The following is a 72,089-nucleotide window of genomic DNA, read 5'->3' on the forward strand; positions in this document are numbered from 1 at the left end:
AGTTATGACGGTACATAACATGGACTAATTTTAAAAATTTCCTTGTTTGGAAATAGTTTTCAGTGAACACTGTAATTATAAATATGAAATAAATGAACTATCTGTAATTCAGTCGTTCTGCATATTAAAATGTACAACGCTGCACCATCAGTATCAAAAATTAGAATTTCTGCAGCCTATTTTAATGATCTCTTCTGCTGTGAAACTGTAAAGTAAAACTGAGTGAAGTCAATAAACAATGTTTTACTCTGGTGTACTGTAATTCATGGCAACATGGGTTTGATCCTTTACAAATCAATCCTTCCTAACTAACTAACTAACTAACTAACTAACTCTCTCTCTCTCTCTCTCTCTCTCTCTCTCTCTCTCTCTCTCCCCCCCCCCCCCCTCTCTCTCTCTCTGCCACCCACACACATTCTGCAAATCAGCTGCAGTACATTACATTCACAAAAATATTTATGAAAAAATTATTAAAGCCAATAGGAAGACAATACACCTCCAAGTGGAAAATAAATCTAGTATGTACACAACAAAGAGCACAAGTCAAGTCACAAGTGCTACAACCAAATGTGTGCAACAAATTCTATGCAACAAACCAGTGGGAGAAGAGAGAGACAGAGACAGTGTGTGTGTGTGTGTGTGTGTGTGTGTGTGTGTGTGTGTGTGTGTGTGTGTGTGTGTGTGAGAGAGAGAGAGAGAGAGAGAGAGAGAGATTGATTATATATATATTACTTTTTATGATGAATAAATGAAGTAAAAATCACAAGCATAAAGTAATAAAAATGACAAGGTAATGAAGGAAGACTTGGTACTGGCAACACAGCACAATTCTCAAAAAGTAAAAAACAGGAAAATGATTCGCAATGAAATGCCTTGTTTGCTACACATCAAATGAGTGTGGGATTATCTCAAGTATTCTCTGAATAAGGAACAGCTGAAAAATTTTATATGTTACAAAAACACATAACAACAGGAAATTTTAAGTAGCTACTTACATCAATCACAGATAGCATAATTTGTCAACAATTAAGTATCACATAGCAAACCTGTGAGAATTTAAGCAAAGAAACTGGGATAACATTTTACATTGGGTACAACCAGATTAGATTTTGTTTACAGAAAGCAACGATCACAAACAATCTTACAAAATAATTCTCACAGTCATCTACTCCTTTGTACAATAGGAACACAGTAATGCTTCTCAACACTGGCATGTTTTTCACAGTTAGATTTTGTTTGGAATTTCTACCCTGCTTTCAACATTGTTTGCTAAACGTTTCGATGGTGGTATCAAATGTTCTGGCAACATTTCAGGCAAATTGTGACCGTCTGCCTTCAACCTAACGAGATACATCGCCAAAGCAAATTCGTCTTTGTCGAGCATATTATCCTTGTCCACATCTGCTAGTAACCATATACTGTTCAAGATATGGCTCGGAAGCTTCGACTTCCGTAGTTCGTCCTTCACATCTGTGGAAGAAGTAAAAATAAAAGCAGGACATTATTGTTTTTTTATTTTTTTAAATTACACACACACAAAAAAAATCATCACTTTCATAATTATCACGTAGAATCAAAACACAGACACAATGTGACACACACACACACACACACACACACACACACACACACACACACACACACAGAAAATGGCCTATCACTCTACTTAGGAAAAACACAGGTCACTTCATTTGGTTCAGGTCAATAACAACCGAGCACAGAGAAAAGGAAATACGTGAAACAGAATGGTCAACATTCCTGGCTGTGTATATTACTGACGAGTACTCGCTTAAAAATCACATACATCACAGATATTATCAAATACCCCAGTTCAGCAATATTGTGTGTGCTAGCTGATTCTCATGATGAAAGCATTAGAATGTTGGTCTACTTTGCACACTTTCATTAAAGAGTGCAATTTGGAATCATTTTCATCTGAAACTTCACATTTAAATACAAAGTATCCACTGCAGAGAAAAATGCTGAAAAAGATATCTGGTGCCCATACTTGAACTTTATGTAGGCTACTTGCCACACTAACTACAGCACCACACTAAATAGTTGTGGAGAAACAGTTCCTATTTGAAAATAGTAGTAGCACTCATAAATATAATACTAGGGACAAAAATGCCTTATACAGATCAAATCTCAGTCTTACTCTTACATAGAAATATATAAACTATAAAGCCATAAAATTATTTGATCTCTTCCATTGTGGTTAAAGATGGTGGTAGACAATGAAAAAGCTCCACAATCAAAATGAATTAATTTGTTCTTGACCACTACTACTCTTTACAAGACATTCCATCTAGATAATGTGTGGTTTTGTTGCAATTTTTTATTTTATTGTGAAAAATTCAGTGAATCTATCATACAGAACAATAACAATATCAGAGAAGGAAAGTTGCTACTCACCATATAGCAGAGATGCTGAGTTGCGATACGCACAACAAAAAGATTCACACAATTAAAGCTTTCGGTCATTAAACCACACTGAAACCACACTGGCAATGTGGTTTCAGCTCTCTGAGACTGCACACATGTGTGCAAGTTGTGTTTATATATATATATGTGTGTGTGTGTGTGTGTGTGTGTGTGTGTGTGTGTGTGTGTGTGTGTGTGTCTACTGCTGACAAAGGCCTTAATGGCTGAAAGCTTTAATGGTGTTAATCTTTTTGTTGTGCCTATCACGACTCAGCATCTCTACTATATGGTGAGTAGCAACTTTCCTTCTCTGGTATTGTTACATTCCATCCTGGATTTTCCATTGTTTGATACAGAGCAGTAAATAATAATGGACTTCTGAGCGTACTTAGTTCTTTGTTACGATTCTGCTTCATTCCATTTTCTGAAAATTAAGCTGCCTCTAGCAAATACTTGAACTTCTATCATCCACTGAGACTGAACTTTATCCCTAATGTAACAAACATTAATGTCTAGTTACAGGTAACACTGCAGTCTTGAAAACAGTTAGCAATATTTTCCTCCTTCACAATTCAAATTTTCATTCTTCTCCTCTGAACGAGGGCACCTCCACATTTTTTATGTGAATATTCTTTAGTCTCTTTAAATAAAACAAACATAAGCAACATTCTACACGTTCATTCCTCATGTCTACATATTTGCAGCCTTCTGCTGCTAGAGAGCTCCGAATCGTAGCATGTAACATAGCAGTACGTAACGTAACTATGTCGGTGCATGAGAAACAGTGTGCTGTACTCGAGTTTCAAATTTGAAAAGTTCATCCACAAGTAGAGCACCCTCCTTCAGCACAACGATGCCAGACCACATACAAGTACTGTGACACCTGCAACAATCCATTGCCCTGTGTTCAGTGTCTTTGGTCATCCTCCACACAGTTCAGACTCAGCCCCATCCAATTTTCATCTGTTTCCAAAATTTAAAGAACACCTTCAAGGACTTCACTTTGATGGTGAAGAAGTGGTGCAAGCAGAGCCGAGGTTGTGGCTCCATCGAGAAAGTCAAATATTCTACAGTGACTGTATCGACAAATTGGTCTGTCATTCGAAGAAACCTATTTGTCGCCAGGATGACTATGTTGAGAAATAAATATCCAGAAATGAAGAACAAAGATGCATAATGTCAATAACATGTGTTTTATTAAAAAAGTTTTAAGTTTTCACATAAAATATTTGGAGGCACTAGTTTTCAGCACGTCCTCATATATGAAATTTATAATTTTAGTTTTCAGTGTTTCTGACCTACCTGTTTTTGTCAGCTTTCCGTGCTGTGGCTTCAGATTATCAAACGTGTCATCATACTGGCTCCGAAACTTTTCAACAACCCATTCCTTTTCTCCTAAACCTTGCCTGATACCTTCTCTCTCACTGAACGGATTTTCTGTGTCGACGACACTCACAAATGCACCACCTGAAAGTATTTGGCATTGTTAGTCATTGGGAAAACTATCACAATTTGGCCAGAAATTTACCGGCAAAACAAATAGCAATCGTATTCGAAAAAATAAAAATAAAGAAAACGTTAATTTTGGCAGATTGATAACTTTGCACACAATTTTTACTGAGGATGTGTGAATAGGCATTGAACAATGGCTTCTGGAAATCAACTTTATGACAACAAACCAAAATTATAAAATAAATTCATTACTTCAGAACAACAAAATGTAGTTATCAACTACAAATGGCAATGGTTAGAACCTCCATAATACATTGCACCCACATGTCACTCACTACTCCAAAACCCACCACAGAAAATGTGGCAGAGGGTATTAGGTACCAATTTCCTATTCCATTCACAAATGGTGTGCAAAAAGACAAGCGTCAGTAACCCTCCACGTGAAGTGAAAAAGGATGTGGTTAAATGGTTTCGGTTTGGGGAGATATTGTGTAAAGAGAGGGGTGCTTTTCTGAGTTTGAGGGTGTGACTGGAGAATTAGCAGCATTTGTAGATATAGGACAAGATACCACCAATGAAACAGAACAGAACAGTGGGTTTAGGACCTCATTCATATTTATTTATTTATTTTGAATAGTAAAGTTGCTACTCAATATGCAGCGGAGATGCTGAGTTGCAGATAGGCATAGTGTTTGATTTTATTTATTGCTTGATTTATTTATTTAACCTATCAGAGTTAGGGCCATGAGGCTCTCATGCTGTTACATGTAACCAGGCATTCTACATATTTAGCATTACACATGTTACGATTAGCACATTACATCTAAAGTAGAATACAATATAGAGAAATTAATGACTATGTACAAAAGACATAGTTTACATTCTTTTGCAAGTAGTATAACAATAAAGACAATTACAGGAAGATAGACTTAAACTATGAGCACTAGCAGAAATGGATACGAGGGAAAGGCCGGAAATGGAGAAATGGAGGAATGTGATAGAATGCAATGTGTGAAGATGGGGGAAAAGAAAGTGATGCACCCGAGGAATGAAAAGACAAAAAAGTGTACCCAGGGGAAGATGGAAGCATTTGTTTCACTGTCTGATAGGAGGAAAACTGGGCACATTTGAGAATTATGGAAACATTTGAGGGTGACAAAAGGAAGTGCTTCAGTTACTTCTTAACAGCAAAAGGGCATCAAATTGTATGTAGAGCGCACATTACCTCATCTGGAGGCACACAACGGCAACAGAGAAGGCGTTTCCAATGTTTCTGCTTTACTTATGGGCACAGCTCAGACACTATAATCTGTTCATCATAAGAATAAACCAGATGTAAACAAACACAAACGTGATGATTGGTCAGAAGCCGTAGCACATCTACACTGGTGGCGTTACGCTCTTGGAAGTAGTTCCTACTTATATATTAGATATCTTATCACTAAGTTACATTAAATAAAACTTTAAGATATTCAAATGTATTAAGAGCCATCAACGTTTTTCTTAATCACACTGTAGCCACGTAGTTTTTGTTTCAAAAATCATGTACAGTCTCAGCCTCTGCAGAATTGTGCTCTGATTGTCATGCTGTTAATGCGGAGTATGAAAATGGCTGAGGCTGCTTTGTGCTCCGTAGTGAAACATGTGCGTGGAACACAGTTAAAAAGTGCCAAGAAACAGGCTGTTCTTAATGTTTTTCATAAATTTATGGAGATAACTGGGTTTGAAGTTTTCCCAGTTTTGTCTATGATGCAGTTGATAAACCAACACACACTGAATGTGTAGCACAGTCAGTAGCATAATGGAATGTAAAGCAAAGGAGGTTATTCATGCGTTTGTTCAAATTTCCCCAGTATCATTTTTTTCTTCTCATTCAATTTGAAATACCTACATCTCGTAATTATGAAACTCATCATCTTTTTTATGAATAATGCACATCTTCTTGTTTCTAATTACATACTGGACGTGAAATTCCTTTTTTCAATTTCAAATACAAATTCTTAATTATTGATGTTTTATGAAAGACTGTTCGTAAAAGTTTTTTAATTAAGGAAACAAGGCAAAAATGAAAAATCAAATCCTGTTTATTTGGACTATGTCCATCATTTTATAATACAGAGGTAGATAAGTAAATGTATAAACATGAAAAACAATCATTTTCACAGCATCGAGCACATCATACAAATGCCGCATTTTTACATTTGCTACTGTACCATTACAATATTAACCCAACAGAACTGATCTGGAGCCAAGCTGCGGGATTTGACCCGAGACGTAAACAGACCGTTAAGCTGCCAGACATACTGGAACTAACGCACACAGCTTTTTCACACGTCACTGCTGAGCTCTGGCGGGATATAGAATGGCTTGTCATAAAAGAAGAAGAGAAAATGTTGCGCCTGGTTGGCTTTGTGGGTTCTGTTGTCGATAGGCTCGATATCCACAAAACAGGTGATACTTCCAGAATTGAAATGTATTTTTTGGATTCGGATAAGGAAAGAGCTAAGATATTACCAGACGACTGACTGTAAGTAATACCTTCAGTGGCTTGAATATTTAACTATATGGCGAAATCCTTGAATACTCTCTTGTTACACACAGCTTATGCAGAAAAATTACCCTGTGATTAAGTTTGGAATTTTCATCATTCTTGTTTTTCGCTATAATGTGTTGCAGTTTTCATCTAGTTGTCTAAGGAGCGTATTGTGGGAGATTTGCAGTGTATTATTTCATGCTGCTTAAAAATTAAATGATATTCGAAGCTGTATTGCTCCTCTGCTTGTCAGTCGATGTGCACGTAACACACAGCACAAAACGTACCCATATTATCGTACTTGACAGTACTCGTGACAGCTTGGCTGCAGTCCCACGTGAAACTGAAATCCAATGAGGATCCAGCAAACGCGGAAGAATACATAGTGCAATGTTTACACCAGGTTTATTCTTATGATGAACAGATTATAGATAAGAGAGACCTTGTGTTTCCATTACAGTGAGATGACAGGCTACTGAGGTGCTGGCACACTGAGGAGTCGATGAAGCAGAAACAGTGCGCAGTAACTCGTCTGATCACAACTGACCTAACTAGGTATACAAAGCAATGACGTGGTCGTACAGACAAATGTTGCAGGTGGAACACATTAAAATATTCACAATTAGTTATAATGGTCTCATATTCTCACCACTTTGACCGTCCCCCCTGCGGGTCCGGGGATTAGAATAGGCCCGAGGTATTCCTGCCTGTCGTAAGAGGCGACTAAAAGGAGTCCATCCCCCTCACGGGGGTAGTTTGCGCCTGCGTCCGGAGACGGACGGTTCCACGACCTATAATCGTGGTCTTTTTGGTTTTTCACTTCCCGTTTCTTCCTCCCTTTGTTGGTTCCTTTCATTGCTCTTCTCCACCTCACTGTCTTCCTTACACTTTCCCTTGACTTCTCCTTGCCTTCTCATTGCCTTTTTCTCCTTGCCTTCTCATTGCCTTTTTCTCCTTGCCTTCTCATTGCCTTTTTCTCCTTGCCTTCTCATTGCCTTTTTCTCCTTGCCTTCTCATTGCCTTTTTCTCCTTGCCTTCTCATTGCCTTCTTCTCCTTGCCTTCTCTGGTCTCCGCCTTGGCGTTTGAGACAGTCTGTCCTCTTTCTCCCTCTCTCTCTTCTTTTTCCTCTTCTTCCTTCCTCCCTGTGCGTGCCTGAAGGCCGACCCATGCGTTTGCACGCGTAGCCGGTGACGGGGTAACGCGTAAGTCCCCGCCCTGGGTAGACATGTAAGGCACGCGCGTACCCCCTCGTAAAGGCCAGGCCCGGGGAGGGGTGATTGCCTGAGCTGATACCTTCTGACCATGCCGATTGGTCCCTCCGTCTGTTTCTCGGGAGGTGTGACCTGAGGTGTAAACATTCACCTAAGGCGCGAGTGCCCTCTGAGAGGGTCCCAACAAGGAAGGAGCGCGCCATCGGAGACGCTGGCAATCATGGGGGATTCCTCCGCAATGGATTCTACTCCATCTCTCTCGACTTCGACCCAAAAACGGAAACGTGACCAGCCAACAGTGACAAAAGTACTACCGCCTGCCCCACAGTTCCTCGTCGTTTCTCGATCTGAGGACGGAAAGGATTTTTCCTCTGTCAACCCTTTCGTTATTCAGAAGGGCGTAGATGCCATAGCCGGATCTGTCAAATCTTGTACCAGGTTGCGTAACGGCACCTTATTACTAGAAACTGAGAGTGCCTTTCAGGCACAAAAACTGCTTCGGGCCACCCTCCTGTACACGTTCCCTGTCCGGGTGGAGGCCCACCGAACATTGAATTCGTCTCGTGGTGTAGTCTATACTAGCTCCCTCGACGGATTGACTGACGAGGAGCTTCAATCTTTCCTCGCTGAGCAGGGCATGACGGCTGTCCATCAGGTCATGAAAAAGGTCAACAATGACCTTGTACCGACCCGGACACTTTTCTTGACCTTCGATAGTGTTAAGCTGCCATCGCGCATCAAGGTGGGCTACGAGGTTATTTCTGTTCGCCCCTATGTCCCGACACCTGCGCGCTGCTACCAGTGTCAGCGTTTCAATCACACTCGACAGTCTTGTTCCAATGCGGCTAAATGTGTCACTTGTGGCAGGGATGCCCATGAGGGTGACTGTCCACCTCCGTCTCCTCGTTGTGTGAACTGTCAGGGTGACCATGCCGCATCCTCCCGCGACTGTCCTGTCTATAAGGAAGAACGCTGTATCCAAGAAATTCGGGTCAAAGAGAAAGTGTCCACCTCGGCTGCTCGCAAGCTATTGGCTAGTAGGAAGCCCACGCTGCTCCCAGCGGGGAAATACAGTACTGTCCTCGCCTCTCCTCGGACTACCCGGGAGGTAGCAACCCAGACATGCGATCTGACCTTCAGCACCACGGTCGTCCGTTCGGCCAGTGCTAAGATCGCACGGTCGACGTCTCCTCTTCCTCCCATCACCCCACAGACACCAGCCCCTTCCTCAGCTTCTGCTAAGTCGAAGACCCCGAAGTCAGATGCACGGGCCTTCAAGAAGGAACCATCCCGTGCAGACTTCCTCCGTCCCTCGACCTCCCAGCCTTCGACCGGTACTTCCACCAAACGTCCTTCCAAAAAGGCGCATAGGAAGCACAGTTCTCCTTCTCCGCCACGGCGCATTTCTTCTCCTGCGCCACCCAGCGGTTGCCACCCAGCGGTTGCCGCCCCAGGCCGTCATCCGTTTCGCCTGGCCGCACCGCTGGTAGCCGTACATCTGGCCGTCCACCGGCGGAGGAAGCTCCCCCTCCCGGCCATCCTCCCGAGATGGCCGATGACCCTCTAGACCCCATGGACGATGACTGTCCGCCTACCGATAGCGGCGGCAGTGCTCGCTCGAAGCCAGGCCCTAAGCGGCCTTCGAGGTGACCCCTTCTCTCATCTTCCTTTTCTTATGATGGCACTTATTCACTGGAATATTCGCAGCATTCGCTCCAACCGAGAGGACTTGAAGTTACTGCTCCGCTTGCACCGTCCGCTCGTCGTAGCCCTCCAGGAAACGAAGCTACGCCCATGCGATCAAATTGCCTTGGCACATTACACCTCTGTGCGTTTTGACCTACCCCCTGTGGTAGGTGTCCCAGCTCATGGAGGGGTTATGTTGCTGGTCCGGGATGATATTTACTACGATCCCATCACGTTGCACACCGGCCTGCAGGCAGTTGCCATCCGCATTACTCTCCCCACTTTTACGTTTTCCTTTTGTACCGTTTACACTCCATCGTCATCTGCCGTTACCAGGGCGGACATGATGCAACTTATTGCTCAGCTACCTGCACCATTTTTGTTAACTGGAGACTTCAATGCCCACCATCCCCTTTGGGGCTCTCCAGCATCCTGCCCGAGGGGCTCCTTGTTAGCAGACCTTTTCAACCAGCTCAATCTTGTCTGCCTCAATACTGGCGCCCCTACTTTTCTTTCGGACACATCTCACACCTATTCCCATTTAGACCTCTCTATATGTACTCCCCAACTTGCACGCCGGTTTGAGTGGTATGCACTTGCTGATACATATTCGAGCGACCACTTCCCGTGTGTTATCCATCTCCTGCAGCATACTCCCTCTCCGTGCTCCTCTAGTTGGACCATCTCCAAGGCAGACTGGGAGCTCTTCTCTTCCAGGGCGACCTTTCAGGATCAAACCTTCACAAGCTGAGATCGTCAGGTCGCACACCTCACGGAAGTCATTCTCGCTGCTGCTGAATATTCCATCCCTCACCCTACTTCGTCTCCACGTCGCGTACCGGTCCCCTGGTGGACCGCAGCATGTAGAGACGCTTTACGTGCTCGTCGACGTGCTTTACGCACCTTTAAACGCCACCCTACAGTGGCGAATTGTATTAATTATAAACGATTACGTGCTCAGTGTCGTCGTATTATTAACGAAAGCAAGAAAGCCAGCTGGGCTGCTTTCACAAGCACCTTCAACAGTTTTACTCTTTTTTGCAGAGGTTTCGAGCTCCGCTCATTACCACCCTGCCTTCCTCCCCCGCAAACAGGCAGAGGAGGCTAGCCCACCTGACTTCCGCTCCTCGAATTATGAAAGTTATAATGTCCCATTCACCATGCGGGAACTCGAAACCGCACTTGGCCAATCACGGTCCTCCGCTCCAGGGCCTGATTCTATTCATATTCAGATGCTGCAGAACCTTTCTCCTGCGGGTAAAGGTTTTCTTCTTCGTACATACAATCGCATCTGGATTGAGGGACATGTTCCCGCATGCTGGCGCGAGTCTATTGTTGTCCCGATTCCTAAGCCGGGGAAGGACAAGCACTTGCCTTCCAGTTATCGACCTATCTCGCTTACCAGCTGTGTCTGTAAAGTGATGGAGCGAATGGTTAACTCTCGATTGGTTTGGCTGCTCGAGTCTCGACGCCTACTTACCAATGTACAATGTGGATTTCGTAGGCGCCGCTCTGCTGTTGACCATCTGGTTACCTTGTCGACCTTCATTATGAATAACTTCTTGCGGAAGCGCCCAACCGCGGCTGTGTTCTTTGATTTGGAGAAGGCTTACGACACCTGTTGGAGGGCGGGCATTCTCCGCACCATGCATACATGGGGCCTTCGCGGTCGCCTCCCTCTTTTTATTCGTTCCCTTTTAATGGATAGACAGTTCAGGGTACGTGTGGGTTCTGTCCTGTCCGACACCTTTCGCCAGGAGAATGGGGTGCCACAGGGCTCAGTTTTGAGCGTCGCTCTCTTCGCCATCGCGATCAATCCAATAATGGATTGCCTCCCAGCTGATGTATCAGGCTCCCTTTTTGTGGACGATTTTACCATCTATTGCAGCGCGCAGTGTACACGTGTCCTGGAGCGCTGTCTTCAGCGTTCTCTTGACCGTCTTTCCTCCTGGAGTGTCGCCAATGGCTTCCGTTTTTCTGCCGAGAAGACGGTCTGTATTAACTTCTGGCGCTACAAAGAGTTTCTCCCACCGTCCTTACGACTCGGTCCCGTTGCTCTCCCAATCGTGGAGACAACCAAATTTTTAGGCCTTACCTTTGACAGGAAACTTAGCTGGTCTCCACATGTGTCATATTTGGCCGCCCGTTGTACCCGTTCTTTAAATGTCCTCCGTGTTCTCAGTGGTATGTCGTGGGGAGCGGATCGAACCGTCCTACTTCGTCTATATCGGTCGATCGTCCGCTCCAAGCTGGATTATGGGAGCTTCGTATACTCCTCTGCACGGCCATCCATCTTACGCCGCCTCAACTCCATACAACATACGACTTGCGATCGGAGCATTTTATACCAGTCCCGTAGAGAGTCTTCATGCTGACGCTGGCGAATTGCCACTCACCTACCGGCGCGATATACTGCTTTGTCGGTATGCCTGTCGGCTACTGTCAATGCCCGACCATCCGTCTTATCGTTCCTTTTTTGACGACTCTCTTGACCGTCAATACGGGTTGTATGTCTCTGCCCTGCTACCCCCTGAAGTTCGCTTTCGTCGCCTTCTTCAACACCTTAATTTTTCACTCCCTGCAACCTTTCGAGTGGGCGAGAGCCGCACGCCACCTTGGCTCCAGGCTCAGGTCCGCGTTCACCTTGACCTCAGCTCGCTCCCAAAAGAGGTCACCCCCCGTTCGGTCTACCACTCCCGTTTTTTGGAACTTCGTTCGAAGTTCAACAACATGACTTTCATTTATACAGATGGCTCTAAGACCAATGACGGGGTCGGGTGTTCCTTTATTGTCGGGGCACAAAGTTTCAAATACCGGCTCCATGGCCATTGTTCGGTCTTCACAGCTGAGCTCTTTGCCCTCTACCAGGCTGTTCTTTACATCTGCCGCCACCGACATTCTGCTTATGTCATCTGCTCAGATTCCCTGAGCGCCATCCAGAGCCTCAGTGATCCGTACCCGGTTCACCCTTTCGTACACTGGATCCAACGCTCTCTTCGACAGCTGGTGGACGTCGGTTCTCCGGTTAGCTTTATGTGGGTTCCTGGCCATGTCGGTATCCCTGGGAACGAAGCTGCAGATGCCGCGGCCAAGGCTGCGGTCCTCCAGCCTCGGACAGCTTCTTGTTGTGTCCCTTCGTCCGATTTTAGCAGGGTCATTTGTCGGCGCATTGTGTCGCTGTGGCATGCCGATTGGGCTGCACTTACAGACAACAAGCTTCGGGCCTTAAAACCTCTCCCCGTGGCGTGGACGTCCTCCTCACGCCCTTCTCGGCGGGAGGAGGTCGTTTTAGCCCGGTTAAGAATTGGACACTGCCGGTTCAGCCATCGCCATCTGCTGACGGCTGCGCCGGCGCCGTTCTGCCCGTGTGGGCACTTGCTGACGATTAGACACATTTTAATGTCCTGTCCAGATCTTAACACACTGCGCCTCGATCTTAACCTGCCTAATACTTTCGATGCCATTTTAGCGGATGACCCACGAGCAGCTGCTCGTGCTCTTTGTTTTATCAATTTGACAAACCTCGCTAAGGACATTTGATGATGTTGTTTTTTAATCCTATGCCTGTCAGTCTGTCTTTTATCGTGTTTTCCCTTTTAGTTGTTGTTGTCAACTTGTGCCTCGCGGTGCATTCTTAGAGTAGTCAGGGCGCTAATGACCATTGAAGTTGTGCGCCCTAAAACCACAAAAAAAAAAAAACACTGACCGTGAAGGATTAGTCTGCAATAACAGAGATTCAGTATAATGAAAGCACAAGTTACATTTCACGTCTTGTGGAAATCAAATGATGGAAAGTCTAGATAGGAATATCAACAATGTTACGGAAAGGATATATTGCTACTCACGGTCAACACGACATGTCGAGTTACAGACAGGCACAACAAAACGACAATTAAACATTTAGCTTTCAGCCAGAGACTTCCTCAACAAAGTACACACACCCCCATTCACATGGGCAAGCACACCTCACACACACAATCGCTATCTCCAGCTGCTCTGACCAGAAATCTTGTGGAAATATGCTCTGAAACTATTTAAGGACTTCCAGGCAAGCGGAAGTATGTGGCGACAGTATTTTCTGTCTAGTTGAAAAGCTCATCCAAAGTTGCAACCAAATTCTTCCCTCTTTTCTGATATGGTACTGGAATACTATAAAGATAAATATAAGAAATTGTTTGTGGGATTCATAACCTATTAATTTCTTACGGGATAGCAAAGTCTTCTCAAACTGTTCTGCCACTGACACGGTCTACTCGGAAAATGAGCCTCTTCGCTTTCTCCGATCTTCCTCAGCCCTCTTTGCAGCTGTTCTTTCCTGGCCTTCCCCTCTCTTTTGTGTGCATTCTTGCACACCTTTAGTCTTCTCCTCAGCTTCTCACTATTCATCTTTGTCTCGTGCATCTTCCTATACATCTTCATTTCTTTTTTCTTCAAATGTCCATATGCTCTTAATCTTCTTTCCTCAATATTCTCTTGTAAGTGATCCACATGTGTTATTTCCCTAACACTTTCATTTCTTATCTCTTTCACATTTGTTTCACTTATCTGACTTTGCAAGCACCTTACTTTTTTGCCCTTTCATTCCTGACCCAGGTTTCTGCAGTGCAAAATGGAATAATGTGTTTAGTATGTCATTTTATTTCGGCCAAAGTTCTGAGTCATATGCAATATCATCATGTGCTCTGAGTAACCTATCCTTTCTTTCAGACTTACCCCAAACTATCCCACTCCCCTCCATGAAGTAGGAACTATTGGTTCCAAGAGCTAGAATAGTCTATGTACTTTCATGTTTGTGTATTGGCAATACATGGCCAGCAACTATGTATTAATTAGTTCACAGTGAATTTTCCTTTTGATATACATTTAAATTATCATCAGTCTTCAAGTAACTGTTAGGTAACACGAATTACACGTCTAAAGCCCTGATCCAATGTACGGGACGGTGTGAACACTCAAATCTCATCAGGTTGAATAAAAAAATAAATAAATAAATCATCATATGGCACAGCAGCCCTTTATGAGCCTTGACATTCTTCTTCTTCCTTTCCTCATTATTTATCCTGTCAGTTACAGAGTCTGCTTTTCCAGGACTTGGCAGATTTTATTTAATTATTTAATTCTGAGGCTGGATACCCTTCCTGGCACCACAATCAACGAGGTAACTTTAGGGGGAGAACTTGTGTGCCCCAGATGCCTGTGAATGTAAACTTTGTTCTCCAAGATATCATATTTTAACTATTTGTATACAACATCTGTTGAGGCATAATTTATGGATAAGGCCAACATCTGTCCAATGAGTGTGGGAAACTGTCTAGAAACCACACTCGGGCCAGCTGGTGTTTCAGCCCGAAGTCTGTAATCTGGGTAACCCTCGGCTTTCCACAGAAGGTCACTCCATTCTTTCTTGTGTATTGTCAAACTCCTCAAATTCTCGATCCCAATTTTCTTATATCCTGCTTGACAGCTTCCTCCCTTCTTAAGAACTGGACTTCCAACCCTCTGGGTTCCTTTGGGCACTGTGCTGCGTATTTCAATTGAATTTCTCAATTCTGTCATTAGCTCTCAGCACACAGATTGCCTTTTAATCTTGATACAGCTGACAATGTATGGTTCATTGGTTCATTATTCAGATTATATAATTCACAGTTGAATCTCCTCCTCCAGGCAAAACGAAAACATAAAATAAAAAAACTAGTTCTTTAGCTCAGATTGGAAACAATCAAAAGGAAAACTGGCAGTGTCTTTGCTGCAGGAATAATCTCACCTATGCTTCTGAAATGACATCTGGTGAGTACACAAATTAGGGCATTATTGTACTGCATTGTTTTTGGCCAAAAATTCATGAACAAGCAGCAAAGCTCGAGCATGTGAATTACTGTGGTGTAAAAGCCATGAACTATTTCGCCATAAATGTGTCTCCCTGGAACCCCCCCCCCTACCCCCCCCCCCCCCCCATCAAAGACTGCTTTGTGCAAATGGTGCTGAATTTAAAGGAGTACTCCCTATCGATCATTTAACACTGTGGCAAGAAATGGAAGAACACAGTGATTATAATCTTCTCACTTGACTATATTTTCCAGTCAATATTCTGTCTTGGCAATCCAGAATGCTTACAATGAAACAAATGAGCCTTAGTTTCGACATCGTATCCATACCCTTGTTTCAATATTAGGTGTATGGATATGATGTCTAAACTAAAAAAATCTTCAACAGATTTGCACATGTTACATTTCAGCTGTTGTAAAGCAAACTAATCTTACCGTGAATAAACTTTTTGGATCCCAATTTTTCTTCTTCAATTTTCTCTGCTGCCAACATTGACATGAACTTAGATATATCTTTCGCCAGCATGTCATCGACAGACCTCAGGAGACTGGGTGTTATCCCCTCAAATCTGTCAAAGTTCGCAGAGTTCAGCAAGACCTATAAGAAAAATTAACCATTTCAATATAATTTAATGTGACACTACTAACTGCTTCATTCATTCACCACGTTATGGAGATCCCATCAAGAGAAAGAGAAGTCAAGCTGTACATTAACAATCAACTGTACATTGTCTTCTTTCTCCTCCTTTTTCCAGGCCTTATCCCGAACCTCCACAGGATTGCCACGTTAATATGGATTAGTCCAAGTTAGTGATCAGAGGTGACCGAGTGTACTTCCTGTCATCATCCTTTGCTTCCCAGAACAGAAATTGTGTACCCCATCTATCTGTGTCTCGTGCTACACTGTGTCAAAGTGTGGGACTGTTTTTGAAGTGTTTGCAGATCCCATAACTGTGGTGGGATGTGGGTATTGCCCCAGTATACCACTAGTCGGATATGGGAAACCACGAAAAACTGACATCTGGGCTGTCCAGCACACTGGCCCTTATCATTAATCTGCTGGGAGGACTCGACACAGGGCCAGTACGCTTCCCTGAGTCCCGGAAGCAGCGTGCCGATGCATGTGGCTATTTGGGCACAACTTAATCTGTACATTCTACTAACAATAAACTATCTGCATAGTGTGTGACACTATGCCTGCCTATACAGCTACTTGTCACCTTGTAAATTAGAAGGAAAGCTGCTGCTTGTGTTATGTTATGTTATGTTCAATAGCAGTTGTCTTCTAATAGTAGTTTAATTTTTCTTGATCATATTTGTAGTTTTCAAAGAAAACAGTTACTTACATCTGAACAACAGGGGCTAGTTTACAATACAATACCTATCATACAGCTTTATTATGATCATTGCTACTTGACACATAATTAACAGAAATTTTCAATCCATGAATCTAGATAGTTAGATAATTTGTAAGAGTGGTTAATGGGGTATGCATTAAATTTTCTTTTGAACTAATTGGGACTCCCAATTTATTGCTTTATGTTAGGTGCAAGCTTTTCGGACACTTTAAATCGTAAAACATGATGAATCCTGTGCTGCTTCAGTGAATCATGAAGCAGCTATGAATGTAATTCAAGCATAGATATAAATTTAACTACAGAGAATCACAAAAAAGAACTTGTCTATCGTTTCCATTACATGGACATAAAAAAAAATTTACAATATTACTAAGAAGGAATTCCAGATACAGTTTTAATTGCAATAAAGATGCTATATGAAAATACACAGAACCAGAATGGCTTAGAATATATATGGATGGTTCGCAGAGTAATGATGCAGCTGGAAATTATTTCATCAATACTCCCTGGTTGAGCAGCATATTACAACTTTTATGCTCAATGATACACACTACAACCAGCAGCAAACAACCTTACATACAGAATCAACTTATTTATAAAAGATGTGATATTGACTGATCCAAGAGCAGCCATTCAAGCAACCTCAACAAACCAATCTACAGAAACAAAACCATAAGTTTGGCAATGTGGCCTGAGACTGCAAACGTACGTGTGTGTGTGTGTGTGTGTGTGTGTGTGTGTGTGTGTGTGTGTGTGTGAGCGCAAACGCTTGTGTGTCGTCTATTTCTGACAAAGGCCTTACTGGCCGAAAGCTTTATTTGTGATAATCTTTTTGTTGTGCCTATCTGCTACTCAGCGTCTCCTCTATGTGGTGAGTAGCAACTTTCCTTTTCACAATATTGTTACAAGCCATAACTGAAATAATACATCCCTTACAGTAGCCTGCATCATGGACACAAATAAGAAAAGTGTTTCAATGGAAACCGTCACATGTAAGAATCGACAGAAATGAGACTGTTGACTTATTGGTCAGAAAAGGAAGTTGTATGCAAGCTACAAAAAATCAATTTTATCTGATACACTTCAGAAACTTACATAGAAACTTTGGAATCCCATATAACAGACATAGCAAGTAAATCAAAAGGAAAATATGGAAAAACAGACAAGACCACCAGAAGTTATACAGGAATAAACTGAGGAAGGAAGCAATCGACAGCTTTCAACTGACAATGGGACAACTGTCTAGCCTAACATCTAGACAACACATAAGTAATTTCCACAAATGAATGGCCTATTTGCAAAACTGCTGTTGTGGATTCAGATCACCTACTGACACGATCATGTTTGGATACCAAAGCACAGAAGGAAATGAACATCCACAAACTATATTGGGATGTCACAAATTAAACATTATAACTTTTGGCAACCTTTGCATCACTATTATTGTTGTTGTTGTTGTTGTTGTTGTGGTCTTCAGTCCTAAGACTGGTTTGATGCAGCTCTCCATGCTACTCTACCCTGTGCAAGCTTCTTCATCTCCCAGTATCTACTGCAGCCTACATCCTTCTGAATCTGCTTAGTGTATTCATCTCTTGGTCTCCCTCTACGATTTTTACCCTCCACGCTGCCCTCCAGTACTAAATTGGTGATCCCTCGATGTCTCAGAACATGTCCTACCAACCGATCCCTTCTTCTAGTCAAGTTGTGCCACAAGCTCCTCTTCTCCCCAATTCTTTCAATACCTCCTCATTAGTTATGTGATCTAAGCATCTAATCTTCAGCATTCTTCTCTAGCACCACATTTCAAAGGCTTCTATTCTCTTCTTGTCTAAAGTATTTATCGTCCACGTTTTACTTCCATACATGGCTACACTCCATACAAATACTTTCAGAAACGACTTCCTGACATTTAAATCTATACTCGATGTTAACAAATTTTTCTTCTTCAGAAACACTTTCCTTGCCATTGCCAGTTTACATTTTATATCCTCTCTACTTCGACCTCTCACTGCCACAAGCTCCTCTGACTGTAACTCGCTCACACCCACCAGTCCACCACTGCAAGTCACAGTCGCAGTCCCACTTGGCCATTCTCACTTACTCATTGTCATTATCTCTTCGTGTATCTAACTGTCACTGTCTCCTGCTCCACAGCCACATTCTCTTTCATTCTCTCTTACTACTAGTCTCCTCTCACTGTCAGTATCTCCCAGTTGCTCTCTCTTACTGCTATTATCTCAGCCACTCATTCTTACTGCTGCTGCCTCTTCTACTGTCACTATCTCTCTCTTCCTCACTGTCACTGTCATAGCCTCTGTCTCTCAGTATCGCTAGCTCCACCCAGTTCCACATTCTCCTCTTTATTCCTCTCCCATTGGCACTGTCTCCTTCACTCTTTTCCTAGCACTGTTCTGTCACTGTCAACTCTGATCCACTTCCTCTGTGTTCCTCTCTTTCTTTCACACTGCCTTCATCTCCTTCATTCTTTCTATACCACAACCAAGGTCTACCATCTTCTGGTATTTATTACTTCTCCACGTCTTGCCCACTGCCACTGTCTGCTCATCTCTCAGCATAAAAAAATCTGAATATTTTCGCATATCAAATTTTTGGGAACATTTTTAAAGGTGCTGAGGAAGGTAGAATGAGGCAGCTGGTATCCCACTTTTCAGCCAGTGTCTTCTAAACAGCAGCATATTCACCTTCTTTGTGCTCTGATAGAAGCATTTTTCCACCAGTTCCTTGCCTTTCCCTGCCACAGCAGAGCTTGTCACTCATATGCAAACCAATTTATGGGTCAGTAAAATCTTTATAGTTTTCTTGTGTGAAATTCAAGTAACACAACAGTAATTTTACACCTCAGTTGAGATTTTACATGCACAAAAATTTTGCATGTACTTCAGTACTACAACATTGGGTGCCTAGAACACTTTAGATGATAATGGGGACACTTTACAGCATATTTCTCTGCACCATGTTACTTTATAAACTATTTTTTTGTACACACCGGATTTTACATGTGTATTTCACATGTACATGTAGGGTGACTTTGTTCGGGATCCTACAAATATATTGTAAAAATTACACTCATTTCCTGCACATAGCTGTCTGGGAACCTGTGGCTCAGTTTTGGTACCGAAAAACCATGATTTGGGGTTGTTTCTCAATAAGGGATAAAGAGTTTTGGAAACAAAAGATGGTACTTCTAGCTAAATGCCTACAGAACATAACATTAAAATCTATGCAATTTGCTGTCGTTATTTATTATTTAGATTTTGTCTCACTCTGGATTTCACATGTGTAGTTTACATGTAGAAGTGGGGTAAATCTGAACCTCTATATATCAGAAATGGGCAAAGATATCAAGAAAATTTTCACCATTGTTTGATATTGAAATTTTAGGAATACATCATAAAAATTTCAGTCATTTGCCCTGCCCATGAACTAATGGTGGCTCCGTAAGCTCCTTAAGGTACAGGCACAGACCACATCACACGCAAAAAGAACCAGACACTTTCTTCCATTTGCCTAAGTAGCAGAAAATGTATAATATTCATACTCTGAGGTCATACCGTACGACAGTGAGACTAGGACAAACCTTCTGTTTGCTATACAAATGGTCCCTGTCCCAATGTCTATGTGGAACACTTGACCCCACCTTTTTGTCACCAACAGAACCAAAGGTATGAGCCCAGATGAATCCTGTTTTTATGAGCGGCATTTTGGAACATAAGTGATGCATGCTGTCTCGTGTGTACTGATTTATTTCTCTAAGTTATTATGTATGTACATCTTAAAATGTTCCTTGGATGCCAGAAATGTATGTTATAACTTCGACTTCTGTTTTATATTACTATTATCATCATCATCATCATCATCATCATCATCATCATCATCATCATTCTCACACATTAATTGTGTGTTAAGTTATTAATATTTTCACACTGATATGCAGTCAGATGTTAAATGCATTATGGATTAATTTCCAATAAAGCCATATGTAACAACAACAGTGTCCATTTCTTTTTATGAATCTGGAGATAATATCAAATGATTCACACAGTGTGTCCACCAACACAGATGCTGTAAAATACGACTGACATCATTGAATTACACAGCCCTGTACTATCAAAATTGGAGTTTTACAGTAGCCAACTTGGAAGGACAGCTTTGCTCAGGACAGGGATTTATATCAGAAATAAGATACATGGTGAACATTACAGAGCTATCAATAATTTACTAAAAATGACTGTTCCATGCCCACAAACTTTTATATTCGAAGAATGTATACTATCTAGCCCCTTCACTAGTGGAAAAATGAGGGCTGTCTTATGTGTAACCATATAATCAAAACTCCACATTTTTTTACTGGTACCATTACCACTATTTTTGATCATATTTAAGGTTGCCATTTAGTGCCTATGGTATACTACTACAGAAAAATGTATACTATAATGTCATAGTACAGTCTCTGTTGCTACATAAATTGCAGTACAATTTGCCACAGCAAGAACCTATGTGTTTGAGAATGCGATGTCACCACAGTTTACACAAAAATCAATTCACTACAAGTTGTTGGGCTGATAGCTGAGTTGTCATATTCTTTACAGGATATCCCAACAAGATCCCAAGTTGTCTTCTTCAGGTATCAATATCGTCACTCGGTTTCAGACTGCAACCAAACTGCAGATGGGACGCGCTGCACACTGTCCTAGCAATTATGCAGCTGGATACTACTGTTGCGGCAGTCTGAACTGCAACATGCTGTAGCATAAAGCAATGTTTCACAGCCAACTACATAGCCAGGGTGGCTACTCAAACTTAGAAAAAAAATCCCTGTTAATTCCAGAAGTGAGGAGGAACATGGTGTCAAGAAGCTCCTTGTAAATTAATGGTGAGCAGGGCATGGGGGGGAAGGGGGGGAGTAGCATACCACATTAATGACGTTTCTTTTCTCTCAGCTGAACTATATACCAGCAATAAGCAGTACTTCATCTCAGTTTTTAAACATCTATAATTTATATGGAGTAATATTCACATAATTAACACACTTTGTAATATAAAGTATTTTAAAATTTGTGATTCGTAAAATTCAATTTCAATGTTAGGTTAAAAAAGCAGAATTCCCTGAGATTTTATGAAATTCCTAAAATTCCCTGAGATTCCCGTGATTTCTCCAAACAAAATGCAGTTGCCTGAGATTTCCAGTTTTCCATAAGAACTGCCACCCCGATAACAGTAACCGAGCTCCTGTGATAACACAACTAGCCAGGGCAAGTATACAGCCAAAGAGCTACAGCTCAACTGGGCAGCACTGTCAACAGGGCAAAGCTGCCGGTCTACTCACTATCAGCCCGCACTGACGATACCGAGCTTCAAACTGGTACCGCCGAGGTGAAGCCTCTCGTCGGGTGCTGTCGCCTTACGCTCTACTCTGCGTTCAAGTCTCCCATGTGTGATTCGGAGTGCCTGCACCCCTGCCAGCTCCATCAGGCCGAGTACTTCAGTCCAGCTGTAAGCTTGCCGTGCAATGGGCTTCCGTCTCGTTTTGGCGTGGTTGCAGTCACCGCCAACCTTTGGTACACCGTCGGTGAGGACTTATCCACTGCCACTAGTCACAGTCGGTTGCAGCCGTCGACTATTGTACGAGGACAGTAGAGCAAAGGTTGTTTTACTGACCAGGACTTTCGATGCCATGCTCGCCGTAATACTTGAAGATCCCCTCCCCACAGCTATTCGCACATGCCACTGTGGGGGCAGAAGTGGCCATCCTGGATCACTGGTTTCAGCACAGAGGTCATAGCACAAAGTATTTCAGTTTGTATGGAATAAAGTCTGCATTCAGCTCCTGAGGAGGACAACTAGGATTTTTTTTAATGTTTACTTTTATAAGGAGGTTGTTTGTGTTGTTGCCCCGGATGATAATTAGACGAAAAATTTGTCAAGATTTGTAAGCAGTGGGTCCTTGAGTTACGGCAATATGCGAACACGTGAAGTAAGTCTAACAGTTTTATTAACAAAGGCTGATTATAAAACACGCACGCTACGCGCACCCGTCATCACTGTGTCCGATATACTGATTACAGTAGTTTCGAAAGGCTCCACAGTGAGCTAAGAAAAGAGACATCTTCGCACTCGAGGCCACACTTGTTAATACAGCGTGCTGCGGACGGCAGCCATTCGCTTACGCCCTGCGTCGCACTGCAGCTGGACACATGTGTACTGGCCAAGCAAATTGTCAGCATTCCAGATCGGTCGGCTGGCGAGCACATGTTTGTACCGTACGGCTGCGCGCAACCCGTAGACCCTTACACTTCAGACAATATTGTAATGTAAGTAGTAATAAACAGCTTCTGGTTCTCTTTTATTTTAAATGCATACAAAAACATGATGCTTGGATCAACATCTTGATATCTGTCATCATGTTTCTAAATGATGTCATTTGTACACACTTTAAGAACTTGAATTTTATTACTAACTTTACAAAACCTGTTGTTAAATAAACACAGCAACTTTCAAAACAAAGTCTTTTTCAAAGTATTTTCTGATCCCTTAGGATGTCTCTCTTCCCTGATTTTTGGCTTTTTTTCCTTCTTCGTGTTCCTTTTTTGCTGGCGCACCTTTGTCCAATAGTACCTCAATTTACTAGATCTTTCATACTGGATGTTTGGGGTACATTTGCAGTCACCAACTACCATTTTACAAATCTGATTGCATCTGAAGGTGGGCGTCATCTATCCTGCTTTTAGTGTGCATCTATCTTATCAACATCAGTAGTTCAGTAGTTTTTTTGCTAGGTTTCACTTTGGGAAGACTTCCTCTTATGACGAATTTTACATTGTGAACAGTCTTAAGGCCCTACACAAGCACCAATTTACCAGCCAACCGACCAACTTGCTAGCAGTCCCCACACTGTTTGACCGATGACACACCTTGATCACAGTGCCACCCTGTTCCTGTCACTCTCTGCTTGTTGATTATATTAAGTTCGTTGTGGTAGTGTTAGCTGAAATACTGATCAGTGTAACAAAGACACAAAAACTTAGCTTTCAGTTGATGTTATAGAACTGATAAGGCCAAAAAAGTGAGGAAAAGCTGTGGGCATAGAAATCGCTTCTTCAAAGGATCAAATTCGCCTACATTTTACTATAAAAGGAGTTGGGATCCAAAAATTTCCAAAATTATTTAAGAATAGGTGAGACACACTTTTCTGAGCTGCTAAAGCTCATCAAGCCACATTCAACAAAAATAATACCGGTACTGTGATGAGATTAGCAGTAAGTTGTGAGGAGGGGCTCTTAGCTGTGGTTAAGGTTTCTGGCCACTGGCAGGATTTACCATTCAAAACTAGTAATTCAATGCAGCTCTATCTTCACAGTAACTACATAAAATTATTCCTGAAACCTTCAAATGGCTCAAATGGCTCTGAGCACTATGTGACTTAACTTATGAGGTCATCAGTCCCCTAGAACTTAAAACTACTTAAACCTAACTAACCTAAGGACATCACACACATCCATGCCCGAGGCAGGACTCGAACCTGTGGCCCTAGCGGTTGCGCGGTTCCAGACTGAAGCGCCTAGAACCGCTCGGCCACAATGGCCAGCCTGAAACCTTCTATCTCAGTTACAAGTGCCTGAGGAAGTAAATCATAGTAATCAAAACAAATATAACAAATGCTGTTCAAAAAACTTTTATGTAATTATTAATGTATGTAGCATTAAAGATGTCCCCTATAGTTTAAGAAACACATTTCAAATTAGAAATATTAAGACTAGAAATTGTTGTGCATCACATTATGTAATAAATATAAAACACATACACAGGAATGAAGCATTTAGCAATCATCAGAGCTCTAAAAATTTTCAGTCTTACACTTTTACTCTTCATAAAGCAGAGAGTATGGTGTTCAGATGATATTCTTTAACACTTTCTAACAATGAAGCAAGTACATTTTACGAACAGAAGTCCATCGACTATCTGTATTTCAATTCTGATACACAATGGAAATAAAACTTAAAAACCGAAATATAAATAGTCGATATGGGTTTTGTCATAAAATATTGTTACATCCATGAGAAAAGCCAAGTCTGAAATACATTGTTAATAACAACAAGTGCAACTATTAATAACAAAAGAGGCAATAGTAAGCTCTTAAGGTGCGGCAAGAAGAACCACAGACCCAGAAGCAGGTTGGCCAATGCCTGGCCGATGTGCAGTTGCTCTTGATAACGAGATAAAAGCTATAAGCACACAAAGAGGGCCAGGTGTATTTCTGACAATGGAGACCTAGACAAGGATTGGAATTAAAAATAATAGGCATACAGCATTTCTGGTTAGAGAGAGAGCGCGTGTAATGAGAAGCAGAAAGGGAGAGTGCCTTCCAGCGGGGACAGCACTATGTCACGAGAAGCCAATGCAGGGCTTAGGACGCAGTGTGTGACTATATCAAGAGAGGCATCTCTACCCCTCCACCCAGCATCTGAAGAACCACTGAACAGTCATGCACATACATAGCCAATAAGGAGCCGAGTAGCCCTCGACAGTACGTCACGGCAATAGCTGGTGGGGGCGAAGGGAGAAATGTGAACAAAACTGGGGAACAGGACACTGCAAAGAGAGAGCAAGAGAGTAGTTTTAGGACATCCTGATGGGAGGTGCTGCAGGCACGAAGCTGAGAGAGCCAGAGTTTGTTGCAGAATTAGCAATAGGAGCTGGTGGGCACGTCGGCAGTAGCAGTAGGACTCTGAGCTTATTTGTGTGGGTCACATTTGTTAGACGAGACAATGTTTATCTGAGCAATGTTTATTCTCCTGTGTTGTGGCAGAAGACGAACTTCTATCAGGCAGTTGGCATGACAGTGCTACATTTGACACAATTTGTCAGCTGAGGTGGTGGGAGGTTCAGCTGTCAGGTGGTCATACCCAACAGACTGCTCGACAAGCAAAACTGACCTATTGTTCACCCAACAAGCCAACAAATACAATATGTCAGTCAGTCAGCTGATAAATTAGAATGTATGTAGTCCCCTTTAATCTTAAATTTGTGATTTAAGAGTATTCACTTTGTATTATTACACAGGCAACTGTAGCCTCAGTTTCAACAAATGGAACACAAAAATGTCTCTTTAGTTGACAAGTGATTATTTTATGATCCCCCTTTTCTTTCATTTTAAACATACCATAAGAAGATGACTTGGTAAGAAGTCAAAACTGGAAATGATATTGTAGTGACCCACATAGATTCCACACCCGATATCACAGCCACCAGTTGTAATGCACACCACTGAAGACGGTAGTTACTAGTACCATCAGAAGCCACCACTCGCGAATGCACGGGTAGCCCCTACTCCATTCACTCTACCAGCCAACCAACTGCTTATGGAGTCGGGCCTTGCCCTCAGCTACATATTGACATTCTGACTAGGATTATCAGACTAGTAGCGTAGCCACTCCACGGCATGTGTCTTCTTGTGCAAGTTATTTCTCGACCTAGTAAAGTGTTGCGTTTCTCACTGTCTGCGTGTTCTTGTGACTAGAATACAATGGTGACAAGTAGGGTCATATTTCCACGTTTTTCATTGTGCGATTGCTTTTTGCATCTTGTTGTGACTTAGAGACTCAGCTTCAAATGCTGGTGCAACAACAGAAGGATCTCATCACAGTCATGTGACAGGCTTTGCTGACATTGCTCTCTAAACCTTCACCTCCGTCTCTGCTTCCTTCTCTGTTCCCACCATCCGACGAGGTGACAGAAGACTTATGTGTATGAGCACCGCCTACGGCAACATTTCCACACCTTCCACATTACAGGTGAGAAGGTAGGTCTTAATCGTAAAAAGCATTCTGCCATGGCCAAATCAAAAGAATCATATGCGGATGTCACAATTCTCATCCACTCCACCCCAAATAACGAAGTCCGGTAAAGGGACCTCCAATTAGGGAACCCCTCCCTCGAAGAATATTTGTCAATAGCCCAGCCTTATGAGGTCTCACACCCTGCTGGTCAGCAGCTGGAAGCCTGGTGTAGCAATGCGGCGGTACAGAGTGGCTCGGCTGCATCCATTGCATCCAGGGTGGATGACACTGCAACAGTGCAAGCTGGCTGATCTGGTGACTTCCACACTGTGAGTAAACAACATTCCAGATGTCACTTCCCGTTGCCATCATGTGCGTCTTGTTAATCCCAACATTACAGATCAGGGGGTGCCTATTGTTGGGCAGTTGGTCATAAATGTTGAAAAAAATGTCACATCGTGGTAGTCTGTCATTCAACTGCACAGAATGTAGCATCGGAGAACACTGATATCGATATCGAGGAAGTGTTGTCATTAGAGGCATTTCCCAATCAGGATTCCGACAAACTTTTTATTGAGGCTTTGGTTCTCTCGTGACAGCTGCACCTGCAGGTAGACACTGATGCAGCAGTTTCCCAGTTTAATGCACAACATATTCAAATCTCAGCTCTCTGTTGCTGTTGCCGTTAAACAGGTACCTCAGAGGATACGGTAAATAGCAAATCCCCTTGCTTGGTCAACCTACAGACCAGTGATTCTGCCTATTACCTTTATTGCTGCCATGATGCTAGTTCAGTAAACCTTTTTGGGTTTTATGCCTTTCAGGCCTTTGGCTTTTCAGTCACAGTCTCCAGCAATTGGTATCTGCCAAAGCCCACAGCCAATCATTGGGATCTCTGTGCTCAGAATTTCACATCATCTTTGCTGAAGGCTCAAAATGCACCCCAGACTCTCAAATCCACATAACCTGGAAGCAGTTGGTTCATCCTAGATTCTTTCATGCTAGGCAGACCACTCCTATAGCCCTACACTCCCAAGTGAATGTGGTGCTGGACCAAATTGCCTCTCTCACAGCTGTTGTTCCCATTTCCTCAGTGGCTCTGAGCACTATGGGACATCTATGGGACATCTGAGGTCATCAGTCCCCTAGACTTAGAATTACTTAAACCTAACTAACCTAAGGACATCACACACATCCATGCCTGAGGCAGGATTCGAACCTGCGACCGTAGCAGCAGCGCGGTTCCGGACTGAAGTGCCTAGAATCGCTCGGCCACAGCAGCCGGCTTTTCCTCAGTGAATGGGTCACGCTCCTTGTCATTGTGAAGAAACCTTCTGGTAAACTGCAGCTCTGCAGCAATTTTAAGATCACTGTGAATTCATAGTCTATGGTCAACACATACCCATGCAACACCCGCACAAACCATTCACATGTTTAGCATGTGGTCAATTCTTCTCCAAACCTGGTCTTTCTGAAGCAAATCAACAGTTATCCCTGGCTGAGGAGTCAAAGTGTATCATGATTCTTAATACCCCTTTCGGCCTGTATCAATACCAACAGCTGATGTTTGAGCTGGCAACTCCACTCACCTCCCCCCCCCCCCCCTCCACCACCACCACCACCACCACCACCACCACCACCACCACCACCGCCGCCGCCGCCGCCGCCACCACCACCAAATTTTTCAACGATTTCTGAAACAGGTCACGTCCATTATTCCACACTCTTTCAGCTACCTGGATGACACTGTCATTACTGGACATACTACAAGCGACAACCTACACAATCTCTGTGTCCTTTTTCAAAAACTCCGGGCCAGTGTTGCTGCCTGCAGAAATCCAAATTTTTCCAACCATCTCTTGAGTATTTGGGCCACACCATTTCACAGTGGGACATCCAACGCATGGCAAGTCTTTTCAGTGCCATTATGCGCCTGCCATGTCCCTCATCATTGCAAGAACTGCAGGCTTTTGTGGACAAAATTGCCTATTGCCACTGTTCCATTCCCAGGGCATCCAGCATTATACATCCTCTCTAACTCCTTCTCTGATAGGGTCCTTCGTGTGTCTGGTCTCAGCGTGTGACCAGGTCTTCACCACACTGAAGGAGTACCTCAGGTCAGCACCATATCTAGCTACATTTGATCCTGGCAAACCACTGCTTTTGGCTACAGACACATCACACTACAGTGTGGGAGCAGTCCTTACCCATCAGAATGCAGACATCTTGGAACAGCCACTAGCATTCGCATCCAAAATTCTCAGTCTAGCACAGGTCCACTAACCTAGGGTCGAGAAGGAGGCTCTGGCCATTGTGTATGCGGTCACCAAATTTCACATTTTCTTGTGTGGGAGCAAATTACAACTAATTATGGACCCCAAGCCATTAATTTGTCTCTGATAAGGTGGCCCACAGGTTTCAGCTGTGCGCCTTGTTCCCTTCCAAATACAACTATGACATCCAATTCTGCCCCACTGGGAGCCATACCAATGTGGATGTCTTATCCCAGAGTCTGATTGGGAGGAGCTCACATGTTTTCATTTTGATACCACCTCCTGGCAAATGGTACAGGTTTTCCCATCATCAGTGCCCGAGTCACAAAGGTAACAGCCACCGACGCCATTCTTAACTAGGCAGTCCACCTCGTCCAGCAGGGTAGCCTTCTCATCCCCAGGGCTGCACTTTCAACCCACTTCGTAACTACTATGTCTGCACCATCGTCTCTGTCTTAGACAGGGTCCACTCATGGACAGCAAACCTCCCATGTTGGTTATTTCCAAGTGTCTGTGGTGAGAGGTCTTACAGCTGTAACATGAGGGTCACTGCGCTGTTTCCCATACCAAAGCCTTGGCTCGCAGACACATGTACTGGCCTGGTATTGATCGGGATCTGGAGCATTTGGTTGTTGCTTGTCCCCAGTGCAATACTCAACAAGTGGCACACAAAGCCCATGGCCTCCAGCAATCCAGTCCTAGGAATTCATTTATGTGAACTTTATGGGACCGTTTCTGAATGTGATTTAGCTGATTGTCATCAATGCATTCCCGCATTTTCCATACGTTGTGCGGTGCTCCTCAGCCACTACCGAAGTCACTATTCAGGCTCTTATGTGGGAGATCTGCCAGTTACTTTTGTTTCTGATAACAGACCACAGTTCCTATTCTTATGGTTTCTGTGTACGGCCAGGCATTTGTCATGTTCACTCCCCTCACTTTCATCCTCAATCTAAAGTGGAAAATCAAGCACACAGTTTGCACCTGTAAGATCTAGATGAAAAAGGATCTGCACAGAGGATTACAGTTTTTTTATGGCCTACCAGACAACTCCTACTGGTTCCCATAGCCTTGTTGGGACATAGCTCCATCTCCTCCACCTAGGGTCTCACCCGCTGTTGTGCTCTGCCATACTGGGTTTCTCACTGGGGATGGCAGTCTGGGCACGTGGTTTTGGTAGTGCCCGAGCTAGTTATCAGTAGTCATCACGGGTCAGAATGACCACCGGGTCTACACCACCTGGATTGAAGACCGGGAGTAAGTGCCATCGAAATCAGCTCCACATCTGTGTTGGCATCTGCCCTCTTTGTCAGTGTCCCAGTTGCTGGGTGCCACCTATCCACCAGTGTTCCAGCCTCCTCTTCCGCCTGTGTCAGTGCCTCCACCTATGAGCCTATGACTTCACATCTTTTGGCAGCAGCTTTGGTGGCCCTCCAGCCAGTGGACAAGCCCCATGCCTGTTTGATGTCTCCTGTGTGGCCTCCTGCAGCAACGGAGTCACCTCCACCTTCCACATCGCCACCTGACATCGCAAAGGATCCCAGCTCAGACAGTCCGTCACCTACAATGTCATCTCGTGCTCCAACTAGAGAGCATCAGTGCTCTCCTCATGCCAGCCACTTTCGTCCATATTCTAAGGTCTCCAATGATCGGGAATTCCTCTCCCCTCGCATCTCTGAGGCTTCCACAGACACAGATGCCGTCTCCACATCGTGGCCACCCACAACTTGCCTGGGGAGTCAGTGACACCACTGAGGGAAGAATGTATTGACCCGCATATATTTCCCACCTGAGATCTGGGCACACAGTTGTAATGTGTGCCATAGAAGTCAGCAGATGCTAGGACCTGTTAAGAAACCACTACTCACGGATTTGCACTCAGCTTCTCCTCTGTGCAATCTGCCGGTCACCCGACTGCTCACTACAGAGTCGGGCCCTGCCAGCCTCACCCTCAGTTCCATGTTGACATTCTTGCTAGGATTACTGTACTAGTAATGTAGTCACTCTGTGGCTCTCTTGCACAATCTATTTCTAGACGTAAGAACATATTGTGTCCATAACTGCCTGTGTGTTCTTGTGGTTAGAATAGACATCACTTGTGTGACCTGATGTTTAAATATACAAGTTGATCACTGTGTTTTCCGAAGGCAGTATGTGAAGCCCCTAGAACTAGGAATGTTGTAGAAACATCATGCAAATAAAACAACAATTTAATCACAAATCCAAAATCTTTTAAACTCCCAATTTCACAGAGCAAGCATAAGAGAACACATCAGTTTGTTACTTTTGTTATAATTATTTTTCCTTCTGAAGTGCAAGAGAAAAAAACAGAGCCGTCCCCATACAGTGGCAATAATATGATTACTTGCAAATTAATTTACTCTTTAATTTTACAACCTTGAATTTGCATACTATATTATCTTGTACAGAAGGGGTGCATCAATGTATTCTAACAGCCAACTTAGTCTATATTTGGAAATGACAGTTGAGTTTACCAAAAACCATAAAATACACTGTAAGGTAACTCCCTATTACACATTCTTGTATGACCTTTATTTTTTTATTTCTTCTACTACTACTACTACTACTACTACTACTACTGCCCCTGAATGGGGCTTCTTTGAGCCATGGGTGCATACCTCAGTTTATTCTAGGAGGCATAATGGTCTAGAAGAGAAAGAGAGAGAGAGAGAGAGAGAGAGAGAGAGAGAGAGAGAGGTCTGTTATTGACTTTCTCAGAGAGTTACGGATCTGGGATGCAGGACATTTATGGAACTAAAAAGGCTAACTGATGGCCACATTTCATGAAGAGCAGCTGTTTTAGCAATTTCAGTATTGAGAGTTGGATCCCTGTAAATCTTGCAGAGTACTATCACAAATAAATGCAATTATTGTATAAGGCTGATTTTTACAAACAGTAAACCAAATTTTTTGTCATTTTTGTTATATGGGCATTAGGTCATGCCTAAAATTTTGGTCCTAAAGCTGCCTATGCCATCAGAGACAGTATTTTCAAACTAAAACCGAAACAGCAAGCAAAACTGTTTAAACGTAATAGTGCAACAGCTGAGTCTTAACACATCTGAATGCTGGCTGAGACGATGGAGTCATGACAACATGTGTTGCGGAGCTTGTACTGTGGCTGTTTGTTCTATTTAGCAATAAGTCCCACAACTTGTTTCATTTCAATCCTCCTCTTTTTCTGTTAAAGTTAGTTTTGTGCTTTTCAATTTCTAATGACTGGATTTCAAACCATTATACTTTGAGAGAAATAAATTTGATGATTCTCTGGTCCCAGAATGCAATCAGCTTCAGCTGCTTTATCCATTTTGTCCAAATGACAATTGCTCTTATGTTCGTCAAACAAGGAGTTGATTCTTCTTTCAATAGTTCACAAGTACACTTGACCAAATGTGTAAGGGATTTTGTGCACCTCTGTTACAGCAGGTTATGGGTGTAGATCCTTTGCAGTTTTCAAATGTTCGTACACCTTTCTAACTGATTTAAATACTGTGTCTTCTTAGCACTCTGCTGATACAAACTATGAGTGTTTTTATGAATGGATGGAAAACTTTGTCCTTGGCTGCTGCCTTGTGGTTCAGAACTTTAGAACTTAGTGCCATTTTTATCTCTTTGTCAAAAGCAGTCATTTCTCCTGAAAGTACGTCTTAAACAATCAAGCTCTTCCTCCAAGAACTGTGATTCAAACTTTCTTTTCACCTGGCCCACCAATATTTTAATAATTCTTCTTTTCTGCTTGGAACAGCGATAGGATTTTTTTTTTTTTTTCCTGAAGGTATCAAATGCCCATATAACACAAATCACTAAGAACGTAAATAGTGGCTGTGAAAACCTGTACCATTTGAGTAAACCTAATGTTATTTCCTTAAAATGATAACATTTTCAAATGTTATTAGAGATAACGAGAGTTGTTTTTCTGAAATACTGTTACAAGATTAAGAAATTAAAAGCTGACTCCTTTCTCATTCCTAGCGGTAACAGTAAGTTATAAACGGCGTCTTGCAACTGTGGAAGCTGTTACTATTGCAATATTCTCTCTTCCAGAATGATTACTTTGTCAAGTAGAGCATTCACTATATATAACTGTAATCAGTGTCTGAATCCATATGTGTGGCAATGGAAACAAAAGAATGACAAAGAATGTGAGGTCTGTCACCAGAACATAGTTTATTCCAGAGCAAAAGTACCAACTGGCCCATCCAATTTTAATAAGAATTACCAAACAAATCAGTGTTTACTACCAGGCACTGGCACACAGTCAGAATCCACTACAAATATCACAATTATTCTAAGGATCAAATATCTATCTTAGTCTTACCTTCATTTTTTCTATGTCTGGGAAATCTCCAGCTGATATCATGTACTTGCTTTGTAGTGTGGCATAAATCTGTGGGAGATTGTCTATGAGCTCTTGCTTCTTCTTGTCCTTACCAAAGAAGGCAGGCATCTGTTGCTGTAATTCTCCAATGATACAAGCATGTGCCTGGAAAGAATTTTCATTGCTGTATTTAGTCCGACTGTCGCCTCTGAACAGATAACCAAATCAATTAAAATAGTTCAAACAGTAATTAGCCGCAAGGTTTGAAAAGCTGATAACTGGGAGCGAGTATGCCCATGTGTACTGCATCCAACAGATACCTCAAGCAAAGGATGACAAAGCATGTGGTCGGCACTGTATGATCCTCAGGACCTGATCGCAGAGTTAGTTTAGTTCAGCTCCAAAAAGAGAGCTGCACCTGTTTTTACTTTATGATGATTATTACACACTTTGGTTGTATTTGTTTTGCAACATTTGTGCCTTGATCTGCTAATGTTGCCTCTATTTCTTAGCCCTACAGACAAACCAGAATACTATTTTGCAATCAGGTTTACAGAATTAAATTTCAATCTGAAGTGGAGCGTGCACTATTTGCCACTTCCCGGCACATTAAAAGTGGGCCCACTGGGGCTCAAACCCAGAACCGTCATCTTTCGCTTGCAAGTGCAACAAGAGTGATTCACCGGGGCACCCACAGTTACACTTTTGCCAATTCTTCTAACTTCTTTCCTTATGCATAGCTCAGTCGATAGGGCATTTTCCTGTATAAGGCTGAGGTTCCAGGTTTGAGTCCCAGTCCAACACACTTTCAATCTGTCAGAACGGTTTATTTGTTCAGTTATTTGAAGAGAAGTGAAAAACGTTTCAGTCATGATTGAGAGACAACATTCTCTTGTGTTCACGAGATGCCTCACTGGGGAAGGATAAGCCTGCAAGAGGACTGGAGTATGAGGCGCTGTGTGGGTGGATCGGACAGGTCTTGCACTTTTGTGTGCCACAGGAGCACGATCCCTGTGGCAAGGGCGTTGGGACTGGGACTGGCAAAGGATAGACTAGGATGTTGGGAACATACACCTGTTGACGAGGATGAATGACCACAGCCAAACTGATGTCAAGAACAAACTGACCATACTGTGGCACACCGTGCAGTGGAGCACAACACACTCAATTTCAATGGCTTCACAGTTCGAGCTAGCTGGATCCTTCCCTCCACCACCAGCTTCTCTGAACTACGCAGATGGAAGTTATTGTTACAACAGGTCCTCCCCTCCCGTAACCGTCCTGGCCTGAAACTCAGGTAATCCACTGTGCCCACATTCTCCACCCAACAGTTTCCCCTTCCTCCATCCTGTCACCCCCTCCCAATTAGTGACACCAAGTCACTTTCGGCACATGCCACTTCCCACCGGCGATCCAATTGTGCCAGCCCATATACCTGCCACTCCTCCCTCTCACATTCCTAGTCGGCAAACGGCCACCTCCCTCCGAGCCACTCGCCACCCACACCCAGTCGCTCTCCCTGCCTCCCTCTACTCACCCCACCAAACACAACAACCACCACAAGTGGTCCACCTGAAGCAAAATAGCATTTGGCACTGTCAGACATTCTACACTGCATTTCAATTGGTGGCATCCACAGGGGCCGTTCCATCCCATCACATCACATCACGTCATGGCACCATCACGTTTCTCCGGAAGAAAGTTTCGATAGCCCACATCACCTGTCTGTTGTCGATAGCATAACCCTACGCTCATTTCCTCCTGATACACAGCCGTGCACATTTCTCCATATTTCATTTCAGCGTGGTTTTTGTGTCTGATATCAGTTGTTTGTTGCTCGTTATTTTTGTTATTTGTTATAAATTGTTTCATATCATTATTTATTTTGTTAAAATTTATAATTTTATAATAAATGACAAAAATTGATTGAAGCAGTGAGACAGCAGTCTGAACTGCACAACATGAGCATACTAAATTACTTGCCATCTACTAGTGGATGTTTATATGTACCGGTACCATATTTAATATTCTACAATGAAATGGATTGCAATATGGCTGCAACTTGAAGTGAAAAAAGTACCGTGAGTAGAATCAGATTGATTAGTAAGCGTAATTTATTTGTTTGTTGTCAGGCATTTGTAGTGTTTCATAAGGAAATGGACTGAAATCTTCAGACACTGCAACTGTGGCAAAAATGCTTTTTTTTTTCAAAGTATACATCAAGTAATGTATCAGAGCTGTTTGCTTAAATAAGCATTTATGGCAAGCTTATTTATTGTTAAGTAGCTCTCTAGATTGTGTGAGAAACAGTTTTGCAAGCATCAGTAGTCAATATTTATGTGGTTTCACTAGCCAATCCCAGTACAAATAAGGTGCTTGGACCATTAAAAGCCAAGTACAAGACATAAAGAAAACCTGTAACTCTTGAAGGGAACAGTATTGAGGGAGATATGACTACTGCGCAAAAATTTGCACTGGACTGGCAACAAAACTTAGCCTTAAAGAAACCAACTTTTCATGGGCTGTGATGCCAGCTTGTAACACTGTGTTCCTTTTAGTAATTCTGGGTGCAATTTGATGAAACAATGGGTGCTTCAACTTTCTGAAATACTTATAAAATGCAGATTCCTCTCCTTTGAGCTCCTTGTTTAGAGTGTGAATCCCCTTCAGTACCCCATAACATTTTTTGCATTCAAGCTCTTTTTTTGTGTTTTGCACTTCTGTCTGTGTTCTCTAACATACAAGCTATCTGTGCAAGTTGCAACACATTTGTGCTGAATAAACATAATTTTGGTACAAATGTTGAATCCAGCATCCACGTACATAAGCTACAGCATTATGTATGTGCACTTTTGAGTGTAAAAACAGTTGAAAATCAACTAGCGACTGAAAAAAACAGTTGCAGACAGCCATACATGTTGAGATAACATGACTTGAGCTGACTTGATGCACTGTTATGTAACAGACAATGTGAATAAATCTTGACACGACAGTGCCATACCATGATGGTGCCTTGATAGTCGGTGTGAATTAACCTTTGTTTCTTTAGTGAATGGATTAAAGTGGTTTACAAAATTTTTATATCTGTAAATGTGCATCACAGATTGATGGTGTGGCTGCAGATAAAGTTCCTGGGACAGTGGATCTCATTTTTCTTATCTGAGCAAACCTCCATTTACAGTGGCGTGTGTAGCTGGCTATAACAATAGGATAAAACGTTAAAAATTATGAACATTTAGGGATCCACATTTAGACAAACAACCAGAGTTGAATAGCTAATCCTTCTTTTTCCTAAGAATGTTGTTTTTCACATTCTTTTATTGATAGAAATTTTCACTGAAGCATTCCTCAGTGTAGTAACTCATTACTTACTTTTGCAAGACGTGCTCGTCTGCTCAGATCATTAATTTTCCTCAGTATCGCATCTCTCGGCAGTGATCTCAAATCGAGGAAAAGGTCCCTTGTTTCATCCTCAAACAACCTGTAGAAATGCCAATTGTCTTATGAGACCTAATTTTGATTGCAGAAAGGAAACACTGAAACATGCAATAAATTCAGGATGTCAGTACCTTCTGTTTTCATCGTGGAGAAGAGGTTTGTCCCAGAATGAACCGACATAAACACGTGCTACTTCTGGGAAGTTAAGAATTTTTCCTAGTGACCACATCAAAGCACCATACACTCTCATCAGCTGTTGCTGATTCACTTGGTCTGCCTTATTCAAAACAATTCTAATTTTTTCATCCTGCGAACGCAAAATATCTATGCACCTTCTGAATTCATCAGAAATATCCAACTTATTTGCATCAAACAATAAAATTATTCGATCGACACGTTCCGCAAACCAGTGTAAAACACCGTCAAAATCGTAACCTCTATTCACGCGCTGCTTTTCACCTGATAAAATTCCTGGTGTGTCCACAAATGAGACATAGTTCAGAACATCAGAATTTATCAGTGAACATTGAAATCGGTTCAGAAAGTTGTTGCCAAACCTTGCCAGAGGCCTAAACTGTCTATTCGGATCTACAACTAATGCATTCCCTGGTATTTCTTGCTCTTCACTGCCATGCATGACAGCTACGAACCTGTCCGTCGTAGGCTCCGGGCCGATTCTCATACCCGGAAAGTCGGAGCCCAAGATGTACCGAATGAATGTCGTTTTACCAGTCGAGTACTGGCCCATGAGGAGTATCAGGGGCTTCGCAGCAAAGTCCGAATCGAATAATTGTGGTGAATGAAATTCGTGAAATAAATATTTCTTTTCCAGAGGCAATAACTTCATGCTGTACACAGTCTTCAAGCCATCCACAACATTTCCATATTCGGTAGCCTTCTCAGAGGTCCCAAACCAGCTGCAAAATTAAGATTATGTATGAAAATCTATACTATGAATTCCATGTTAAACAAATAACAGTCAATACACAGAACTCCCATAAGTTTAGTATGTAAAGATGAAATAGGAAAAAAACCTGACCACGCCACATTTCTACACATAAAAAACACAAGTAAAAATTAAATGACACAGATGTTATTAAGCACTTTGTAAAACAGAGTATCACAAATTTACCAAGCAGCTGGGCAGAGGCTACGATAATAGTGATTCGTAACTTATTTACACTATTACATATGCTTTAGTATAATTAATAATAGTAATAACAGTAACAACCTTACATGAAGAAAAATAGAAGCAGGCATGAATGCATTATCTGTACTTCTATGCAATGGCAATTAGCTTGTCGCTCAAAGTTGCCTTTCAACCAATAACCTGATACAGCTTGCTGGTAATCTAATTTGTGGTAAGTTCCTATGGGACCAAACTGCTGAGGTCATCAGTCGCTAGGCTTACACACTACTTAATCTAAGTTAAACTAACTTACGCTAAGGAGAGCACACACATCCATGCCAAGGGAGGACTCTAACCTCCAACAGAGAGAGCCGTGCGAATCGTGGCGGCTACCCTGCGTGGCAGATACAGCTTAATTCAATGTATCAATAAAACTATTGCCGTCCATTTACATGCACTGGGTCACTTCCAGAGAGGACATCAAGTTCTACTATCTATATCCTACACTGAAATGTGGCCATCAACAATTTGAACCAAATTCTACAACAACAAATCTCTACACTCATATAATGCAGGCTTCCACAAACAATATTTATAGTCTAGATGATGTTAGTGGTTTGGGTAGTAGGCTGTCATCTACAGCATGTTTCTGTGCTTACCAATTCATTACCTTCTGCATGAGACATTCTCAAACCCTACTTTTTTTTAATGCGTGTCCAGGAGAATACAGTAGAACAGTAATAACGTACAAAGTATCAGTTACAGAGGAAATTCAATAAAATAAAGATAGAAAGTAATGGCACTAAAAATATGATTAATTCGCAGTACAAGAATTTATAAAATACAGGCAGGAAGGTAAAAAAACAGCAAAATAATTCTCTTCAAATTGTGTGGAGACCCCAGTATACAGCAGTTTTTGTGCTGTTTTGTTAGCTGCAGCAAGATCACCAGTAATACATGTATCTGGCCTAAGTCCCTGCAGACCAGCAGTTGTTGGTCACACAGGTCACCATCCCAGCAAATTTTATCGTCACTGCTGTAGCTCCATTTCCTGAGGTTGACTTTGTGTCTTGGCGTTCCAGTCTCCAGTCTGTTCAGTGTCTCCCATGTCACATAACAAAGATGCGTTTCTCTAGCTGGTTCCTCTTTCACAGTCATTCGGTTTGCCACAGGCAAAGAACGTCATCAAAGTTCAGCATGGGGAGTTCTGAGGGATGACAGTATTGGTGAGGTCCTGTGCATGAAGCTCCTCCTTGATCTGAGCCCCAGTTGTTGCGGATCATGTCCAAACAAGGGGTGACTGGCATCAGTTTCCTGTTTCTTCTTCTCCAGTTCTAAGGCTGCCATCCTGCGAACATTTTTTGGTGCAATACCTATAATTTGGTTCAGTTTACTGACAGTAATTCATCACAGACAGCCTGTCATAATGTGTCCAGTTTCCTTCAAAGCTGAATTGACCTGTTTGGCATATAAAGAATTTTGCCAGATAGGTGCCGAATATTCTGCTATGTAGAAATATAGTGCTGGGGCAGACACTTCTGTTCACGTACCCCAGGTGGTTCCTGTAAGTATATAGATGACGGTGTCTTTCCAGGATTTGGCTTCAGACGATTGTCAATATAGTACCTGGCCAGCTCTTGTCAGCTTTATCTCTACCTCCTCAAGGGTTTTGCCTTGGGCAGTAACTGCTGTATCATCCACATAGATAAATGCTTTAGTTTCACAGCTAATAGGTTGGTCACTTGTATATGATGATGGTGGTGGTGACGACGACGACGATGATGATGATGATGATTATCAAAGTCTGCCTACCTCCTCCTCCAATTTAGGAATGAGCCTGACTGTTCACAAAATTTCACCACTCTTGTAACACTGGAATCAGGATAGGCGAGGATGATGGTTGGATCTCCAATAAGACTGAGAGCTGCCTAGTTATCAATGTATAAGTCATACATTGCCAAAATACGCTGAACTGAAAGTGGTACACCACACACACCTCACAGACGACATACGTCCCCGTTGGAGGAGGATGCCATATGTTAAAGGGCTATGTCCAATGCGCAGCCTGTCCCCCCTCCTTCCAGCGGTGAGTCCAACATGGAGTCTGCCACGCCTGTGTGGTCAACTTGAGCAACTGCAGTTTGTTTCCTGTCACCTTCAACTATTCAGTCTCCCACTGATGCTTGATGCTTCTGTCAGAAAATGAGATGACGGCATGCAACGGGATGGCACACTGGCACACAACACCATCTCGACATGCTTCGTCGGCTGTGTCATTTCCCTGTATCCCGTTGTGGCCAGGTACCCAGCAAAAGATCACCTCTCTACCATGGTGGTGGAGACATTGTAAGGAGTCACAGATGAGCTGAATCAACAGGTCTACTGGATACATTTGTTGAAGTGCTTGCAGTGCACTAATTGAGTGAGAACAGACAAGAAACCTTGTACAGTTATGTCTGTGAATCCTCTCCGATGCCATCATAATGCCATATAACTAACTCCACATCATAATTTGTAAATTGTTCCAGAAGACATACTTTGAAAACCCTATCAGGAAAAACAGCGGAACAACTAAAGACATTCTCTTGTTGGGATCCATCTATATAAACAATGATAAAACTTTATTACATACATAAAATGGAAGGAAACAAAGTTGTAAAATCATAATATGGAATACAAATTTTCTTGTACCATGTCAAACTTAAAATCAGTTTGAACCTCTGAAGACACCAAGGTGGCACTGCGTTCCATCCTTGGCTTTGTATTCAGAGGTCTGGTCAATCAATATCCTTGAAACAGTCAGTAGCATGTATCCCGAATGGCTCAGTCACATGGGGCCAATTCCTGAACAGCCATTCAAAGTTGCGTTGAACTACTGCACTAAATGCCAATGACTGAGGTGACACTGAAATTTTCAGTGCCTGTCAAGCCAAAAGGATACGTCGCTCAATCCAGAGTGGTGGTTCACAAGCCTCTCAACTGGACTGGTCCGAAAGGTTCCGGTCGATATCCGAAGCCCTCATGGTGGACAACGTCAAACATCTTGAGGTAAGAAATATGGGCTGATTCGTAGACCATGCTGCCCTATAAAACTGCAGGAGGCAGGACCTGTCAGCTCCTCATACTTTTCCGTAAAGGCATTCCAAAATGTTAAATGACTGGAAGCTCCTTATTTGTAGGTCTTTCGTGTGTGGAAACCAATTTAACTTTGAGTCAAATAATAAATCCAAAAAGCGCACAGCTTCCGGAAAACGTAAAATATTGTACCCCATTGTGAACACTGGTCAGTTAAAACTTTGACGAGCGAGATTAAAATTGACACATGTAGTCTTCTCTGGTGAGAACCAAGAATCAGTTGTCTTGGCCCAGATTTCCAGCCTCCTGACGGTCAGCTGTAGCTGCCTCATTGTCACTGTAAGATAAGAGGAAGAGTAGAAGATTGAGAAATCATCCACAAAGAGCATTTGACAGGGCTCCTGACAGTGGAAACACACCATTGGTAGTGATGGCAAACAATGTGACACTGAATAGACTGCCTTGGAGGACCCCATTCTGTTGAAAATAGCCGTCAGGTAAGGCATCACCAATGTGATACTGAAAGTGCCTGTCATCAAGGAAGGACTGGACAAGAAGCGGTAGATGTCCACGCAATCCCTATTCATGAAGTTGGCAAAGAATGTTGTACCTCCAAGTAGTGTCGTATCCTTTTTGCTTTTTTGAGGTCAAAAGACACACAAACCAAATGGTTTTCGCATAAGAAGGACTCCTGTATCGTCGCCTCCAGTAGAATTAAGTTGTCGTGGGTGGAATGGTAGCACCTGAAACCTCAGTGGCTCAGGTGATCTCAGGATTCCAGCAGCCAGATGAGGTGGCAGTTGACCATGTGTTCCAAAGTCTTATGCATACAACTGATAAGGGCTATAGTTAGGTAACTGTTACAGTCCTTGCCTAGTTTCCATAATGGAATTAATATTTCATCCTTCCAAGTCCTAGGGTACCGTCTATCAAACCATATCTTATTGAAACAAGAAAGGAGCTGTCCTATCCCTATGGGGCACAGATAACGGAGCATGGCATAAAGAATTATATCTGTTCTAGGAACACTGCCCTGGCTATGGACAGAGTTGATTCCAGTTCCCACATGGAGAATGGAAGGTTGTAGACTTCCTTATTATGCGGGAAGAAATGGAGCTTCCCATCTCCGCAGTCCAGCGGAACACCTGAAACGCAGGAGCTTGTCTGGATGATGCAGTGACCGTAAAACAAGTGTTCAAGTAAAACCTAAGCAACATCTTTAGGCACATCCATCAAGACTCCATTTCTTGACAAGGCCGTGAAGGGGATGTGTACCACCCTTGCCTGAAATCCACCTTATTGATTCCCAAACTTGCGCATTGGAAGGGGATCAATTATTGGAAGTCACGAATCCCTCTTCCGTTCTTTTATCACTTGCCTCGCATGTGCTCTCACAGATCTGAAGGTATGTAGATTTTCTGTAGTTGAATAGTTTTTGAAGTTCTGCAGAGCTGTTTGTCTGGCTCTGATTCCCAAGCAACAGTTGTCACTCCACTAAGGCACAGGCCATTGTCTGAGGTTGCTGCTAGCCCACTAGGTGGACTCTGTGGCAGCCCATTGTATCTCACAAGTGATACGGGCCACCGTCTCATGTGCACAAGCCTTTTCTTCAAAAATAGCCTGCCACCTGTACTGCAACCAATTTGCCCTCTGAATCATCCATCTTCGAGGTCTCTTGTCGACCACCATACGAGTCAGCAGACAGATCCACAAAAGAAATAGTCAGTAGAACATAAATCTGTAGCCACTTTGCACTGAATTGAGTCTGCAATACCTGGGGAGCAAAAATAAATGTCAATGGCTGAAAAGGACCCTGTAGCTGTGAAAAAGTGTGTCATCTGACCCGAGTTCAAAAGGCAGATATTTTAGAATGGACAAGTCGCTCGATAATTCAACCCCTGGAACAAGTGGTAGCCGAGTCCCACAGCACACTGAGTGCATTAAAGTCCCTCCACATGGAGGACTTGGTGTGGGAGTACCTGGAAGAGTTCTGCATCTGCATCCAAAGGATCATAAGGTGGAAGATGTAAAGAGCTCACTGTGATGTTAAATGGAGCTAGAACTTTCACAGCACCTGCTCATATGGGCGTGGTAAGAGGGTCGGGCGAGCAGTGGCATCTGTCATCATTAAAATCATCCATTCTATCTTTAGCTCTGTCTCCAATAATGTGGTCCTTCCTGTATAGGTGCTAACTTTAAAATTAGTTTCTTGTGAGCTTATATAGAACAGTTTCTCCTGCACCAGGAGCTGTAATTCTTCCCAATGTGATAACGTGTCCATTTAAATTCCATTGTAACACAAAAGTACTTGTGGGAGCCATTGATTAGTGATGGTTTGTCATGTCTGTCCCCCTCAAAAGCAGTGATTTACATTACATTTACTCCAAGTGGAAATACACATCCTCAAGAGTAAAGTCCCCATTTGAGAGGGTGAGAGCTCACTGGTCCGAAGGTTTAACTCCACTTTTTTTAACTCTGAACTACTTTTTGAGGGATGTTTTCTCTTACTTATGGGAGGATGTGGTTGCTTGGGTTGAGGGGCTGGCTTAGTAGGTTTCTGATGGTGGTCAGCAGTATGTGGCTTAGATTGTAAGCCCATCGCTGACAGCTTCCAAATGATTTCTCGTTCAAGTGTAGCTTTGCCCCCACAGGTACACTGACAAGTGCATATGCTCGTACTTGAATCTGTGGTCTGAGTTTGTGTGGAGGCATCATACTTGGCGGCTGGCTTCTTAAGGGCTGATGCAAAAAAAGTAGCAAAAACCGTAGGTTGCGTAGCTTTGAAAGCTTTTACAGCTTCACAATAGGGTACAAGTCTTGTTAACTTTCAACTCCTGAATTTTCCTTTCCTCGTGTAAACCTCACAGTTTCTGCTCCATACTGGGTGATCCATGGAGCAGTTTATACATTTCAGAGGAAGTGTAGACGTATTGCCTGATTTTCATGAGCTGAGCGTCCACAATGTCCACACATAGTCTTCGCATTTCATCCCACAGTGGTATGGCCAAATCTTTGGGTTAGAAACAAACAAGCGAATCTTTAGACAGATATGGCCTGCAAGGATCTGTTCATGTAATTCTAGAGTGCTAAAAGTTAGGATAAATGTTGCAGATTTTTCCAATGTGCGACTGACTCTCCACATATAGCTCTGCACTTCCGTGACGGCCATATTTTTCAATTCTTCACGAAACTCCACAGCGTCCAGCTCCATTATATCGGAGCAGGTAACCACGCCTTTACTACAGCTAAAAGTGTTATTTGTTTTGTGTAAACATTGAGTATAAATATGTAGTTAGTTAATTTTTATACTCTGCACATACACTTTTTGTGGGATGTTTCCATGATTGTATTTTTACAACAAAATGAAAGAAATGCAACCAATCTTTTTATTTATTTACAATACATTTTAGAGGCTTTGATCCAGTATTGCACTGCAGTTCCAGTGTTTAGTTCAAGTGCATTGCTCACGAAAAGTCAATAATGGTTTTGAGATTCTGACAACCACTGTTTACAAACTTAAGGTAAAATTGATAAACAGTGAATGTAAAATACTCAAATACAGTGCTCTCAGTTAAAATAAAAATTACACGACCATATATCAAACTATTTATGAGCCACCTATAAGAAACCTTCCTAGTCACCCAAGATTCTAAACCTTTGGTCAGGTTCAAAGCCCCAGCTCGTGACAGAATCCCTATCAGATTCTACACCAAATTTGTGACTGAGTTAGAACCTCTTAGCCATAATCTACTACATATAATGCAAACAAAAAAACTGTTCTCGGTAGTTGGAAGAGAGCACGGGTCACATCCTTCTACAAGAAGGATAGCAGAAGTGATGCACGAAACTACTGTCCAATATCCTTGACAGCTGTTGCAAAGCCCGAGAACATATTCTGAGATTGTAGGTAATGAGGTATCTCGAACAGAATGACCTGGATCGAACCAGTCACATAGATGCAGTGTTTCATGACTTCTAAAAGCAGTCAACAGAATAACATACGTTTATTATTCAAAGTACAATCCCAGGGGGTTCCATGCATAGTTTGTGACTGAAGTATTCCTTGGTGGGGAGAAAACACCATATTTATCTCAAACGGAAAGTCTTTGACAAATGTGAAAGTAACTTCAGGTGTGCTGCAAGAGTGTGTTGGGCCCCTTGCCGTTTATATTGTATGAGGTGTCATCAAAAAGTAACAGGATTTTTATTTTATTTTGTGGGCTTTATACATCCAATTTTCACATTTTTTTATCCTGTTGGTACAAATGTTCCTGGTGCATGTTTGCATTATCAACTGTTTTGAATATTTAGTTTATTGTGGCAGTCAAAATGGTTGTGTGTGTTCTCAAGTGCTAAGCAAGTTTTTATTTTCAAAACAGATGGAACAAAGGATTTGCATTAAATTTTGCTTGAAAAAGGAATAAAGTGCAGCACCACATTTAAAATGTTGACTGTGGCCTTTGGCAAAGCTACTATAAGTGGTATAAATGTTTCAAAGAGGGCCGAGAAGACGCTGAAGACGACAACCACTTTGAAGCCCTAGAACATCATTACTGACAACAATGTGGGCAAAGTAAAGAAAATTGTTCTGGAAAATTTCCAAATCACCAACAGAGAGGTTGCTGTTAATAACATATTCTTTCGGTCATGCCAAGTGATTATTTTTATGTTTTCGATATTAAACACGCTGCAGCAAGGTTTGTTCCAAAATTGTTGAATTTCAACCAAAAATGACATTGCACGGACGTTGCTCGAGAACCACTGAATGGCGCTGACGATGATGCAGAATTTCTAAAGAAGGTTACAAGAGGTGATGAAATGTAGGTATACAGGTACCACATCAAAACCGAGGACCAGTAACCCCAATGGAAGCTGCCTGAACAGCCAAGACAGAAATTCAACCATGTGTGAAGATTCTTCTCACTGTTTTCTTCAAATGCAGTGTGATAGTTCATCATGAGTTCCTGCCTTATGGTTGCACAGTCAAAAGGAATGCTACCTGAAGACTGCATCGTTTGCATGAAGCAATCCAAAGAAAACAATCAGAATTGTGGCAAAACCACTCACGGAAATAGCATCACGATAAAGCTCCTGCTCACAACTCTAAGCTTGTTTGTGATTTTTTGGGAAAAAACAAATGTGTTACATGGCCTTAGTCACTGTATTCACTGTACCCGGCCCCCCTGTGACTTCGTTTTGTTCCCGAGGCTGAAGAGAACCGTGAAAGGATGTCATTTTGCCACTACTGATGAGATAAAAACAGAATCGCTGAAGGAGCTGAACACCGTAACAAAAAGTGAATTCCGGCAGTGCTCCCCAGATTGGAAAAAGCGCTGGCATCTATACGGGGATTATTTTGAAGGGAGCAATGTTGATATTGATGAAGAACAAATAAAGATTCTTTAAGAAAAACAAAAATTCCCATTACTTTTTGATCACACCTCATATACTAGCAAACCCGGCAATGCTTCGTAGTTGTTACATATTTATGGAAATTATTGATACGTACTAATCTCCTTATTACCCCACTCTCTGTCCATCTCCTCCTCTCCCTTCCCTCTGTTCATCTTATCCTACAACCTCTCTCTTTGCCCATCATCACCTCCTCCCCCCTCTCTCTGCTCGTGTTCTTTCTCCTCTTCATGTCCATTTCCTCCCCCCCCCCCCCCCCTCCATCACCTTTCCCTCCTCTCGCTGACCCTGAGCCTTGTTTATTGTTATTGAGAATGAAACCATGATCATGAATCAAATGGGTCAATTGCTTGGCATCACTGGCACATGGGGTATGAGAGACCTCTCCTGCTGCACGACCTGTGAGGACAGTAGCTTCAATGACAGTATTTCGCATGTTTTAACCTGCAAATGGGTAGGGTTACAAAGTTTCAAATGATTCAGATTCTGTAGTACTATTCTGACCATAAGATGATGAGCCATAATACAACGTTCTCATTTGCAGTTAAAACCGACTGCAAGGAAGAAATAAAAACACCATATTGCTCTGTATGCAATTTTTGTTTAAAATTACAGATAAAGAGAATGAATATATATGAAGGAACAATTTGTTTAATGTTTTAAATGCTCTGCTTTGCAGTTAAAATTGATTGCAAGAAACAAAACAAAACATTTTCACAGGACAGCATTTTGCTTTCCACAGTTAGCTTTAACAGAAAACATGCACGTTTTTGTTTCATAAATATACAGCCAATGACTGTCTCAATGTTTATTAGAGAACCGTGCATATCAGTCTGAACGTTTATTAGATTATTGTGTGAAACTTTGAAGTCAATCAATCAGGAACTTTTTGAAATTTTTGGTAACAATGCTAAACGATGGCTTGTCTTTATACAGTAGTATACACAAGGTGACAAAAGTCATGGGACGACGACATGCACATATACAGATGGCGGTAGTATTGCTTACACGAGGAATGCGAGGGCAGTGCACTGGTGGGGCTGTCATTTGTACTCGGGCGATTTTGTGTGAAAAGGTTTCTGATGTGATTATGGCTGCATGGTGGGAATTAAGACTTTTGAATGTAGAATGGTAGTTGGAGCTATAAGGATGGGAGATTCCATTTCGGAAATTGTTAGGGAATTCAGTATTCTGAGATCTGTAGTGTCAAGAGTGTGCCGGGAACACCACATTTTATGCATTACTTCTCACCACAGACAACACAGTGGCCAACAGCCTTCTCTTAATGACGCAAAGCAGTGGTGTTTGCGTAGAGTTATTAGTGCCGGCAGACAAACAAAACTGCATGAAATAACTGCAGAAATTGATGTGGGACATTGAACAACTGTATGCTTTAGGACAGTGCTGTGAAATTTGGTGTTAAAGGATTATGGCAGCAGACAACTGATGCTAGTGCCTTTGCTAGCAGCATGAGATTGCCTGCAGTGCCTCTCCTGGCCTGGTCAGATGAGTCCCAATTTCAGTTGGTAAGAGCTGATGGTATGGTTTGAGTGTTGCACAGACTCCCCCACAAAGCCATGGACCCAGGTTGTTAACAATGCACTGACCAAAGTTGTTAACAAGGCACTGTGCAAGCTGGTGGTGGCTCCATAATAGCATGAGCTGTGCTTACATAGAATGGATTGGATCCTCTACTCCAAATGAACCACTCATTGGCTGGAAATGGTTATGGTCAGGTACCTGGAGACCATGTTTACCTATTCATGGACTTCACGTTCCCAATCAATGATTGAATTTTTATGGACGTCAATGCACCACATCAATGGGCCACAACAATTCGCAAATAGTTTGAAGAACACTGCGGACAATTTGAGCGAATAATCTGGCCATCCAATTCCCTGACATGAATGCCTTCAAACATTTATGGGACATAAAAAAAGAGGTCAGTTCGTGCACAAAATCCTGCACCAGCAACATTTTCACAGTTATGAATAGCTACAGAGGCAGCACATTCAGGATTTCTGCAGGGGACTGCCAACAACTTGTTGAGTCCATGCAATGTCCATATGTTGTACTATACCAGACAAAAGGAGGTACAACACAATATTATGAGGTATCTCATGACATTTGTCACCTCAGCATAGGCTAATGACCCTGCAGACAATATTAGTAACCTTAAACTTTTCACAGATGGTGCAAGCTGCACAAATATTCAGTTGGACCTTGATAAGTTTACAATGTGGTGCACAGACTGGCAACTTGCTTTAAATATTAAGAAATGTAAAACTGTGCACTTCACAAGAAAACCTAGTATCTTGTGACAACAATACAAGTGAGTCACAATTGAAATCTGTCAATTCATACAAATACCTGGGTGTAACAATTCACAGGGATATGAAACTGGATGATCACATAGGCTCAGTTTCACTAACGTAGGTGGCAGACTTCGCTTTATTGGTAGAATATTATGGGCATGCATAGGAAATTGCTCAATATCACTCCTGTGACCTACCATAAAATACTGCATGTGTGTGGGAGCCATACCAAATGCAACTAACAGGGGATACTGAAGGGATACAAAGGAGGACAGCACAAATGTCCACAGGTTGGTTTACCTCTAAATACAATATCCCACTCAGTTTTATCTGCAGACAACACATATGTACATGTATTACTAAATTTCTGACATTTCCACTAGCAGCACCCACACTGCACCTAGCTACACTTGGTCCACAACATAATGTTCCTGTAACACCTCCATCTGATGATGAACCTGCAGTGGCTCAAAAACACATTCATGGTTGAATAAATCGTAAAAATGCGACTGGCTTCATCTCTATTACAAGATAAATAGTTAAAGAAAAGTTGTTTACCAAATCTATTTTGAATTTATTGTACATTATGTGTGAAATCTTATGGGACTTAACTGCTAAGGTCATCAGTCCCTAAGCTTACACACTACTTAATCTAAATTATCCTAAGGACAAACACACACACACACACACACACACATGCCCGAGGGAGGGCCCAGCCACAAAGTCCATGACTGCAGCGCCCTAGACTGCGCGGCTGTACATTATGGAATAATGTTTTGGGATAATGCAAGTAGTCTCAATAGAATATTACTACTTCAAAAGAACTATTATCAAAAATAAGTATAAAATTAAGCCTATCTAATCAAGGATCTAAAAATTTAACTATTCCATGTATTTATTTTATGAATTGTTTGCCTTTATAAATACCAATACAAAATTATTTATAGAAAACTATTTTCAATAAAATTTTAAATGATTATGAAGATTTCTTTGCAATGTAATGAAACAAATTTGCAATGATTTTTGTAAATTAAGAATGATTTTTACACACATTGTATGTATCACTGTTAAATTATTTACACTGATGAGTCTCCTGTACTTTCAATCAATGATTTCAGTATGTACGTCATGTGAGAATAAAAGTTTAATTTAACAATCTATTCGTTGTCTACGATGACAAATCCTACATCATTGTGGGATGGTCCCAGGATGAAAGAATAAATAAAACACATATACCTCACACAAAATTTCAGTTACGATAGTTGTGATTCGTATAAATATAAACGGCTGGTCGTGACAGGATCAATATTATTGTGCCAAATGACAGCTCCTTGTCAAATATTAATACAATCTATCATAGATCCACGCACGTAATTTAAATGATCGATCACAGTTTCTCCCTTTTCCCAATGGTAAATAATGTACACTTAGACTAATTACTTTGAATGCAGACAATAATTCTGAGAACAAATTCAGTCGTACCTCGCATAACATCTACGAAGTAGCAATCCTGTTACTTGTCTAAAACGACACTCCAACGCAATCATCTCGCTCTGTAAGTGTTTGTTACTGTATAACAACCGGAAAATATACTAATGAAACTACAAAATTTTCACAGGTCTCTCATTGCTTCTGCATACAACCGAATACACACATACATACTGTAAACATTCCTACGATCATATGTCAAAGATAACACATTTCTCAAGCAGCATATTGCTGGAAAGATAACACAGATTCGAGATTGCAATAATTATGACGAATTCCACTGTGCAACTACTTAAACGACTCACCAATCAAGTAATTGATAGCAATGATACCATAAGTTCGATTCGTAGGTGTTCTGTTGCAATATATCACGTTATGGCATTCATTTGACGATCATTTTGTTTTGCAGCAGAAGAACAAATCGTTGCAGTGGCGCTGCAAGCAACAATAATTATTATTATTGTTAACTGAGAATGCCGATGATGGACAAGGTTTACAAAGCAGATGCTCATAAATTGGAGGAAAACGCCAATTGCATCGTGACAAGTTGAAATGAACGCATCTTCTTCTACTTTTGCTTTTGTCTTTTTCCCGTTTCCTCGTCGGGGTCGGCATTGGTATACACCTGGTATCGGCAGTGTTTTTAGTAGCAGTTAGTGCCTTGGTGGCGGAATGCCGTTTCTGAAGCCACAATTCGCTCCGGAAGGGAATCAGTGTACCCCATCCGCCTGCATCCCGTCCAAGTGAGATAACGGTTACCACACTGGTATTTACCGAGCTTGATGTGAGAAATCTCCAGAATACCACATTCTATCTGGCCGGCTCACCATCTCCTCCCGTCGTTAAACCGCGAGTCGGATTTCACCCGGGTACGGCTCATCGCCCAGTTTCACGGATCCTTGGCCATTAGTGCTCTCGGCTATCCGGACAGGTCAATTGATATATTACCTGTAGGCCCTATTCACAAAGGTATACTTAAGTCTCCGAGCGACTGAGATACTCTGCATCCAAAACCGCGTGGTTTGAGGCGTCATGTCACGGACTGTGCCCACTCCCCCCACCCCCCACCCCCGCCTGAGGTTCGAGTCCTCCCACGGGCTTGGGTGTGTATGTTGTTCTTATCGTAAGTTGGTTTGAGTTAGTTTAAGTGATGTGTAATCTTATAGACCGATGACCTAAGCAGTTTGATCCCTCAAGAATTCACAACATTTTTTTCTGCAGCCAAAAGACGCGGCATGTGTAATAAGGGAGGGTCGTTCAGACAGGAATACTACTGTAGCGGCATCCCAGAGACACCACGACTTGGATACAATGCGACCTGACGTGCTAGTCTCCCAGACTCTCAGCTGCATTCGTACCATTGGGTTGCACAGTGTACGAACAAATGTTTAATATGAAATTATTGGGAGAAGTGGAGAAATATACAGAACTGTAAAATTACAAATTGAAAGGGTATTCAAGTGAGGAGGTGACAGAGAGAGCATGACATGAAGTAGCGGATGAGGTTGATCTATCAGATAAGTTCATTATCAATAATTAAAATTATTAACATAAAATAAATATGCTTTAAGATCCATTTTATTAGAAAACTAATCAACGATTTATAAGTATCGTCTATACAAGAATTAATAAGTTACTAATACGTTTATACACACAAAAATTTTTGTAAAGAAAGACAATCGTATTAGATTATTGTTGATGCAGTACTTCCAGGGAAATACGGGGCATCAGAAACTAGTTCGCCAAATAATTTCTTACTTCATAAGCAGTAGAATGAGGATGAAGTACAATGTCTTTCCTAGGCTGGATTCTGACTGTTGGCGTTTCGGAGCTGTTCCATGGTTGTTCACCACAACTGTATTGGACACACTCATGTTTTCGAATGCAGTTATGCATTATGCACACGGATTTTATTGTGTCATCACTCTTTCTGTAGTTCGAGAATGGATAGGACTGCTCAGGACATGTAACTTCTGTGTCAGCATTCCAAATGCGCATTCCACAGATTTTCTTCCTCTGCTTAATCTACGATAATAAATTCTCTTCACATTACGGAGCGTTCTTTATGGGTATGATCACATCAAGTAGCGTGATAACGGATATGCTTCATATCCTATGAAGTAATAAGAGAAATTATATTCATTTTCATCATCTTGTAATCTCGAAGACAATGGCAAGTTTAGTCTTCCATTTGTAGTCCAATTGTGGGATCTTGGTTGGGTTGTAGCCCAAGGAAACACACACATTTCTGTAAGACTCAGTATATTTCATTACAGATGTCCAAATTACAATAAGTCGCACTGGCAACTAACAAACAAGATGGCGTGGGCTGTTACCGCACGTATGGATGGAGTGTGTCGGGAGGGGCTGTGTCCCCCACGTGTGTCAGTTTGTGAAACAGGTGAGAGAGACGTTGAGCAGAACACACTTGATAGGAACGGGGGTAGTGCTGTGTGGTTGACACTGGAGTCACACGAGATTAGTGTGGAGTAACTTACCTGTGTACTGTTGTCGGCGGAGGTGTCAGGTGCTGTGGCTGAAGGTTCGGTTGTTGGCATTGCAGAGTGGTGTGAACTGATGTAGGCAGTGATCGCAACAAGCTCGTCCTTGGCACGTGCAACATGATATTTCAAAACGACGTTCTCACAGCGGAGGGTGCACGTCTTGGCACATTCCGCCAGGACTCGATTCATGGATGCATAAGTCGTGCTTGCGAGAGCCACGCACTGAGGTACTACACAGTTAACGGCATTTACACTTGGAGCAGGTGGAGGAGTACCATCACACAGGATGTCAGACTTAGAGGTGTGGTGAAACAGAGAACCTTGAACGACGTTCAGAGACAGGTGGTGGTGTGATGAGAAGTCGATTCCCAGGACTGGTTCTGAGATGTCCGCCACGTGGAAGATCCAGTGGAGGGAGAGGCCATTAGAGAGGTGGAGCTAAAGGTCTGGAGTGTAGATGAGTTTACGACTTGCAGGAGAGAGCGTCTGCATGTGAAGGGCACGTGACCATCGATTTAGTTACGATTGAGACGTCAGTGCCGGTGTCCGTGAGGAAGTGGCAACTCGAAGAATAGTCTTTGCCGTAAAGGCTGCCATTCAATAGGACAGAAGCATGGACAGAATGTAGCGTGGTTGGCACTTATCACACGGTTGGCTTTTCGGATGCTTGCACAGGTGGCGGCACTTATTTGCGTCGTTTCCAAATATGTTGTGGTACCAACAGTGAGGGTACGTTGGGAGAGGAGGTGGCGGATCATCCTCTATGTGTTCAGGTTCATACACTGGGGTGGTCGGCACAGGCACGATATGCAGCAGCTTGGTGGGCAGAGAGTGCGTATGCTGGGTGCCAGGAGATGCAGCAGTCTGGGGGCAGGACTTTGTATATTTCATTACAGATGTCCAAATTACAATAAGTCGTAGAGCCAAGTGACAAACAACATGGTGCGGGCCATTATGAAGCAGAGTCAAAGAACTTGTGATGGCAGAGATGTCATTCGTACTTGTCGATGCCACGCAGCCCTGCCTGCATCCGGGTGAGCTACCATTGCAGGAGTGCCAACCTGTTGCATCAGCTCCTGCTGGTGGCGCTGGTGTGTGAGCAAATAGACCTGGTCAGCCATCTGCAGATGTGAACCAATGGATTCCAGGGCGTGGGGGAGGAGATGAACTTGGAGATGTGCAGGCAGTTTTGATAACCATACCGACCACAGGGTTTCATCCGGCATCATCTGCTTGCTGACCAGGAGGCATAGATGGCGCCAAAGCTGGGACAGGGTGTGGTCGTTGATATGTCCCTTGTACTGTATTCACAGAATACTGTACGAGGGGGAATGCGAAGGCACTCGATGATAGTCTGTTACGCAAAATTGCACTTCGAAGTTAGTGGCGGCGTCAGAAGTAGATCGCAGATCAGGTCTGTGTGCCCACTCAGTTGAGTCATGAGCCACATGAATTCTGAATTGTCGTCGGTGACATGGTTCAACTCAAACAAGTTCTCCACTAGTGCAAACCATGTCGTTGGGTTATCCTCAGATAGCGGGGACAGGCTTGCTAAGTGGCCTGGTGGCGGCGATGAAGGCGCAGCTAGTCCTCTATCTGAGTCCCTCGTATCACTCATATGACGTGGATGCTGGACTGCTGCGGTCGATGCACATGGCACTGCGTAGAGTGCAAGCAAGCAGTCTGTTGAAGCGAATGAGAATGGCACCGAAGCACTAGGGAATGATGATGTAGAACTGTCCACTGCAATGTTCGTGGCATGGAAGTCTGACGCGGAAGGCATGGCTGGCGCCATGGGAAAAGTGAGCAGGTGAACAGCTGCAGCTGAAACCTCCTGCAAGTTTACTTGTGGTGGCAGAAAAGGGGGGGGGGGGGGGGAAGGCGTGGAAGAGCAGCACAGTAAAATGTTCCCACTGGGCTTCCGACATGACAAGTGGAGCATGTTTGGAGGGGCAGAAACCACAGTATCACTACAAAGAACATTGTTCACATCAAGTGGTAGCTCGTAAAGTGCACTGAGGGGTTGAATGGTCTCTGGGGGCAGAAACTGGACTGGAAATGTTCTGTTCACACTACAAGTGACTTGGCAGTACATGAGACTCATGTCGTGCCTGTGTGAATGTGATCGGCTACTTGTCCAGTTCAGTTTCCCAGCCTCTTGGTTGTCGGATAGCTGGAGACCTGATTTTAGTACCCCCGTGTGAATAGGGCCTTAGTGTGCTTACTTCCTGCATTTCAAATAATTTATGATGTATACCTATTATCATTCCCACAATCAGTATGCGCATGTAACATAGTAAGTGTGTCTCCCTCATCTCCCCTGTGCTGATTGGCAACTAGTGTCAGTAGCAAGATCATACCCAGTAAGGATGGAGGCTGGGCACCTGCCGCCGCCGCCCCCCCCCCCCCCCCCTCCCGGTGTGTCTGAGAGAAAAAGTTTCAGAAAGTTTTGAAATTATTTTTAAAGATGCTGGAAATCATTAAGTACCCTCATTCTCAAATATGTCTCAAGGCATAAATATGGTTCCTCACTTTAATACTTGACCTAGTGTCTACAACTTTTAATAAATTAATGAGTAGATTATGACATATTAAATTCTCTCAATAAGTATTTGAAATACTGAAAATCACATTTTTGTTGTCATTTGAAGCTATTAGGTAAGCAACCTGCAACTGGGAATGGGTGGCCATAACTGTTTAGTAATACAGATTACAATGTCATCAGCAGACCTCGAAGTTTTTATTTCATTAATTTTAATTCCCTTTCCAAATTTCTGCTTTGTGTCCTGTACTGGTTGCTCCCTGTCTTAGTCCTGTCTCAATTACTGCTTGCCTTTCTTGTCCTTTTTATAAATTTGGTGTGATTTCTGTAGATAATCTTTCATTCCCTGTAGTTTACCCCTGCTATCTTCAAAAAGGGTATTCCAATAAACATTGTCAAAAACTTTTCCTAAATCTGCAAATGTTAGAAACACAGGTTTGCATTTCTTCAGTCTATCTTCAAAGAAAAACTGCGTGGCCTCATGTGTTCCCACATTTCTCCAGAATGTAGAACGTAGAACTCAAACTGATCTTCTCTGAGATTCGCTTCTACAGTTTTTCCATTCTTCTGTAAATAATTTGTATCAGTGTTTTGCAACCATAACTTCTTGAACTAATAGTTTGGTAACATTCACATCGGTCAGCTATTTCCTTATTTGGCATAGGAATTATTATATTCTTCTTGATGTCTGATGTTATTTTCCTGTCTGATATATGATGCAAACAAGGCTGGAATAGTTTTGTCATGGCTGACTCTCCCAAGGATCTCAATAATCTTCAGGGTATGTCATCTACGCGAGGTACCTTATTTTGACCACAGTCTTTTGGATCTCTGTCAAATTCTTCTCACAGTATCTCCTATCTCATCTTCATTTACGCCCTCTTCTCTTTTTATAATATATTATTAGTTGTGTTTCCCTTATATAGACCCACTACATATTCCTTCAGCCCTCCATGGAAGTTACCATGTGAGCTCTTAATATTCATGTGCATATCAGCCACACCTGTAAAAAGATTAGCTGCAATATTTACTTATTCAAATGATTCTCAAATATAATAATGCTACTATCATTAAACAAACATACTATGGATTAATCCAGCGGTATATGCAACACGGGTTCGAATTTTTTGTGGGACACTCATAGTCTGTCTGGATAGGACATTCAGGACTCAGAAGAGAGCAGGCGGAATGAGGGTCAATATAAGCACACCATTCCTGTAGGGACACCTTCCATCAAATATAACTTACTGACTATGTAGTTTTTGCATGTCTTTCAGAGAATTATGTTTCAAAAGAGAATGAAGTAATATGACTAGACATATTCATAATTACAACAGGTGTTGTGATTATCATAGGATACAGGGTAATAAAATTTATTTATTTGTCCATACTTTACCCATAGACTCTAGCTGATAATTTTCAGCTAAGAGTGTAATATGCATCATATAGTTCTGTAAGCAACAGACTAAGACAGATCAGCATCTGCATTTACCATAGGATTACACTTTAAGGCCTGTATAAGGTTATTATTAGGCTGGTGCATATGTTTGTAGCATTTTTGTTTTTCATATTGGTATTCTGATTGCTATGGATTTATTTATTGACTTTCATTATTTATTTGTAGTTCATTGTTGCCATTTGAGTTAAGTTATTGTCATTTGTCAATAGTGAATGGAGCTGTGAAAGTTAGAAAATGGAGTTCAAAGTGGAAGAATCGTAACATTTCTGACATATTCTCCTGTTTCAGCAGAGGGGTGACAGCAGCAGAGGCAGTCACAAACATTTGCACCATGTATGGGAATAATGCCACTGGGCAGAGCATGGCACAAAAACAATTTTTAGGAGCATCTTTTAACATTCGTAACTCTTCACGTTCAGGAGACATGCGGGGTTTGGTGAAGGTCATTAAAATGCATTAATCCACAATGATCCACATTAGTGTATTTGAAATCTGACAAAAGTGGTGAACTGCGATCATTCCACCATCACGCATCATTTGCATGCAATGGGAAAGGTTCTAAAATCGAGAGTAATAGTATCCCATACTCTAAGCCAAAATCACAGAAATCACTTGGGCCATACGTGCATCTCTGCTTGCTCGTCAACAATTGGCTCATGAACAACACTGACCATCCTTATCTTGCATGCATCCACAGGAGATAATGTTATGCATCTGGTGGAACAGCAACAGTGTGGTGTACTATGAATTGTTTCTCCGAGGTGTAACCACTACTGCTGACATTTATTGTCAACAATTGAGATGTCTTGCAGACGCAGACCAAGAACAATGATCAGGAAGACTGCGTGAATGATGCTACTCCACAGCAATGCCAACCCGCTCTCTGCTAGGCTGCTAAACACTATACAGGAATTGTGCTGGGAATTCATTTCACATCCATATTATTCGCCTGATCCGGCACCCTAAAATTTTTTCTTTTTCTGCTCTCTGTCAAATAAATTTCAAGGAACTTCCTTTCTGGATTAAAATATGCTTGAAACATGGCCTAACAAATTCTTCATCTCAAAACTACACGTTTTCTACAGTCGTGGAATGAAAAGTTACCCCAGCATTGACAGATTGTTGTGAATAGTGAAGGAGAATATACTATTGATGTATAAAATCTCTTTTATGTGTGTCTCTTGTGTATATTGAACTTATGGAAAAAATACTATGAACTTTTGCACCAACCCATTACACACTCATATTTTGTGTTATAATATAACATCTAGTGTTTAATATAATGTAAATAGATACATAGAAAATCTACTATTAAGTGGCGGCAAGAGAACACACACTCACAAACAATTAACTTTTACCAGCTGTCAGAGCCAGTGGATTCTTCTTCTGGGGAAAAGTTGAAAGGGAAGGAAGAGGGGTGAAGGAAAATGACTGGAGAGGTCTATGAAAAGGGATACAGTTCGGAAAAGTCACCCAGAAACCCGAGTCAGGGGATACTTATGAGATGGAATGAGAAGGAAAGACTGATTCTTGGGGACTGCACCAGATGAGATTTGAAAAACTGAGAGCTTAACAGTGGAAGACAGGAATTACTACTAAAACATTGTGTATGAGTTAATAAAAGTGAAAATCTAAGTGTGTTGTGTGTAACAGAGGTGGGAGGGGGGACAGCAAAAAATAGACAGGTCTGGTAATGACAGATGTAGAAAACTAAAATGGAGTGAAGAAAGGAGTAGTTACTGTGAATAAATGCTGCAATGGAAGGAATTTACTTAAATTAGGACCTGGTGAGTGGTGAAAACCAAGAACATGTTGTAGTGCTAGTTCCCACCTGCGGAGCTCTGAGAAACAGGTGCATGGGAGAAGAATTCAGATGCTGCGTGTGCTGAAACAGCATCAAGGTCATGACTGTCATGTTTTGGAACATGCTCTGCAACAGGATATTGTGTGTTACTGGTATTCACCCTCTGCCTATGCCTATTCATCCTGACTGATGACTTGATGGTAGTCATTCTGGATAAAAGGCTGATCAGTGTTTACGTAATAGTTGATATATGACATGTCATTTCACAGGTGGCTGGCTCTCCCTTTGATAGTATTTGTTCTGCTAGTTACAGGGCTAGAATAGGAGGTGGCAGGAGAGTGCATAGGTCAAGTTTTGCAGTGGGGATGGTCAAAGGGATAGCAGTCATAGGGTAGGAAGATCAGTCCAGAAGGAGCATAGGGTCTGACAAGGGTACTTCTTAAGTAATAGAACCCAGTACGTTGTCCTCGATGGTGAGTGTTCATTGGAGGTGAGGGTATCATCTGGAGTGCCCCAGGGAAGTGTGGTAGGTCTGCTGTTGTTTTCTATCTACATAAATGATCTTTTCAATGGGGTGGATAGCAATGTGCGGCTGTTTGCTGATGATGCTGTGGTGTATGGGAAGGTGCCGTCGTTGAGTGACTGTAGGAGGATACAAGATGACTTGGACAGGATTTGTGATTGGTGTAAGGAATGGCAGCTAACTCTAAATATAGATAAATGTAAATTAATGCAGATGAATAGGAAAAAGAATCCTGTAATGTTCGAATACTCCATTAGTAGTGTAGCGCTTGACAAAGTCACGTCGATTAAATATTTGGGCATAACATTGCAGAGCGATATGAAGTGGGACGAGCATGTAATGGCAGTTGTGGGGAAGGCGGATAGTCATCTTCGGTTCAATGGTAGAATTTTGGGAAGATGTGGTTCATCTGTAAAGGAGACAGCTTATAAAACACTAATACGACGTATTCTTGAGTACTGATTGAGTGTTTGGGATCCCTATCAGGTCGGATTGAGGGAGGACATAGAAGCAATTCAGAGGCAGGCTGCTAGATTTGTTACTGGTAGGTTTGATCATTATGCGAGTGTTACGGAAATGCTTCAGGAACTCGGGTGGGAGTCTCTAGAGGAAAGGAGGCGTTCTTTTCATGAATCACTACTGAAGAAATTTAGAGAACCAGCATTTGAGGCTGACTGCAGTACAATTTTACTGCCGCCAATTTACATTTCACGGAAAGACCCCAAAGATAAGATAAGATAAGAGAGATTAGGGTTCGTACAGAGGCATATAGGCAGTCATTTTTCCCTCGTTCTGTTTGGGAGTGGAACAGGGAGAGAAGATGCTAGTTGTGGTACAAGGTGCCCTCCGCCATGCACCGTATGGTGGATTGTGGAGTGTGTATGTAGATGTAGATGTAGAGGTATTACGTAGAGTGGGAGGGCGACGAATAGCTATTCTAGGTGTGGTGGACAAAATCTCAGACAGAATGGATCTCATTTTAGGGCATGATTTTAGTAATTCATGTCCTTGTCAAAGAAGCTGATTAATACATTCAAGAGCAGGATAACACTGAGTGACAAGTGGTGTGCTCTGAATTTGTTTTTTGGATGGATCAGCAGTATCAGGATTGGATGTGATGACTTGGGAAAACTGCCTTTGAACTAGGCTGTTGGATAATTATGTCTAGTGAAAGCTGAGGTGAGAATGGTGGTGTTTTGCTGTAAAGAGTCTGCATCCAAACAAATATGTTTGCATTGAAAGACAAGGCTGCATGGGAGGGAACATTTGACATGGGAAGGGTGGCAACTGTGAAAATGTAAGTACTGTTGTTTGTTAGTAGGTTTAATGTGGATGGAAATGTGTTGCTGGCCTTAAGAGAGGATGAGATCAACACCAAGGAAAGTTGCATGGCATTGAGAATAGGACCATGTGAAATTTAATTGAGCCTTTCTACAAAATCCTGCATTTATCTGCCCCTCATGTGTCCTTGGGTTGTGTGGCGTTTGCTGTTTTATTCCGTGGTTTGGTATGTAACTAATTTGTAAATGCAAATGATAATCTTATTTTATTACAGTGAGTAATTACTAAATAATTTTTCTCCCGGCTAAAGATTTGGTCAAGTTGCTGAAGAACTCCAAGTTAACATCATGTTAAAGTGTTGTCTGTAAGATGTGTAAGTGTCACTAAATCACAGTTCATACAACAGATTCTATACAACTATTGATTATGATGGAAACAGTTATCTTCAGCAAAATGATCATTAAAACCACCAAATATCAATGCGCACAACACTGATGTATGTTACCTGAAACAATATTCTTCGCAACTCGTATGTAATTAATTTCGGCTCCATACATCAGCTAGAAAAGTTTGTTATAAGGATCGTGCTATGAGCACTGTTTTTAAAGAACCAATCTGATTCGAATTATTTTCATTAAAATGAGTTCGGGACCACCGGTGCACATTTATTTTTACACATTTTTATTACCTTCGGCATTTATGTTCGCAGAGTTGCGTAATTTGAATTTGCCGCTGAGATAATTGTTAAGATGGCAGCAGACAATTGATACGAGACTTTCTATTGTTAGATAAAATAGGATAAGTATTTGAAATGCTTATTAAACTTTACTTTCATATTGTGCACTATTTAGACTTCATCAAGCAAACATTTGATTTTTTTCTAAGGAAAACGTAAACAAAAAAACGCAATACAAATCGCTATCATTAATGGCTGTGCTCCTTGCAGTGTAAAGAAATAATTAACACAGATAACGCTTACTGAGAGAGGAATTAAAGTTACAAATAATTATTCACTCATATTTATAATAATAATGAACTCTATTCTCTAGTAATAATTAACAAATAATTACAATTTCTTAACAGACCTCAGTTTGATATGCGTCTTGCACCCTAATCTACAAAAGCCAACCAACAAAAGGTAAAAACAGAGGAAAACAAACACAGATGATAAAAGGAATTTACAATTATCATTGTCTTTGTATGATACACATCGACATGTCCTGTTAGAAGCATAATTTCCTCTCATCGCACTGCAGCTAAAATTTATCTCGTGGATGTTACAGTTGTATCATCTGCCAAGCCAACTTCAGACTGCAACAATATCCTGGACTTCACCTCATAAAGCTATCCATCCATACCCTAAATTACCTCAAGTGCCGTTTCCGTTCCTGGCCCTCCAGAGTGCCCCAAACAGCCACACCATCAACCAACACTCCTCTCCTACAAATTGAGTTTGGCCAGCCTCCTCACCACTGCCTCCCAGACCAGTAATAACTCATAACCAATCACAACAGTACAGTGTTCTCAACATCTCATCTAAAACACTGTCCCCTCCTGAATCATCTGAATTATCCAGGGGTCTCACTTTCAGCCCTAAAGCTGCATTTAATCATTCTGCTTTGGTGAAGGACCTACTTTCCTTTATACATAATATCAACTGGAAATATCGCTTTGCAACCCAATCCCAAAACCTTTCCAACAGCAGACCTGACACTGAACCCTGTCCTGAACAGTTCCAATCATGATCCCAACTTGATCCACCACCACTACCTCAAAATCATCCCTTACAAGAATTCCCCACATCCTGCGCCATTTCACAACCTTCCTCAGGTCCCTACAATATGGCCATAACCTATCCTCTGCATAACTCCAGGCTCTATGTTCCCTAAAACCTGATGACTCCATCATTATCCTCCCAGCAGATAAAGGATATACCACTATGGTACTTGATGGACAGGAGTATGTTAGTGAAGGTCTACACCAGCTGTCTGACACCTCTACATACAGCATCTGCCATCAAGATCCCATCCCTGTGATTCAAAGTGACCTGCAGTCTCTCCTACAAATTCTCTGCCTCGTGATAACTGGGTGTTGTGTGATGTCCTTAGGTTAGTTATCTTTAAGTAGTTCTAAGTTCTAGGGGACTGATGACCATAGATGTTAAGTCCCATAGTGCTCAAAGCCATTTTCTCTCCTACAAAACCTCAGGCCCCTCACAAGGACTTACACCTTAATTCATAGAACTTCTTACTCCACCCACACCATGCAGCCCCACCTTTTACCTTCTTCCCATGATCCACAAACCCAATCATCCTGGGTGTCCTGCAGTTGCTGGCTTCAAACCATCCACCAAATGTATATCCGCCTTAGCTGATCAAGAGCTGCAACCCATACTAGAAAGACTTCCCTCCTATATTAAAGATACCGACAATTTCCTAGACTGTCTGAAATCCATGCCCATCCCACTACCACCTTCAGAATGAGATTTTCACTCTGCAGCGGAGTACCGGTCGTGAGTCGTGCTTCGGTAGCTCAGGTGGTAGAGCACTTGCCCACGAAAGGCAAAGGTCCCGAGTTCGAGTCTCGGTCGGGCACAAAGTTTTAATCTGCCAGGAAGTTTCATATCAGCGCATACTCCGCTGCAGAGTGGAATTCTCATTCTGGAAACATCCCCCAGGCTGTGGCTAAGCCATGTCTCCGCAGTATCCTTTCTTTTGGGAGTGCTAGTTCTGCATGGTTCGCAGGAGAGCTTCTGTAAAGTTTGGAAGGTAGGAGACGAGATACTGGCAGAAGTAAAGCTGTGAGTACCGGGCATGAGTCGTGCTTCGGTAGCTCAGATGGTAGAGCACTTGCCCGTGAAAGGCAAAGGTCCCGAGTTCGAGTCTCGGTCGGGCACACAGTTTTAATCTGCCAGAAAGTTCCACTACCACCTTTCTTGTCACCATTGGTGCCACCTCCCTCCAAATCAACATCCCCCACATACATGGTCTGTCTGTTGCTGAACATTTCCTGAGTCAACATGCACCTGATTCTTCTTCCTCACCTTAATCAACTTTTTACTTACCAACAATTACTTCACCTTTGAGGGGCAGACCTATGAAAAGATAAGGGGTATGGCTTTGGGAATCAGAATGGCTCCTTCCTATACCAATCTTTTCATGGACCACTTGTAGGGTGTTTCATGGATTACTTGGAGGGTGCTTCCCTGGGATCCATAAGCCTTCAGCCCTGGTCTAGTTTAGATACATTGATGGCATCTTTGCCATATGGACTCATGGTGAGGCTGACCTGTTAAAATTCCTGGAATCTCTAAATACCTTCTCCTAGTTAAATTTCACATGGTCCTATTCCAATTTCCATGCCATTTTCCTTGATGTTGATCTCGTCATCACCAAAGGACAGCAACATGCTTCTGTTCACATTAAACCTACTAACAAACAATAGTACTTACATATTGACAGTTGCCATTCTTTCCATGTCAAATTTTTCCTCCCTTACAGCCTTGGCATTCGAGGCAAACATTTGTTCAGATGCAGATTCTTTACAGCAATACACCACCATTCTCACCTCAGCCTTCACTGGACGTAATTACCCCAATAGTCTAGCTGAAAAGCAGATTTCCTAGGCCCATCCAATCCTGATACTGCTGATCCCTCCAAAAAACAACTTTGGAGCACACTACTTGTCACTCAGAATTATCCTGGTCTTGAATGTATTAATCATCTACTTTGACAAAGCCATGACTTCCTAAAATCATGCCCTGTAATGAGGTCCATTTTGTCTGAGATTTTGTCCATCCACCTAGAACAGCTTTTCGTCGCCCTCCAAATCCGTGCAATATCCTTGTCAGACCATATGCTGCTCCTTCACCCATCTCCTTACCACATAGCTGGACCATCCCTGCTGCAAGACTTGCCCTATGCACCTTCCTGTCACCACCTATTCTAGCCCTGTATCTGGCAGAACATATACTATCAAAGGGAGAGCCACCTGTGAAATGACAGGTCATACACCAGCTGTGATGTAAACACTGTTCGGCCTTTTACATCAGTATGACTAACAGCCAGTTATCAGTCAGGATGAATGAGCATAGGCAGAGGCAGAGGGTGTATACCAGCAACACGCAATATCCTGTTGCAGAGCATGCTCCACAGCATGACAGTCATGACCTCGGTGCTGTTTCACCACACGCACCATCGGGAGTCTTCCACCAGACACCAGTTTCTCAGAACTCTGCAGGTGGGAACTAGCACTACAACATGTTCTTGGTTTTTGCCACCCACCTGACTTAATTTAATTCCTTCCATTGCAGCATTTATTCACAGTAATGCTCCTTTCTTCAATCCATTTTAATTTTCTATATCTGTCATTTCTAGACCTGTCTATTTTTTTGTCACACCCCCTTGCACCTCTGTTACATACAATACACTTAGCTTTTCACTCTTATTAACTTGTGCACAATGTTTTAGTAGTAATCCTTGTCTCTCACTGTTAAGCTCTCAGTTTTTCAAATCTCATCCAGTGCAGTCCCCAACAATCAGTCTTTCCTTCTCATCCCGTCTGGTAAGTATCCCCTGACCCGCGGTTCTGGCTGACTTTCCTGAACTGTACCTCTTTTCCTAAACCTCTCCAGTCATTTTCCTTCACACCTCTTCCTTCCCCTTCAACTCTTCTGCCAGGAGAAGGAGCCACTGGCTCCAAAAACTTGTAAAAGTTAAACGTTTTTGAGTGTTTATCGTCTTGCCGCATAGTGAGTAGATTTTTTATATATCCATTTACATTATACCGTCAATAACTGATCATTTTTGTTCTAATTTTAATTTGATATTTAATACTTTCTCATACTGTATATACATTTCTCTATGAGAGAGTTTTAAATGATTTTCTTCCTTATGTGATTTCAGTAGCATGTTAAAAACACTTTTTGTTTACTACAACTGTCAACAAGCTGCCGCACACTCCCACCTTCACGCAGAGTGCTCTGACTCGAACTGAGCGTTGATGGGATTGATTACAGCAGTAGTCCCACCTGCGGTGACTGCAACTTGTAACATAAAGACATTATTCAACTTTTATACATATTTTCCGGAAAAACCTCGTACGTTGCACCAGTCAAAATGCAGCCCTACTTCGAATGCTGTTCTCAAACACAGGATGAGTTGGTTGACTTTGTAAGTAACTGTCAAATGATAGACAGCTGCTGAGAATCAGTGTGTTGGGAGAGCTCCCAAGAATCGTGTACCTGTGATACCTGTACCAGAGGAAGTACTATCCTCTCCTGTGGATCCTCTCTCTTCTACAGAAAGTACAGGATCTGTCGTTACCTGTCCACTTCACTGCAAGTGGCATGTCAATGGTAGATCTAGGTGTCCTGTACAGGATGGCCAGGAGCCAGGGAGAACTCAGTGTGTTGTACAGATCCCCCTAACCAACAAGTCTGAGGTGCTGTCTTTTACTGAAACTGAAATTGAGCCATTGGGGCTCACTTCAATTGTTTTGGAGAAACCTGCTTTGTCCAGTGTCAGGAGGTGGCAAATGCAAAAGAGTGGGGGTTTATTAATCACCAGTAGTTCAAACATATGGCAAGGGGTGGTACACATAAGGGAAATGACAGCAATGGACAGGAAAGACACCATGTACCCTCAGTATGTGTGCCTGGGGGTCTCATTCAACGTGCTGGAGAGATTGTTCCAACACCCACTGAGGGAACTGGTTGAAACCAACTGCAGACTGTGTGCACATTGGAACAAATAATGCCTGTTGTGTGGGATCTGAGGTCATTCTTGGGTCATTCCTGTGACTGGTAGAGAAGGTTGTGAAGACCAACCTTGTGTGTGGAGTTTCAACAAAGTTCTCAATTTGCAGCATTGTCCCCAGAACTGACCATGACCTTGGTTCTGACTTGAGTGGAAGGACTGGACAAGAGACTTTGAAGGATCTGTGACAAGCTAGGTTGCAACTTCCTGGACTTGTGCCATAGGGTTCAGAACTGTAGAGTCCCTACTCAGGTAGCTGACTGTGTGTGGGGTGTACAAGAGAGATTTTTAGGTTAGGTGATTCTCCATCCAATCCAGATAATGATAGCCGTAGGAAACCCAGGAGTATCAGTGTAAGACTGAAAGAAATGCCTCCCCAAGGTGAGAGTATTAAAATGCTAACGGTAAACTGCCAAAGCATTCGTAACAAAGTGCCAGAGTTTGAAATGCTCATGAAAAGCAGTGAAGCTCTCATAATACTAAGAACAGAAAGCTGGTTGAAACCTGAAATTGACAGCAGTGAGATTTTTGGGGGAAATGTACATTGAAAGGTTAGGCAAATGGGAAATAGAGGTGGTGCATTTGTTGCAGTACACAAGAAACTCAAATCCACCAAGATGAAAATTGAAGCTGCATGTGAGATTGTTTGGGCAAGGGTCAGTATCAGGGGTGTTCTTAAAATGATAATCAGATCCTTCTATTGCCCACCAGACTCACCTCTTAATATAACCGAAAACTTTAGAGAAAACCTCAGTCCACTTGCACATAAGTTCCCCAATCACACTGTAATCATCCAATAATTACTTGGGAAAATTACAGTTTTGTTAGTGGTGAGTGTGATAAGACATCCTGTGAAACTTTACTAAATGCCTTCTCTGAAAACTACCTAGAACAGATAGTTAGGAATACAACTCACGATGGAAGTATATTGGATCTACAAACAGATCTGTCCTCTTTGAGTAAAGCCACATCAAAACTGGTGTCAGTGACCATGGCATTGTTGTGGCAACTATCATTAACGAAGTAGAAACAACAAATAAAACAAAGAGAAAGATATACAAGTTCAGTAAACTAGATAAAAAGTTGTTAGTGTAATATCTCCAAGAGGAACTTGAAACTTTAAGGCTGTGGCAGGAGCATGTAGAGGAATCCTGGATCTGGTTTAAAAGAATAGTTGACCAGGCACTGGATATATATGTACCCAGTAGAACAGTTCATAATGGGAGGGGACTTCAATGGTACACAGTCACTGTAAAGAAATTTCTAGAAACAGAGATTACTGCATAGCAGGTGCAAAACAAAGCATAGGGATATAGAGGAATGCTGAAGATTTGATGGATAGATCACGTAACTAATGAGGTGGTACTGAACAGAATTGAGCAGAAGAGAAATCTGTGGTACAGAGATTACTGCATAGCAGGTGCAAAACAAAGCATAGGGATATAGAGGAATGCTGCAGATTTGATGGGTAGATCACGTAACTAATGAGGTGGTACTGAACAGAATTGAGCAGAAGAGAAATCTGTGGTACAGACTGATCAAAAGAGGGGATCAGTTGGTAGGACACATTTTGAGGCATCAAGGGATCACCAATTTAGTACTGGAGGGAAATGTAAAAATCATAGAAGGAGACCAAGAGATGAATACAGCAAGCAGATTCATAGGGATGTAGGTTGAAGCAATACTCGGAGAAGAAGAGGCTTGCACAGGGTAGAGTAGCATGGAGACCTACATCAAACCAGTCTTTGGACTGAAGATCACAAGAACAACAAGGATATAGATAGAGAGATGCTGGATGAAGCATGTTTGGCTGTCAAGAGAGCAGTGTGTGATGCTTTCAATAACTGCTGTAGCGAAATATTGTCAAGTGATCTTTTACACAATCCAAAGAAATTCTGGTCATATGAAAAGGCCGCTAGTGGCACCAAAGTTAGTGTCCAGCCCCAAGCAAATGAGAAAGGGACTGAAATATAGGGTATCAAAGCAAAAGCTGAAAGGCTGAACTTCATTTTCAAATGTTCCTTTACAAAGGAAAAACCCAGGAGAATTTTATTTTTATTCTCGTACTACTGAAAAGATGAGTCAAATAAGTATTAGTGTCAGTGGCGTTGAGAAACAGCTGAAATCATTGAAATAGAATATAGTTCCAGGGCCCGATGGAATCCCTGTCAGATTCTATACTGAATTTGCGGCTGAGTTAGCGCCTCTTCTCACTATATCATAGAGCCTGAAAGCAAAAAACCATGCCCAGTTGTTAGAAAAAGCCACAGGTCACACCCCCCTACAAGAAGGGTTGTAGAAATGATCCATGAAACTACTGTCCAGTATGACCTCCTCAATGCCAACCAGCACAGATTTTGAAAATATCAGTCATGTGAAAACCAACTCGCACTTTCCTCACATGACATATCGAAAGTTTTGGATCGAGGCAACCAATTAGATGCAGTGTTTCTTGATTTGTAAAAAGCACCTGACTCAGCACTGCACCTACACCTACTGTCAAAAGTATGATCACATGGGGTATCAAGTGAAATTTATGACTGGATTGAGGGCTTTTTGGTATGTAGGACACTGCATGTTATCTTGGATGGAGAGTCATTGTCGGATGTAGAAGTAACTTCAGGTGTGCCCCAGGAAAGTGTGTTGGGATCCCTGCTGTTTTTGTTGTATATTAATGACCTTGCAGGCAATATTAATAATAAAATCAGGATTTTGCAGATGCTGCAGTTATCTATAATGAAGTACTATCTGAGAGAAGCTGCATAAATATTCAGTCAAATGTTGATAATATTGCAACACAGTGCAAAGAATGGCAACTTGCTCTAAGTGCTCAGAAATGTAGAAATGTGCACTTCACAAAACGAAAAAACATAGTATCCTATGACTATAATTTCAATGAATCACTGTTGTAATTGTCCAAATCATGCAAATACTGGGTGTAACACTTTGTAGGGCTATCAGTCTACAAAGGAGACTGCTTACAAATCACTTGTGTAACCCAACGTAGAATATTGCTCAAGTGTGTGGGACCTGTACCATATAAGACTAACAGCGGATATTGAACATATACAGAGAAGGCAGCATGAATGGTCACAGGTTTGTTTAATCCAGGGAAGAGTGTCACAGAACTACTGAAGTAACTGAAATGGCAAACTGTTGAAGACAGACATAAACTATCCCGAGAAAGCCTATCAACAAAGCTTCAAGAACCAGCTTTAAATGATAACTAGGAGCATACTGCAACCCCCTACATATTGCTCACACAGGGATCATGAAGATGAGATTAGAATAATTACTGCACACACAGAGGCAGTCAATCAATCATTCTTCCCCCACTCCATACATGAATGGAACAGGAAGAAATCCTAATAACTAGTACAATAGGATGTATCTTCTGTCATGCACCTTATGTGGCTTGTAGAGGTAGAGTATAGCTGTAGAAGTAGCTTTAGATGTATGTAGATCCCTCAAACAAAAAACTGTGCCCAGTTCTTGGAAAAAGGCACAGGTCAGTCCTGTCAAAAAGAAAAAGGGGTAGTAGAAATGATCCACAAAACTACTGTCCAGTATCCTTGACACAGATTTTCTGAGCTCAAATATAATGAGGTATCTTGAATGGAATGACCTCCTCAATGCCAACCTGCATGGATTTCGAAAACATCAAGTGTGTGAAACTTAACTCTCACTTTCCTCACATGACATACTGAATGCTTTGGATCAAGGTAAAAAGGTAGATTCAGTATTTCTTTATTTCTAAAAAGCATTTGACTCAGTACTACAGCTACACTTACTCTGTCAAAAGTATGATCATATTGGGTATCAAGTGAAATTTGTCACTGTGTTGACAACTTTTTGGGAGGGGGGGGGGGGGGGGGCACAGCATGTTATCTTGGATGGGAAGTCATTGTCAGATGTAGAAATAACTTTGGGTGTGGTCCAGGAAATTGTGTTAGGGCCCTTGCTGTTCATGTTGTAAATTGATGATCTTGCAGACAATATTAACAGTAACCTCAGACTTTTTACAGATGATGCAGTTATCTATATTGATGTACTATCTGAAGGAAGTTACATAAATATTCAGTCAAATCTTGATAGGATTTCAACATGGTGCCAAGATTGATAACTTGCTCTAAATGTTCAGAAATGTGAAATTGTGCACTTCACAAAATGAAAAAACACAGTATCCTATTACCATAATATCAATGAGTCACCATTGGAATCGGCTAACTCACACAAATATCCGGGTGTAACATTTTGCTGGGCTATAAAATGGAATGATCACATATGAGGGTTGCCCAGAAAGTAATGCACCACATCTTTTTTTCTCAGCCAAAAACAATGCTACAAGTGCAGAATGTTACATATGTATTATTTGAAGTCTCCTGAGTGAGCACACAAAGTTTCCATCACTTCTGACTGATAACGTAGCTTCAGGACAGTTTCAAAATGACGGTTGTAAGTGATGTACATTACAAGCGACATGTCATCATTGAATTTCTCACTGCAGTGAAGGAAACTGTGGGGAATATTCACAAACACTTGTGCAAAGTCTATGAAGAATCTGCTGTTGATAGGAATACAGTTGGGCACGAAGGGTGAGGGCATTCGAAGGCAGCTCAGCAGCTCTCCACGATTTGCAGCAGTCGGGGAGACCATCCATGGCTGACACACCTGACATAGGCCCCTCGGACTTCCATGGTGTTTGGGCCATTAAAGGATGCCATTCATGGAAGACATTTTGAGGATCATGAGGAGGTGATTCACACAATGAAGTACTGGCTCTCACCAGGACAAGGATTGGTACCAGCAGGGCATATGCACCCTTGTTTCGCGCTGGAGGAAGGCCATAAAATGGGATGGAGATTATGTGGAAAAATAGGATGTGTTGATAAAACACCATTCTTTCATGTGTGTGATTCTCATTATGTTCAATAAATAATTGTTGAACAAAAAAAATGCGGTGCTTTACTTTCTGGGCAACCCTCGTAGATTCAGTCATGGGTAAAGCAGGTGGTAGACTTCAGTTTATTGGTAGAATACTTAGGGAAATGCAATCAGTCTACAAAGGAGGTTGCTTACAAATAATTCACATGACCAGTTCTAAAATATTGCTCAAGTGTGTGGGGCCCATACCAGATAGGGCTAACAGGGGATATTGAATGTATACAGATAAGGGCAGCACAGATGGTCATAGGTTTGTTTAATCCACGGGAGAGTGTCACAGAGATACTGAAGGAACTGAACTGGAAGATTCTTGAAGATAGACCTAAACTATCCCAAGAAAGTCTATTAACAAAGTTTTGAAAACTGTCTTTAAATGATTACTATACGAATATACTACAACCTCCTATGTATGGCTCATATAGGAATTGTGAGGATAAGATTAGGATAATTAATGCATGCACAGAGGCATTCAAACATTTATTCTTCCCATGCTCCATATGTGAATGAAACAGGTAGAAACCCTAATAACTGGTACAGCGGGACATTCCCTCTGCCATGTACCTCACAGTGGTTTGCAGAGTATAGATGTAGATGTAGCTTTCAATTGTTGTTCATCATACCCCTCAGCCATGAACACTAAAACATTGGTTTGTAAGATTGTTCGTACTACATACTTATTTTCAATTTCAATATTTAGAAGTGCTTCCTATTCAAGCTCCTCCTTTGTCTCAGCTGCATATATAATTTTATTGTCATTGGCATGCATTGTAAGTTCCTGCTTTGCATATTCTGAGCTACATATCACAGTCTTCTTGTAGCTGGAAGACAATTCTGCAAGACAGTTCTGCAAAGTTCGCAGGAGAGCTTCTGTAAATTTTGGAAGGTAGGAGACAAGATACTGGCAGAAGTAAAACTGTGAGGACAGGGCGTGAGTTGTGCTTCGGTAGCTCAGGTGGTAGAGCACTTACCCGCGAAAGGCAAAGGTCCCGAGTTCGAGTCTCGGTCGGGCACACAGTTTTAATCTGCCAGGGAGTTTCATATCAGCGCACACTCCGCTGCAGAGTGAAAATCTCATTCTGGAATTCTATAACATTTTGTTAATAATATGAAACAGCCCTGTGGAACTCTCTTTTAAGGGCAAGTTGAAACAGTTGTTAATTAAAAGATGTTTATAGTCACTCAAAGATTTCTGTTCTCTGTTACAGATAGTCCTATTTTGTATGTTGCAATATACTAGTGGTAATAAATATTTACATAATGGTAGTTAATGTGTGACTTGCCTATATTCATTATGTTTGGGGCATACCATTCTTGTAAATGTTATAGGGTGCCTGTATAATAATTATGTATAGTAAGTATATGTGTTGTTTATGGTTGTTGAGAGCAGAAAAATACATAAAGACTTATTATAAATTAAGTGAACATTTTAGAGACTTTGACATGTTAAGCCACAATATTCAATTGCGGCAGCTGTCGAACAAGAAAAGCCAGCACGTGTGTCGACATTTGTCACATTTCCG

The 72,089-nt window shown here is 42.1% G+C and overlaps 1 protein-coding gene across 1 annotated transcript; it reads right to left on the reverse strand.

The window, feature by feature from the left end:
• Positions 1 to 388: 388 nt before the first annotated feature.
• On the reverse strand, positions 389 to 49,948 carry LOC126106524 (EH domain-containing protein 1-like). Its single transcript, XM_049912851.1, has 7 exons — positions 49,751 to 49,948; positions 36,469 to 37,254; positions 36,272 to 36,380; positions 32,900 to 33,064; positions 15,568 to 15,730; positions 3,727 to 3,891; positions 389 to 1,470 (listed from the first exon to the last, which is right to left on the reverse strand). The coding sequence occupies exons 1-7, from the start codon at positions 49,813 to 49,815 to the stop codon at positions 1,226 to 1,228; spliced, it is 1,698 nt and encodes a 565-aa protein (XP_049768808.1). The 5' UTR covers positions 49,816 to 49,948; the 3' UTR covers positions 389 to 1,225.
• Positions 49,949 to 72,089: the final 22,141 nt, after the last annotated feature.

The sequence above is a fragment of the Schistocerca cancellata genome, chromosome 10 (assembly GCF_023864275.1).
Source record: "Schistocerca cancellata isolate TAMUIC-IGC-003103 chromosome 10, iqSchCanc2.1, whole genome shotgun sequence".
NCBI classification, from domain to species: Eukaryota; Metazoa; Arthropoda; class Insecta; order Orthoptera; family Acrididae; genus Schistocerca; species Schistocerca cancellata.

Bases quoted from the DNA above. Each gene is read 5' to 3' on its own strand.
- LOC126106524 (XM_049912851.1), bottom strand. From the start codon at position 49,815: ATGATTGCGTTGGAGTGTCGTTTTAGACAAGTAACAGGATTGCTACTT. The intron at 37,255-49,750 runs GTACGACTGAAT...TTAATTTTGCAG, and splicing joins CTTCGTAGATGTTATGCGAG to CTGGTTTGGGACCTCTGAGA. The intron at 33,065-36,271 runs GTAAGTAATGAG...AATTCTTTCCAG, and splicing joins GACGAGCACGTCTTGCAAAA to GCACATGCTTGTATCATTGG.